Source organism: Jaculus jaculus, chromosome 5 (assembly GCF_020740685.1).
Source record: "Jaculus jaculus isolate mJacJac1 chromosome 5, mJacJac1.mat.Y.cur, whole genome shotgun sequence".
Classification (NCBI taxonomy): domain Eukaryota; kingdom Metazoa; phylum Chordata; class Mammalia; order Rodentia; family Dipodidae; genus Jaculus; species Jaculus jaculus.
This window is the reverse complement of record NC_059106.1, coordinates 136,561,683-136,633,771: the sequence shown is the minus strand read 5'-3', so window position 1 is coordinate 136,633,771 and position 72,089 is coordinate 136,561,683. Positions and strand designations below refer to the sequence as shown.

The window sequence follows — 72,089 nt, the reverse complement described above, 5'->3', positions numbered from 1 at the left end:
AATGTGTAAAAGAAAAAAACACATAAAGATTCAACAGCATAAAAACTAAAGACCTTTTAAGGCTGGGCATGGTGATGCACACCTTTAATTCCAGCTTCCACTTGGGAAGCAGAGGTAGGAGGATATTCAAGGCCACCCTAAGACTACATTATGAATTCCAGATCAGCCTGAGCTACAGTGAGACCCTAGGGACCTTGGAAACAATTAAAGACCTTTTTACTCCAAAGGAAACCATTAAATTAAAGAACCATAGCAGAAATATTTGAGTAGATGACAGAATAATATCATCCCTCTAATGACATGTCCTAATCCTCAGAAGCTATGACTATTTTAAAGATTTTTTTAAATTTTTTTATTTATTTGAGAGCGACAGACACAGAGAGAAAGACAGATAGAGGGAGAGAGAGAGAATGGGCACGCCAGGGCTTCCAGCCTCTGCAAACAAACTCCAGACGCGTGCGCCCCCTTGTGCATCTGGCTAACGTGGGACCTGGGGAACCGAGCCTCGAACCAGGGTCCTTAGGCTTCACAGGCAAGCGCTTAACCGCTAAGCCATCTCTCCAGCCCGACTATTTTAAATTACATGAAAATGAAAAGAGAATTCATAGGTGTAATTCAGAGTGGAGATTCTGAGGTGGAGAGATTACCCTGTGTCATCGTGGTGAACCCCACTAGAGTCTCAGAGTTTTCTGCTCATTCCCCTCTCTCTCTACCACATGACCAAGCTAGCCCAGAGGCTTTAAAACTACCTGCTCTACAGCTTGAGACTTCAAAGGTCTCATTCCTCCAAGAGAGCTTTTCAGGTGGTCTACATACCCTGGTGAGGCCAGCCTCTTTCAGAAACCCCCTCAATCTCCCCTGTCCCCACTCCAAGGAGTCATATAAACCCCTCCTCATGTGTACCTGTTCTCTCTCTCCACTGCATGGGCCTTCCTTTTCTTACGCTCATTCTCTTCCTTTCTATTTAACCTCCTTCTCTCACTTGGCCCCTCTCCCTCCTCCCAGGTCCAGCTTGGATTCTGGGCTCCTGTCCTCCACCCTTCTCGTTCTGAACTGTGCCGTGATCCCTCTTAACAGCATCTTTGCTTTGACCCTCATCTAGTGTTCTCATCTCCCTCCTGCTCTCCTGCCTCTCCCACCTCTACAAAATCAACCTCGATCCCCCCCCCCCGGAGAGCTGGGCCTCATTCAGTCCTCCATCTCCCAAACCTGCCGTCAGTGGTGCCGAAACCAGGATGGAGGCATTTCTGAGGCTGACTGCCTTCTTGGGCTTTCTCTCCTGCCCCGGCCACTGCAGCCTTAAACCCACCCCCATTGTTCCAAGGTCAGTCTGCCAAGTCACCAGGACACTAAAACCCTCAGTTCTGAGTCAGCTGAGTTCATTCCCAAGGGCAGGCCTGGGACCTGACTGCCCAAACCCAGTGGAATGGAAGATGTTCACTCTCCACTTGTTTCCCTGTGTCCTCTGTCATCTTCTAGGTAGATTTCAAGAGCTAGTGGGAACACCAGCTAGCCTTACTTATTCTCCCCCTTGATCTACTGACATAGCTTACTCCCTCAGATATCCTCCTGGAGATGGGTAGCTCCAATGTTAGGTCTGATAATGGGTCCCTCTCCAGGATACATCCCACATACAATAGTAACACGACAATCTCCTCTCTCCCTCTCCCACCCTGATCAGCTTCCCAAGGCTCATTCCTCTGTCTATATTCTACCCTATTCTAACCCAAAGCAGGCCTAAGAGGGAGTTCACATGAGGAAGGGTTTCTATGATCCCCTTGAAGGGGGAGGCATGGAAAGTGGAAAATGGGCGCTAAGGAGATGGCTCAGTGGTTAAGATGTTTGCCTGTGAAGCTTAAGAACCCAGACTCAATTCCCCAGAACCCATGTAAGCCAGATGCACAAGGTCTAGCACCTGTCTGGAGTTCTTTTGCTGAAGCTGGAGGCCCTGATGCACCCATAGTCATTCTCTCTCTCCTCTTCCTTCTTTTCTCTAATAATTAAATTAAATATTTTAAAAATATGGGTTCCAGGCTGGAGAGATGGCTTAGTGGTAAAGACACTTGCCTACAAAGCCAAAGGACCTCGGTTGGATTCCCCAGGACCCACATAAGCCAGATGCACAAGATGGCACATACATCTAGAGTACATTTGCAGTGGCTGGAGGCCCTGATGTGCCCATTCTCTCTCTTTCTCTCTTGAATAAATTAATTAATTAAAAACAAACTAAAATAAAATATGGGTTCCCCAAGCCTGGTACCATGGAGCCACTACCACACACAGAGATCTGGAAATCGGCAAATACTTGGCGCCTGCAAACCATGCACAGGTTGCCAGGTGAGGCACACTGACTGCACGCTCGCACTGCCAGAGCCAGAAGGCTGCAAAGGTGTGCACGCTGGTGGCTTCCTTGGGCGCCCTCCAGCCTGGCGCGTTACGGGTGAATGGCCAACCTTAATAAGCAACACTTGTTTCCCAAGCCTATCTATACAAGTTAAGCTGAAACTCCTTCTTTAACCTGTCTACAACTGAAGCTTCTAAAAACATTCTGCCTTCATAAACTTAAAACTGAAATATACAGGCCTGGGTGATACACCTTGGGACAGGGCAACCAAAAAGCTAAGCAGCCTCTCCCACATTATAGTTAGCCTTCAAGAAACAATAAAAAAAAAAAAAGTACTGGTTTGAAATTAGACTATTTATGCCTGCTTTTTTTTTTTTTTTTTTTGTCTTGTTTTGTTTGTTTTGAGGTAGGGTTTCACTCTAGCCCAGGCTGACCTGGAATTCACTATGTAGTCTCAGGATGGCCTTGAATTCACAGAGATCCTCTAGCTAATTTAGCATTTTTAATTTATGTGAGTACTCCTTTATAAGCCAATATAGAAAATTGTATATGACCTTAAAATGAAATTTTTTTCATGGCTCTGGGAAGGCTTTTTGTAACATTAAAAGCAGGCATAAGCCAGGTGTGGTGGTGCACATCTTTAATCCCAGCACTCGGGAGGCAGAGGTAGGAGGATCACGGAGTTAGAGGCCACCCTGAAACTACATAGTGAATTCCAGGTCAGCCTGGACTAGAGTGAGACCCTACAGAGAAAAAAATAAATAATAAATGGGGCTGGAGAGATGGCTTAGTGGTTAAGGCACTTGCCTGCAAAGCCTAAGGTCTCATGTTTGACTCTACAGGTTTCACATAAGCCAGACACACGGTGATGCAAGTGTGCAAGGCCTCACGTGTGCACAATGGAGCCCTCGTGCCTGGAGTCCAATTACAGTGTCTTGATGCCCTGGTGTGCCAATTCTCTCTCTTTCTTTCTCATTCCCTTGCATTAAAAAAGGCCAATCTGTCAGGCTTGCCTCAAAAATAAATAAATAAATGCTAAATTAAGGCATGCATTAGGACAAATAGGGTAAAAGAAGGCTTTGATGACCTTCCTTGAGACAATCCATCTGTTTCATTTTTATGCAGGAAAAAAAAATGTTCAAAATGCCTTTCAACTTACAATGTCACTACAATTCTAAAGAAAAAGACATTTCTTTTCCATGAAATTGTATTACATGTTCTTGTTATATGTCTTATAAAGCTGGCCAGCCACTGTCACATGTTCATGTTTTTCTACCTATGCAGTATTTATGTGTTTCATGTCTAAGAACTACATAAATGGGCTGGAGAGATGGCTTAGCAGTTAAGACACTTGCCTGCGAAGTCTAAGGACCCAGGTTTGATTCTCCAGATCCTATGTAAGCCAGATGCACAAGGTCACAAGGTGGCACATGCATCTGGAATTCATTTGCAGTAGCTAGAAGCCCTGGCATGCCCATTCTCATTCTCTCTCTCTCTCTCTCTCTCCATCTCCCTGTCTCTAACAAGTAAATAAAATTTAAAAAAAATTAAAAACTGCATAACTAAGGCTATGGCCATTAAATATTCTGATTTTAAAACATGCACCTACATATAAATGTACTTTAAAAATACTCCTAAATTACTCTTTAAAAGCATGCTTACAGCCAGGCGTGGTGGCGCATGCCTTTAATCCCAGCACTCAGGAGGCAGAGGTAGGAGGATCACCGTGAGTTCGAAGCTACCCTGAGACTACATAGAGAATTCCAGGTCAGCCTGAGCTAAAGTGAGACCCTATCTCGAAAAACCAAAAAGAAAAAGAAAAAGAAAAAAAGCAGGCTTACAATGTACTCAAAATAATTCTTCTCTGTACTTTTGGCTTTATAAATGTTTTGTGAGCTGGAGAGATGGCCTAATAGTTAAGGCACTTGCCTATAAAGCCTAAGAATCCAGGTTCAATTCCCCAGTACCCACATAAGCTAGATGCACAAGGTGGTGCATGCATCTGGAGTTCATTTGTAGTGGTTAGAGGCCCTGGAGTGCCCATTCTCTCTCTATCTGTCTCTCTTTCTCTCCCTCTCTCTCTCTCTCTCTCACACACACACACAAATAAAATAAAATAAAATAAAATAAATGCTTTTTTTTTTTTTTTTTTTTGGTTTTTCTATATAGGGTCTCACTCTAGCCCAGGCTGACCTGGAATTAGTTTCAGGGTGGTCTTGAATTCCTGGCAATTCTCCTACCCTTGACTCCTAATTCTTTGATTTTTAATTAAAAGAAATTGTTTGTGCTAATTTCAACAGTAGACATAGGTTCTAAACCTAACAAAAATGCCAGACCTTAATTCTGTTTCTTAAAAACAATTTTCCTTGCAGGTTAAATTAAAAGGTTAGAATTTTTAGATGTTCTCCAAATGCTTATGAGTTTATTAATTAAATGGTTTCTGAATGCTTATTATAATAACTTAAGTCTTTTTTTAGAAAATACTTTATTTGAGCGAGAGAGAGAGGTAGAAGGAGGGAGGGAGGGAGAAATAGAGAAAGAGAAAATGGGCAAACCAGGACCTCTAGCCACTGCAAACAAACTCCAGACATATATGCCACCTTGTGCATCTGACTTACGTGGGTTCTGAGGAATCAAACCTTGGTCCTTTGGCTTCACAGGCAAGCTCCTTAACTGCTAAGCCATCTCTCCAGCCCATGACTTAATCTTTAACAAATAATTAATTTGGGTTTAATAGTAAGACACAAGAATGTTAATATACTTTGTCTATATTTATAACATTCCATTTAAAAATAATCATGAATATTTTGCACCGCAAAGGACACTGTGAAAAAAGCAAAGAGGCAACCTACAGAATGGGAAAAAATCTTCGCCAGCTATATATCTGATAAAGGATTAATATCTAGGATATACAAAGAACTCAAAAAATTAAATAATAAGGAATCAAACAAGCCAATCAAAAAATGGGCTATGGAGCTAAATAGAGAGTTCTCAAAGGAAGAAATACGAATGGCATATAAGCATCTAAAAAAATGTTCTACGTCACTAGTCATCAGGGAAATGCAGATTAAAACTACATTGAGATTCCATCTCACTCCGGTCAGATTGGCCACCATCATGAAAACAAATGATCATAAATGTTGGCGGGGATGTGGAAAAAAAGGAACCCTTCTGCACTGCTGGTGGGAATGCAATCTGGTCCAGCCATTGTGGAAAACAGTGTGGAGGTTCCTAAAACAGCTAGAGATTGATCTACCATATGACCCAGCTATAGCACTCCTAGGCATATATCCAAAAGACTCATCACATTTCCTTAGAAGTACGTGCTCAACCATGTTTATTGCTGCTCAATTTATAATAGCTGGGAAATGGAACCAGCCTAGATGTCCCTCAACAGATGAGTGGATAATGAAGATGTGGCACATTTATACAATGGAGTTCTACTCAGCAGTAAAGAAAAATGAAGTTATGAAATTTGCAGAAAAATGGATGGACCTGGAAAGGATTATACTAAGTGAGGTAACCCAGACCCAGAAAGCCAAGCGCCACATGTTCTCTCTCATATGTGGATCCTAGCTACAGATGACTGGGCTTCTGCGTGAGAATGAAAATACTTAGTAGCAGAGGCCAGTAAGTTAAAAATGAGACATAAAGGGTAGAGAAAGGAAGGGAGGAGGATACTTAATAGGTTGATATTGTATATATGTAATTACAATGATTGTAATGGGGAGGTAATATGATGGAGAATGGAATTTCAAATGGGAAAGTGTGGGGGTGGTGAGGGAGGGAATTACCATGGGATATATTTTATAATCATGGAAAATGTTAATAAAAATTAAAAAAAAATAATCATGAATAACAAAAATGGCTTTATGTTAATCCAAATAACTGAATAATATACATTAAAAGTCCTTTATTAGATCAATATACAAATACCTAATGTACAATTTTTATTTTATGTATTTGTCAGAGATCATTACAACAAGTTTACTCTGTACATGAAAATATAAAAAATATTCCTTGTCTATCTGTGCTATTCTATTTCAAAATAAGTATATTTAGATGATATCTTGTCTTGTTTAGACAAAAAAGACTACTTTAAAATCAATCCAGTTCATCTGCAGTGGCAAGAGGCCCTGGCATGCCCAGATTCTCACTCCTCTCCCACTCCTTCCTCCCCCACTCTCTTTGCTTCAAATCAATATCATATCAATAATAAGTAAAATATTTTCAAAAATTTGTTTTAGAAGCCAGGTGTGGTGGTGCACGCCTTTAATCCCAGCACTCAGGAGGCAGATGTAGGAGGATCACCATGAGTTCACGGCCATCCTGAGACTACATAGTGAATTTCAGGTGAGCTAGAGTGAGACCCTACCTGAAAAAAAAAAAATTAATTGTTTTAGTCTACCAATGACCACACTTCTATTAATACATATGAAACCAATCTTAACCAAGATTTTATTTAATTGGACTGGAAAGATGACTTAGTGGCTAAGGCGCTTGCCTGCAAATCCAAAGGATCTTGGTTCGATTCCCCAGGACCCACATAAGCCAGATGCGCAAGGTGACGCATGCACTTGGAGTTTGTTTGCAGTGGCTGGAGGCCCTGATGTACCCATTCTCTCTCTCTCTCTCTTGCTCTCTCTCGCTCAGCCTCTTGCCCTCTCTCAAATAAATAAATAAAAATAAAATATTTTTTAAAAATTTATTTAATAAAGTAGTCAGTTCTGCTTCTTTAAATTAGTTTTTAAATTATTTATTTATTTATTTGAGTGTGAGAGAGAGATACAGAAATAGTCAGGTACAGAGAGAGAGAGAGAGAGAGAATGGGCACGCCAGGGCCTCTAACCACTGCAAACGAACTCCAGATGTGTGCACCCCTTGAGCATCTGGCTTATGTGGGTCCTGAGGAGTCGAACCTGGGTCCTTTGGCTTTGCAGGCAAGTGCCTTAACCGCTAAGCCATCTCTCCAGGCCAGTTCTGCTATTTTTAAAAGTCCTATTGCTTAAATGTGAATAAATAAACTCTCAAGACATTTGATATTGCTTCCTGGACATAGCCTCATGCTCAAACAATTGTCCTTATTTGAGAGAAATGGTCCTAGGAGCTCTACTGTTCCTGAAGTTTAAAGATTGATTTGTCTGCTATCAATTTTCCTTGGGTAGTTGGCATGCTTGTCTCTGGAGACATACAGATTAACCAAAAATGGTTTAAAGCAGAGATGCCAGCACTGAACCTGCTTTGATTGCCTTTTAAAAATATAACAAAAACAATTTTTAGGTGTTTACTAGCTCCCTGTTAAATTGATTAATTTAAATCTATGGATAAAAATGTCTCAAAGTATTACTAAGTTTTTTTAAAAATTTTTTATTTATTTATTTGAGAGCGACAGACACAGAAAGACAGATAGAGGGAGACAGAGAGAATGGGTGCGCCAGGGCTTCCAGCCTCTGCAAATGAACTCCAGACATGTGAGCCTCCTTGTGCATCTGGTTAACGTGGGACCTGGGGAACCCAGCCTCGAACCGGGGTCCTTAGGCTTCACAGGCAAGCGCTTAACCACTAAGCCATCTCTCCAGCCCCTAAGTTTTATCTAACTGCTAAAATGCAATATAAATGCTATCTATTGCTCTTGAATTTTCATTTTAAAAGAATTACAGCTTTCTGAGATTTCTTTATAAAAGACATAGTAATAATTAACCCATTCGTTTTTGTTAAACTAAACTTCATTTAAATATTACATATAAGCCAAAAATAGCTGGGCATGGTAGCACGTCTTTAATCCCAACACTTGGCAAGCAGAGGCAGGGGGATTGCTGTGAGGGGGACACCGGTTTGGGACTACAGAGTGCATAACAGGTCAGCCTGGGCTAGAGTGAGACTGTACCTCAACACAAGCAAACAAACAAACAAAGAAACAAACACCAAAAGTTCAAGACTGATATAACTCACCCGGGATCAGAAGGCCTAAAAGTCCTCCAAGGCCTAAAAATCAACAAGAGCGAAGAACTAAAAACCTCTCTTTCTCCAACTCCAGCCTGAAGCAGCAAGATCGAGTTGACATCTATTTCCTAAATGAACTGAGGGTCTCAACTCTGGAAGGGGTGAAATGATAGACGTCTAGGTAGACATTAGGCCTTGTCATTAAAGGACAAACCCAGTTTCCTTTCTCCACAGTGATATTAGAAAGGAAAGAACACTCCCTGCTAACTGAAGGGCTGGTCATGGATAAATACATCAAAGAAAAAATATATAGTTCTAAATTCAAAGGTTATTAAATTTCTGCAGTCAAAAATTCAAGTGTTTTTAAACATGGTGCTGCTCTTAGTAATGTTTATGAAATACTTGTGTCTGCATTTGCAACAACTGATCTCTTAGATATTGTTTCACTAATGTTTATGAAATAGTTTACAAATAAAAATTTAAGTTTATATGCTTTCCATTAGATGAGACCTTTATTTTCTACATTTCCTGATGTTTACAAAAATGGTTTGCAAATAAGAATTTTATGTTTTCCCTTTTATTCAATGAGATACCCAAAAACTTATAATTAAATCATATCCAAATGCTGAGTTTATATGGTTTTTATTAGATGAAGCCTTCATTTTCTTTGATATGACATCTGCTTCTCTGTTTACAGCAATACAATTTCTTAAGTATTGTTCTGCTCTTACCAATGTGTATAAAATGCCTTACAAAGATTTTGTTTTATGCATTTACCAACCGAGGGCTCTAAAAACTGTGTTTAAATTATGTCTAAATGCTGGGTTGGGGAGATTGCTCAGTGGTTAAAGGCACTTGCTTCCAAACTCTGCTGACTGGGGGCTCAATTCCCCTGCATCCATGTAAAGCCAAATGGACAACATGGCACATGTCTGGAGTTCACTTATAGTGACAAGATGCCTGGTGTGCTCATTCTCTATCTCCCTTTCTCCCTCTCCCTCTCTCTTTCTCTCTCTGCCTGTCTATGTCTCTGTTTCTCTCAAAATGAATTAAAAATCTGGCGGCTGGAGAGATTGTTTGGCAGCTCTGGTGCTTGCCTGGGAAGCATGAGGACCCAAGTTTGATTCCCCAGAACCCATGTAGACCAGATGCACATGGTGGTGGCATCTGGAGTTCGTTTGTGGTGGCTAGAAGCCCTGACATGCCCATTCTCTCTCTCCCCCATTCCTTCTCTTTCTCATAAATAAATTAAAAATAAAATATTTAAAAATAGAAATATTTTAATTACATCTAAATGATAAATTTATTGTTTACCCACTGGCAGAATCTGTTTTGTTTTATATAACACTTGATTCTCCACTTACAATAGAAGATTTTCTTCAATATTGCTCTGTTCTTATATGATTTCCTATTAGGTGGAACCTTATTTGTTTGATTAAAAAACTTATAATAGATAAAAATCAGGCCTAACTAGACAAAATCTCATGGTTTCTATGGCTAAATAAACTGACATTAATAAATGGTTAAGATTTGCCGGGCATGGTGGCACACACCTTTAATCCCAGCACTCGGGAGGCAGAGGTAGGAGGATCGCCTTGAGTTCAAGGCCACCCTGAGACTCCATAATGAATTCCAGGTCAGCCTGGACCAGGGTGAGACCCTACCTCAAAAAAAAAATAATAATAAAAATCTTTCAGCTTTTTCAGCTGGACACACTTTCACTATTTCTAAATCTAAGACCTTCAGTCTGCACAAGTCAGTCAAATCCTTAAGCCATCTATCTCTATCAAAGGCAATGAGAAAGACCTCCTACGCCTAATAGCTAAAACTTCAAAATTGGTCATTGTCTTCAGGTATTTCATGTTTAAATGTGATTTTAAACTTTTCAAGAATTTTCAGATGCTGCTTAAATAAACTACACTCTTATACTTCTTCCCACTTTACATAAGCCAAATCTTCATATTTCCAGAAATACCAATTAACTCTTCTTGTCCCAACTAAAAATGCCTTCGTCCCTTCTACAGACTCCTACCTAATTCCCTCACCTACTGCATGTGCTAGTTATTATTTTCAGTGTTAGATATAATGCTCCTATTATATGTCACAAGTAAATGCCATGTCATATACAAAACTATATATATGCGGGCTGGAGGGATGGCTTAGCATTTTAGGAGTTTGCCTGCAAAGCCAAAGGACCCTGGTTCAATTCCCCAGGACCCATGTTAGCCAAATGTACAAGGGGGCGCACACATCTGGAGTTCATTTGCAGTTGCAGGAATCTCTGGTGTGCCCATTCTTTCTCTCCCTCTTTCTCTGTCAAATAAATAAAATATTTTTTAAAACTATATATATGCCAGATCATGATGGCTAATAGATTTAATATGATCCATGACTTTCTTTCTTAGGGGCTCTGCTAGTTCTCTCCTGAAGAGCTGCCACCCTACCTATTTAGCCTCACCTGTAACAGACCTCAGGAGAAAGCCTCCTGGGCACGTGGGACCACAGCTTGCCATGTGCACAAAATGCAGTGTGATGTTCGGCCAAGGGAACCAAGAGCTGAGGCTCCCACAGCCACACCTGTGTCCCCAGAACTTCAACAATGGGCTCCAGCATCTATGGAGGGTTCCGTGTTCCACATCCAGAGCCAAACTTGCTTTGGGGCTTTAGAAGCCTTTTAAAATAACCATCTTATTCTCTCTTGTGTAAGGCTTGGCATCTCTGTTGACTTGACGCCTTTTGTTCTGGGTTGTAATTCTCCTACCCATGATGCTGTTGGGTTCGACCTGTGCATGGCATTGCTCTTTCCTCTGAGACAGAACTCGCTTCCTGTGAGCTCGGGCTCCTCATGCTCGCTGAGCCTCCTGCTCTCCAACAAGGACCAGCACCGCTCTGAGGATGACGGTCCAGTCATATTTGCTTCCTATACAATCCATTTCAACAAATCCAGTTGTGTTTCTTCAATAACCACTTTTAATTCTTATGGTCTTAGGTGCCCTCTGGTTGTCTGGTGACTTGACTCATCTAGACCACCCCAACACACTGCAGGGGGTTCTTCACCCAACTGATGCCACCAGATCACCTCCACCCCATCTGAGCTTGAAGAAGCTTAGAGAATGTCAAATCCACCCTTGACTCCATCCCCTTCCACTCTGCCCCTTCCAAAAATTGCCTCTGTTCTTTTTCCTCTATCCAGTTTAACCTGGAATTCACTATGTAGTCTCAGAATGGCCTTGAACTCATGGCCATCCACCTACCTCGTGCTGGGATTAAAGGCCACCATGTTCTGCCCAGCTTCTGTTCCTTTTCTGATGTAAACAAAGATGCTGGGATGTTACAGTTTTAGAGCTCTCTGCTTATCCATCCATCTTTTCGCTACCACAGGGCCAAGCTAGCCCTGGGCTTGGGTAGAATGGCCCCATGGCTCCATTCGCTCCCACAGAGGGCATATAAGCTCCAATGCAAATGTACTTGTTCCCTCTCCTCATTTTCTCCCTGACATAAAGTGTATGCCTGTGTTTTGTTTCTCCCTGTTGCACTCACCTTTCCTTTCTTACTCTCTCTTTATCCCTTCCATTTACTCACTTACACACACACTCATCCCCTCTTCCCTCTCCATCCGGAGTTCCTGCTCTTGCCCTCCGCCTGTCCTCTGCCCTTTACATCTTCAAAGGAGCCATTGTCTCTTTCCTTTCAGCTACGATCAAGTGTTTTTCTCTCCCTCCCACACAAAACAAACCTTGCTACCCTAAAAAAAGCCCCGTCTCAGGCTTCTGTCTCCCGAACTTAACAGGGACACCTGCCATGACAGTGATTGTACAAGAAGGGCCAAGAGAGGTGAAACCTCACAGTGACTCTACCTGTTGGCAATGACACGGTTTTAATGTGGTACAGGCTTCTAAAGCTGGTCAGTTGACTTGGCCTCACAATGCGAGGGACGTCCAGTAACAAGCTAAATAAGCAGGAAGTGGATTCCCAGAAGGGAGGGCAGCCCACAGCTGGGTTTAAGCCCCGTGAGACCTTGGTAGGGGATGAGTGTGTAATGTCCCAGGAGGCTTCAGGTCTTCATGTGGCTTCCCTAATAGCAGCAGTCAGAGCTTCCCCGGGGAGGAGGCCCTGGTAGGGATAGTGGTTTGTTTTGCAGGCCACCAGCTAGGGACTGGCATAAAGAAGCATTGATGTGACCCTGAATTCCTTGCTGAGACCAGAACTCCAGTCTGATTCTGTCTCACTCAAGATGGCTGCAGGCGACAGCAGCAGCTACCTGATGCTTCCGCAGTAGGCACAACACCTGTGGGCAGGCCATTCCTGAATCAGCATCCTTTCTGGGTGCCCATCAATCAATCAGGGTCCTTCCTGTACACCTGAACCTGGCAATGGGGCTCGTTCCCATGGATGCCCAATTCATATGAGCAGACTTGAGTCAAGCCTCCACATGACAAGAGATTTCTCCCCCGTGTCCCCCGCCAGCCACAGCCAGGTCTTTCACCCTCCCCTCCGAGCTGGCTGAGAGGGGAGGAATTCCTCTTGGCTTGAGAGGAGTCCTGCTTTTTCTTCCCTTCAGTTTCCACTCTCCCTTAAGAAATTCTCCACAACTTACTCTGCACATTGACCACGTTTTTCAAGAACCCAAGGCTTGGGCTGGAGAGATGGCTTAGCGGTTAAGCGCTCGCCTATGAAGCCTATGGACCCCGGTTCGAGGCTCGGTTCCCCAGGTCCCACGTTAGCCAGATGCACAGGGGGGCACACGCATCTGGAGTTCGTTTGCAGAGGCTGGAAGCCCTGGCGCGCCCATTCTCTCTCTCTCCCTCTATCTGTCTTTCTCTCTGTGTCTGTCACTCTCAAATAAATAAATTAATTAATTAAAAAAAAAAAAGAACCTAAGGTTCGAGAGCCTGGGAAGTTCTAAGGCCAGGACTCACTCTCTTTCCTGCACCTCTGGGGAGCTAATCCCTGCCACAGCTCCTACGCCATGAAACTGACTGAAGTACCTTACGCATTGACAACGGTTACACTTGTCCTTCTACCTAATCTTCCATGGTTCCACTGCTGGCAAACCACTATGCAAAGTTATGTTCTTTTCAGGCTGGGAAGATGTCCCAGATATTAAGAGTGCATACTGCCTCTCAGGCCAGAGACAACCAAGATTGACCCCCGAGGGTCCACGTAAAACTCTGGGCAGAGCCATGCACACCTGTAACCCCAGTCCATGGGAGGGAAGGGGGCCAGACTGGAGAATGGCTGGAGCTTGCTGAAGGATAACAGCTCTGAGATGAGCGAGAGACCTGTGTCATGGAAATATGCACATGAGTGATAAGAGGAAGACACCCAATATTTCTCCGCATGTATGTGCACAGGGTGCAATCTGTACACACATGTGCATGTACCACACAGTACACACCATACACACAATTATACGTTTTTTTTTGTTTTGTTTTTGTTTGTTTGTTTGTTTTTGAGGTAGGGTCTTGCCCTAGCCCAGGCTGACCTGGAATTCACTACCTACTCTCAGGGTGGCCTTGAACTCATAGCAATCCTCACTGCCTCTGCCTCCCAAGTGCTGGGATTAAAGGCATGCGCCACCACATCCAGCCAATTATGCTGTTTTTATTAATACAATATCCCACACAGTTGGTGCCAGATCAATGTATTCATTTTTTGTTGTTGTTGTTACATAAGTTAACCCATTTATTGCAGGCCAGGGATATCTCAAATGATAGGGCTTCTACTGTCGCCGGCCACCGTTTTCATGCAGGAACCGCAATGCTAATTTCAACTTTCTTCACCATTTTCCGGAGGGAGGCCCCATAGTGGGTCCCATACTTACCGACGATGCTGACCTTCTTGGTGCGCTTGGCCATGTTGCCGCGAACTGAGCCAGACCACAGAGAGCCAGTGTATTCATTTTTAAGTTAAACCAAATTCTACCTCACAGTTAGGGAGTTCCTCATGCGTGTTCAGCTTACTTCTAATCGTGTGCTATTTTTATTACTGTCATTTACCTTCAACTGGATCTGAGTTGACAACTGCATCCAGTACGCCAAGCTTCATTGGCCCAAACATGTCTTCCTGAAGCAAAAAGAAATAAAGCAAATCAAACAACAAGAAGAGGAGAAACGAGAGCATTGCTCTCTCCAGCAGGGAGAGTCATCTTTCTGGACACAATTAAGTAAGACCTCCTCACCTGCTGGGGTGAAACACATTGCGGATGGGGACAGGAAACTTGGATTCAAGCTGTAGATCTAATTGTCACTATGTGAGTGACCATGGGGAATGGTGCCAAGATCCTGATTTTCTCATTGCTAAGTAGGAACAATGATACTTACCAAAGTGATTCTGAGTAATGGGTAAAAATGATATGGTTATGTATGTTCCGTAAAAACCTAGAGTGGAGCTGGATGTAGTGACACATGCCTTCAATCCCAGCACTAGGGAGGCAGGGGTAGGAGGACCGCTGTGAGTTCATGGTCACTTTGAGACAACAGAGTGAATTCCAGGTCAACCTGGGTACAGCTCTACCTGAAAACAATAATAATTAAAAAACAAACAAACAAAAGAACTAAGTGGGACTGGAAAGAAGACTTAGTGGGTTCAGATCCTCATTCATCATCCACATCAAATGCCAGGCATAGGGGTGGCATGTATCTATAATACCATTGATGGGGAAGCAGAGATAGGGGACATGTGGGGCGTGCTGGCTAGCATGTGTAGCCAAATTCATGAGCTCTGGGTTTAGTGGGAGACCCTGTCTCAAAAAATATGCTCTGCAATTGAGTAGAACACCAACCTTAGCCCCTGACCTGCACTCTGTGAGAATGAACCATAAGAATGAAATATGGGAATGAACTATGAGAATCTTTCTTATGAACCTTACAAATAACTGTTCTGAGTTCATTGCTGTGAGATGCAGAATTCCTTAATTTTAACTTAACTTAAAGTTAATCTTAAAACTATGTAAACTGGGTGTGGTGGCATACACCTTTAATCCCAGCACTCAGGAGGCAGAGGTAGGAGGATTGCCATGAGTTCGAGGCCACCCTGAGACTACAGAGTGAATTCCAGGTCAGCCTGGGCTAAAGTGAGACCATACCTTAAAAAACCAAAAACAAAATAAAACAAAAAACAACCCTATATAACCCACTTGCTTAAAGCAATGTGGCTAGGTTTCCTCTGCCCTGGAGTGCCTTTGTTTTGACCAGCACAAATGACCAATATTGACAAACAAAGTTTAGAGATGCTGAGTGATCTTAAACTATGCTCTTTACCCAATTTCCTCGGTGGCCTCATTAGACTCTTGACCCAGAACAAGCACATATGTGTAAGAAGTGCTGACCATGTCACTGAAGACAATGAGGTCAGTGACTAAGTGCCCAAAAGGCAACATAGTGCTGAGAAGAAGGGATGGAGTAGTGTCCAGCACTGAAATATCTCACACCCTCCAAGGTTCAGGGTCCATTGTGGAAGAGGTGGCAGAAGGAAAATGTAAGAGCCGAAGGAAGGGTACCACTCCTTATATACAACTGTCCTGAAATAAATTCAAGACCTTACAGTGCCTAGCAATATCTACACAAGACCCTATAATAGGAGAAAAAGACGATGACATCAAATTAAAAGAGGGACTGATGGAGAGAGAGAGGGGATATGATGGAGAGCAGAGTTATGAAGGGAAAAGTGAGGGAGGGGAGAAAATTGGTTTGTCTGTAAGTATAGAAGTTGTCAATAATATATATATTGATTTTCCTGAAATAGTATTTAGTAACAAGCCCATCCTAGTTCATTTCACTTCTAGTTTTTAAGAAAGCAAGGTTTATTTTCATTCTTATTCCCCCCCGCAATTATCTTCCCCATCATACTTTTGCTTCTATAATGCTTAGAAGTTACACATTCATTTTACATCATGATGATTTCTTTCTGAACTTCACGATTCATTTTCCTTTTTATTTAATTAACTAATTAACATTTTTCTGAGGTAGGGTCTCACTCTAACCCAGGTTGGCCTGGAATTCACCATGTAGTCTCAGGGTGGCCTTGAACTCACAGCGATCCTACCTCTGCCTCGCAAGTGCTGGGACTAAAGGTATGAGCCACCACGCCCGGCATTGTTTTTCCTTTTACAGATAGACTGTTTCGTGTTCTTTAAATTATAGTATGTTGTGTTTTAGGCATGGTCTTATGAATCCTACATTTCAGTCTTAAAATAGTTCATATTCTTGGGGCTGCAGAGATGGCTCAGGGGTTAGGTACACTTCCTGTGTAAGCACGAGGGCCTGAGGGGTCCGGGCTGCTCAAGTTCAGGTCGTCAGAGCCTACATAAACAGCTGAGCGGGGCCACAGGCAGTGATAGCTCTAGTCTCACAGGGAGAAGGGGCCTGGCAGAATTCATAAAAGCACAACACCCTTGGGAATGAGTAAGGGATTCTAGCTCCAATAGATAAACAAAAGAGGTACCCCGAGTACACATGAATGTGGACACATACACCCAAAGTTGGGCTGGGAAGATGGCTCAGCAGTAAAAGGCACTTGTTTGCAAAGCCTTCTGCTCTGTGTTCAATCCATAAGTCGTTCACATAAAGCTAGAGACAAAAAGTGGCACAACAGTCTAGCATTTGTTTTCTGTAAGAGACCCTGGCGCGCACGCACGCGCGCACACACACACACACACACACACACACACACAGCAATAAATAAATATTTTTTTAACTTAACATTCTTTAAAATGTGGTTATGAGCCAGGTGTGGTGGTACGTGCCTTTAATACCAGCACTCAGAAGGCAGAGGAAGGAGAATCGCCGAGAGTTCGAGGCCAGCCTGGGACTACAGACCTGAAAAAAAAAAACAAAAAGAGTAAAAGAACAAAAGAGGTTCAAGCATCCTTTTAAGCTGGTGGGAAGTAAGTGATCAAGCCAGGATTTTTCTAGATGCTGATCCAATCTATAGCGATTAAAAAAAAAAAAGCTGCCCTGCATGGTGACGCACGCCTTTAATCCCAGCACAGCAGAGGTCGGAGGAGGATCCTCATGAGTTTGAGGCCACCCTAAGACTACATGGTGAATTCCATAGTGAGACTCTACCCAGAAAAGCAAAAAAAAAAAAAAAAAAAAGCTGCTGGCAGTTTCCACCTACGTGAGGCGATTAAGTCCAGAGATGCAGGAATTCTGATAAGCCTGGGGAGAAGCTGGGCCCCTCTTGCCCAAGGACGAATTCCCAGGGTGACTTCTGGAAAACCAACAAGAGCCTAGGAGAGATTGAAGTTAGAAAAGCCATTACAATGAAATGATAGGAGCAGATTGAAGCAAGAAACCCCAAGGATTTCCTATACTGCACAAAACATTGTTTCACTGAACTCAGCAAAAGTTTCCACAGACCAAATTAGTTTCTGCATTTCATTAACAGCAGCAGCAGAGCTGTGCCGAGTTCTGCTCAAACACACCCTGAACTACTACTAGCACATTGTTTGTTTGACTGTATCTTAGCCTGCTTCAGAAAACAAAAATAGCCTCTACCAGCAGTTAGTAGGTCCCCGCAAGAGCCAGGAAGCACAGGAAGACAAGGCAAAACTCAGAGGATGAGAGAGAGTATTGACAAGTTTTAATATTCAAATCAGAATTCTTCTCTCTTTAACTATACAAAGAACTGGCTTTTTTCTTCCTTTCTTTCTTTCTTTTTTAAGTAGGGTCTCCCTCTAGCCCAGGCTGACCTAGAATTCACTCTGTAGTCTCACAGTGGCCTTGAACTCATGGCAATCCTCCTGCCTCTTCCTCTAAAGGTGTGTGCCACCATGCCCAGTTACAAAGAACTTTTATAACTTGACAACAAAAGAGCAAATTATTAATAACTGGCCAAAAAACAAGAAGAATACAAGTGGTGCCAGGCGTGGTGGCGCATGCCTTTAATCCCAGCACTCTGGAGGGTAGGAGGAGCGCCCTGAGACCACCCTGAGACTCCATAGTGAATTCCAGGTCAGCCTGGGCTAGAGTGAGACCCTACCTTGGGGAGTGTGGGTGGGGGGAGAATACAAGTGGCAAATAAACACATGAAAAGATGCTCATTATCATTAACCATTGCAAGATTCACATTTAAAACACAATGAGACACCTACTAGAAAACATAAAAAAAAAAAAGCAGACAATAAGTACTGGAGATGTAAAGAAGGCATGGAGGGTAGAGTTTTACAATGGCACAGACGCTTTGGAAAACAATTTGGTAATTCCTCAAGAGTTAAACACAGACTCACCATATGATCTGCCTAGGCCACTAATCCCTAAAAAAGAATAATAATGTAATATATTTGCAATTGCCAGTTTCTTATTTCATGTAAAAGAGCAATTAAAAAGAGCTATGAAAGCAATCACTATAAAATGACCTAATCTGTGACAATAACCCCATAATGGGATGTGACAGGAATAAGGGAACAAAAAATTTTATATGCTACTGAAATCAGCTTGGTACTAACCTCAGTTAGAATGTCACAAATTAAGATCTAAGTTTTAATCACCAAGGCCACCACCACTCAGAAACTAATGCAAAGATGTGCAGCTAAAGAAACCGCAAGCACTTTACGGCACAGAGGAACAAAGAGACGTAGAATACAGAACCAATACAAAGCGGCCGAGGCGCATTTCTTTCTTACCAGACAGCTGCTAAATATAACTGAACACGAAACTGCAGAACAGGTAGAAGGTTTAGAGTCACAGCTCCTGTCGACACGAAGGGACGCACGTCCCACCTGAGCAATCGCTGGCTTTTGCAGGCTGAGCACCAGCACTGGACGTGCTCAAGACCTGTTCACCAGCCGCTAACCATCCAGAGCTGCAGCCCCGATGCTTATTAGTGACCGGTATGCAAAGGAAACTCCAGCTGCAGTAAGATCAGAGCAGTGGTCATAGCAGATGCGCTGGGTTTACTAATGGCTTAAACCCAACTTCTCTTCAGTTTTCTTTTGTTCTCAAGTTGCTTCTAGAGGCAACTAGCCCTGTGCTGGCTCTCCCAAGAGTTAGTTCTATTCCTCAGGCTCTGTTCCTAGAAGGAGTATTCCCACTTCTGGATAGGAAAATTCTAGGAATTAGTCATCTATAAATTCAGTGATGTGGTTCGCAAATAGGACAATGAGGGGGGAAAAAAGAGCAGATACTCATCACTTAAGCTTTCGTCTTGCGTTCAAAGTAAATTGTGGTAGTTATCTTCTCATTGCTGGGACCAATATCTGACCAGAAGCAGCTTACAGGAAGAAAAGGTTTGTTTCAGGCTTATAGAATCCAGGGAAAGTTCCATGATGGTGGAAGAAGCTGGCTCGCTTCCATAGATCCATAGCAGAGAGAGACAACAGCCAGCAAACAGGCTCTTTAACACCTTAGAGCTAAAGATGTGCTCCCAAAGACACTTCCTCCAGTAGAATTACTAGACTCAAATTGGAAGCTCAATCTTAATAAAAAACATACCTCAGGAGCCAGGCATGGTGGCACACGTCTTTAATTCCTGCACTCGGGAGGCAGAGGTAGGAAGATTGCTATGACTTTGAGGCCACTCTGAGACTACATGGTTAATTCCAGGTCATCCAGGACCAGAATGATCCTACCTTGAAAAAACAAAAATAAATGAACAAATAAATACCTCAGGAGCTGGAGAGATGGCTTAGTGGTTAAGGGGCTTGCATGTGAAGCCAAAGAACCCATGTTCAACTCTCCAGATCCCATGTTATCCAGACACAAAGGAGAGGAAAGTGCAAGGTTGCACAGGTCCACTAGAGGCACAAGTGTCTGGAGTTCAACTGGAGTGCCTGAGGACTTGGTGTGCCAATTATCCCTCTCTTTAAAAATATACCTCAACCAGGTGTGGTGGTGCACGCCTTTAATCCCAGCACTTTGGAGGCAGAGGTAGGAGGATCACCGTGAGTTGAGGCCACCCTGAGACTACATAGAGAATTCCCGGTCAGCCTGAGCTAAAGTGAGACCTACCTTGAACAACCAAATATATATACCTCAGATTATGGGGGACATACATTCACATTCAATGCACTACATATGTCTACTGTCCACCAGGTGCTGAACTGATAAAAATAAATATACTTTTAAAGTAATATCATTTTCTTCCTCTCTGCTATAAATTTGACCATGAAGAATGAATGGTAACAAATGCTGAGCATCTGTGTGTTCGTGTGTGTGAGTACAGGAGTGTATTTACCACAGTGTGCATGTGAAGGTGGACAGACAACCTGTGAGAGTCTGTCTTTGCTATTTACATACTTTGAAGATGGTCACTCATGGCTCACTACAACATTTGATAGGCTAGCTGCTCTGGAAACTTATGGCAGATTCATGTGAGCCATCTCTATTGTTGTGGGCATGCATATCTGGGATTGGAGTCGTTACCTGCTCCAGTATCCTGTTCTACATGTGTGCAGGGACTGTAGACACCTACTCCAGTGGCCTCATGTACACATGCTGGGGGGCAGACACTTTCTCCAGTGTCCTCATGTATGTGTGTGCTGGGATTACAGACACCTGTTCCAGTGTCCTCCTGTACATGTGTGCTGGGACTGCAGACACCTGTTCCAGTGTCCTCGTGCAAGGTGTGCAGGGACTGCAGACACTTCTCCAGTGTGCTCATGTACATGTGTGCTGGGACTGCAGACTCTGCTCCAGTGTCCTCGTGTACATGTGGCTGGGATTGCAGACACTGCTCCAGTGTCCTCATGTACATGTGAGCTGGGACTGCAGACACTGCTCCAGTGTCCTCGTGTACATGTGGCTGGGACTGCAGACTCTGCTCCAGTGTCCTCATGTACATGTGTGCAGGGACGGCAGACACTTCTCAGGTGTGCTCATGTACATGTGTGCTGGGACTGCAGACACTGCTCCAGTGTCCTCGTGTACATGTGTGCTGGGACTGCAGACTCTGATCCAGTGTCCTCATGTACATGTGTCCTGGCACTGCAGACACTGCTCCAGTGTCCTCGTGTACATGTGGCTGGGACTGCAGACACTGCTCCAGTGTCCTCGTGTACATGTGGCTGGGATTGCAGACACTGCTCCAGTGACCTCGTGTACATGTGAGCTGGGATTGCAGACACTGCTCCAGTGTCCTCGTGTACATGTGTGCTGGCACTGCAGACACTGCTCCAGTGTCCTTGTGTACATGTGTGCTGGGACTGCAGACACTGCTCCAGTGTCCTCGTGTACATGTGTGCTGGGACTGCAGACTCTGCTCCAGTGTCCTTGTGTACATGTGTGCAGGGACTGCAGACACTTCTCCAGTGTGCTCATGTACATGTGTGCTGGGACTGCAGACTCTGCTCCAGTGTCCTCGTGTACATGTGGCTGGGACTGCAGACTCTGCTCCAGTGTCCTTGTGTACATGTGTCCTGGCACTGCAGACACTGCTCCAGTGTCCTCGTGTACATGTGGCTGGGACTGCAGACACTGCTCCAGTGTCCTCGTGTACATGTGGCTGGGATTGCAGACACTGCTCCAGTGTCCTCATGTACATGTGGCTGGGACTGCAGACACTTCTCCAGTGTGCTCATGTACATGTGTGCTGGGACTGCAGACTCTGCTCCAGTGTCCTCGTGTACATGTGGCTGGGATTGCAGACACTGCTCCAGTGTCCTCGTGTACATGTGAGCTGGGACTGCAGACACTGCTCCAGTGTCCTCGTGTACATGTGGCTGGGACTGCAGACTCTGCTCCAGTGTCCTCATGTACATGTGTGCAGGGACGGCAGACACTTCTCAGGTGTGCTCATGTACATGTGTGCTGGGACTGCAGACACTGCTCCAGTGTCCTCGTGTACATGTGTGCTGGGACTGCAGACTCTGATCCAGTGTCCTCGTGTACATGTGTCCTGGCACTGCAGACACTGCTCCAGTGTCCTCGTGTACATGTGGCTGGGACTGCAGACACTGCTCCAGTGTCCTCGTGTACATGTGGCTGGGATTGCAGACACTGCTCCAGTGACCTCGTGTACATGTGAGCTGGGATTGCAGACACTGCTCCAGTGTCCTCGTGTACATGTGTGCTGGCACTGCAGACACTGCTCCAGTGTCCTTGTGTACATGTGTGCTGGGACTGCAGACACTGCTCCAGTGTCCTCGTGTACATGTGTGCTGGGACTGCAGACTCTGCTCCAGTGTCCTTGTGTACATGTGTGCAGGGACTGCAGACACTTCTCCAGTGTGCTCATGTACATGTGTGCTGGGACTGCAGACTCTGCTCCAGTGTCCTCGTGTACATGTGGCTGGGACTGCAGACTCTGCTCCAGTGTCCTTGTGTACATGTGTCCTGGCACTGCAGACACTGATCCAGTGTCCTCGTGTACATGTGGCTGGGACTGCAGACACTGCTCCAGTGTCCTCGTGTACATGTGGCTGGGATTGCAGACACTGCTCCAGTGTCCTCATGTACATGTGGCTGGGACTGCAGACACTTCTCCAGTGTGCTCATGTACATGTGTGCTGGGACTGCAGACTCTGCTCCAGTGTCCTCGTGTACATGTGGCTGGGATTGCAGACACTGCTCCAGTGTCCTCGTGTACATGTGAGCTGGGACTGCAGACACTGCTCCAGTGTCCTCGTGTACATGTGGCTGGGATTGCAGACACTGCTCCAGTGTCCTCGTGTACATGTGGCTGGGACTGCAGACACTGCTCCAGTGTCCTCGTGTACATGTGTGCTGGGATTGCAGACACTGCTCCAGTGTCCTCGTGTACATGTGGCTGGGATTGCAGACACTGCTCCAGTGTCCTCGTGTACATGTGTGCTGGCACTGCAGACACTGCTCCAGTGTCCTTGTGTACATGTGTGCTGGGACTGCAGACACTGCTCCAGTGTCCTCGTGTACATGTGTGCTGGGACTGCAGACTCTGCTCCAGTGTCCTCGTGTACATGTGGCTGGGACTGCAGACTCTGCTCCAGTGTCCTTGTGTACATGTGTCCTGGCACTGCAGACACTGCTCCAGTGTCCTCGTGTACATGTGGCTGGGACTGCAGACACTGCTCCAGTGTCCTCGTGTACATGTGGCTGGGATTGCAGACACTGCTCCAGTGTCCTCATGTACATGTGGCTGGGACTGCAGACACTTCTCCAGTGTGCTCATGTACATGTGTGCTGGGACTGCAGACTCTGCTCCAGTGTCCTCGTGTACATGTGGCTGGGATTGCAGACACTGCTCCAGTGTCCTCGTGTACATGTGAGCTGGGACTGCAGACACTGCTCCAGTGTCCTCGTGTACATGTGGCTGGGACTGCAGACTCTGCTCCAGTGTCCTCATGTACATGTGTGCAGGGACGGCAGACACTTCTCAGGTGTGCTCATGTACATGTGTGCTGGGACTGCAGACACTGCTCCAGTGTCCTCGTGTACATGTGTGCTGGGACTGCAGACTCTGATCCAGTGTCCTCGTGTACATGTGTCCTGGCACTGCAGACACTGCTCCAGTGTCCTCGTGTACATGTGGCTGGGACTGCAGACACTGCTCCAGTGTCCTCGTGTACATGTGGCTGGGATTGCAGACACTGCTCCAGTGACCTCGTGTACATGTGAGCTGGGATTGCAGACACTGCTCCAGTGTCCTCGTGTACATGTGTGCTGGCACTGCAGACACTGCTCCAGTGTCCTTGTGTACATGTGTGCTGGGACTGCAGACACTGCTCCAGTGTCCTCGTGTACATGTGTGCTGGGACTGCAGACTCTGCTCCAGTGTCCTTGTGTACATGTGTGCAGGGACTGCAGACACTTCTCCAGTGTGCTCATGTACATGTGTGCTGGGACTGCAGACTCTGCTCCAGTGTCCTCGTGTACATGTGGCTGGGACTGCAGACTCTGCTCCAGTGTCCTTGTGTACATGTGTCCTGGCACTGCAGACACTGCTCCAGTGTCCTCGTGTACATGTGGCTGGGACTGCAGACACTGCTCCAGTGTCCTCGTGTACATGTGGCTGGGATTGCAGACACTGCTCCAGTGTCCTCATGTACATGTGGCTGGGACTGCAGACACTTCTCCAGTGTGCTCATGTACATGTGTGCTGGGACTGCAGACTCTGCTCCAGTGTCCTCGTGTACATGTGGCTGGGATTGCAGACACTGCTCCAGTGTCCTCGTGTACATGTGAGCTGGGACTGCAGACACTGCTCCAGTGTCCTCGTGTACATGTGGCTGGGATTGCAGACACTGCTCCAGTGTCCTCGTGTACATGTGGCTGGGACTGCAGACACTGCTCCAGTGTCCTCGTGTACATGTGTGCTGGGATTGCAGACACTGCTCCAGTGTCCTCGTGTACATGTGGCTGGGATTGCAGACACTGCTCCAGTGTCCTCGTGTACATGTGTGCTGGCACTGCAGACACTGCTCCAGTGTCCTTGTGTACATGTGTGCTGGGACTGCAGACACTGCTCCAGTGTCCTCGTGTACATGTGTGCTGGGACTGCAGACTCTGCTCCAGTGTCCTTGTGTACATGTGTGCAGGGACTGCAGACACTTCTCCAGTGTGCTCATGTACATGTGTGCTGGGACTGCAGACTCTGCTCCAGTGTCCTCGTGTACATGTGGCTGGGACTGCAGACTCTGCTCCAGTGTCCTTGTGTACATGTGTCCTGGCACTGCAGACACTGCTCCAGTGTCCTCGTGTACATGTGGCTGGGACTGCAGACACTGCTCCAGTGTCCTCGTGTACATGTGGCTGGGATTGCAGACACTGCTCCAGTGTCCTCATGTACATGTGGCTGGGACTGCAGACACTTCTCCAGTGTGCTCATGTACATGTGTGCTGGGACTGCAGACTCTGCTCCAGTGTCCTCGTGTACATGTGGCTGGGATTGCAGACACTGCTCCAGTGTCCTCGTGTACATGTGAGCTGGGACTGCAGACACTGCTCCAGTGTCCTCGTGTACATGTGGCTGGGACTGCAGACTCTGCTCCAGTGTCCTCATGTACATGTGTGCAGGGACGGCAGACACTTCTCAGGTGTGCTCATGTACATGTGTGCTGGGACTGCAGACACTGCTCCAGTGTCCTCGTGTACATGTGTGCTGGGACTGCAGACTCTGATCCAGTGTCCTCGTGTACATGTGTCCTGGCACTGCAGACACTGCTCCAGTGTCCTCGTGTACATGTGGCTGGGACTGCAGACACTGCTCCAGTGTCCTCGTGTACATGTGGCTGGGATTGCAGACACTGCTCCAGTGACCTCGTGTACATGTGAGCTGGGATTGCAGACACTGCTCCAGTGTCCTCGTGTACATGTGTCCTGGCACTGCAGACACTGCTCCAGTGTCCTCGTGTACATGTGTGCTGGGACTGCAGACACTGCTCCAGTGTCCTCGTGTACATGTGTGCTGGGACTGCAGACTCTGCTCCAGTGTCCTTGTGTACATGTGTGCAGGGACTGCAGACACTTCTCCAGTGTGCTCATGTACATGTGTGCTGGGACTGCAGACTCTGCTCCAGTGTCCTCGTGTACATGTGGCTGGGACTGCAGACTCTGCTCCAGTGTCCTTGTGTACATGTGTCCTGGCACTGCAGACACTGATCCAGTGTCCTCGTGTACATGTGGCTGGGACTGCAGACACTGCTCCAGTGTCCTCGTGTACATGTGGCTGGGATTGCAGACACTGCTCCAGTGTCCTCATGTACATGTGGCTGGGACTGCAGACACTTCTCCAGTGTGCTCATGTACATGTGTGCTGGGACTGCAGACTCTGCTCCAGTGTCCTCGTGTACATGTGGCTGGGATTGCAGACACTGCTCCAGTGTCCTCGTGTACATGTGAGCTGGGACTGCAGACACTGCTCCAGTGTCCTCGTGTACATGTGGCTGGGATTGCAGACACTGCTCCAGTGTCCTCGTGTACATGTGGCTGGGACTGCAGACACTGCTCCAGTGTCCTCGTGTACATGTGTGCTGGGATTGCAGACACTGCTCCAGTGTCCTCATGTACATGTGGCTGGGATTGCAGACACTGCTCCAGTGTGCTCGTGTACATGTGTGCTGGGATTGCAGACACTGCTCCAGTGTCCTCGTGTACATGTGTGCTGGGACTGCAGACACTGCTCCAGTGTCCTCGTGTACATGTGTGCTGGGATTGCAGACACTGCTCCAGTGTCCTCGTGTACATGTGTACTGGGACTGCAGACACTGCTCCAGTGTCCTCGTATAAATGTGTGCTGGGACTGCAGACACTGCTCCAGTGTCCTCGTGTACATGTGTGCTGGGACTGCAGACTCTGCTCCAGTGTCCTCGTGTACATGTGGCTGGGATTGCAGACACTGCTCCAGTGTCCTCGTGTACATGTGAGCTGGGACTGCAGACACTGCTCCAGTGTCCTCGTGTACATGTGGCTGGGATTGCAGACACTGCTCCAGTGTCCTCGTGTACATGTGGCTGGGACTGCAGACACTGCTCCAGTGTCCTCGTGTACATGTGTGCTGGGATTGCAGACACTGCTCCAGTGTCCTCGTGTACATGTGGCTGGGATTGCAGACACTGCTCCAGTGTGCTCGTGTACATGTGTGCTGGGATTGCAGACACTGCTCCAGTGTCCTCGTGTACATGTGTGCTGGGACTGCAGACACTGCTCCAGTGTCCTCGTGTACATGTGTGCTGGGATTGCAGACACTGCTCCAGTGTCCTCGTGTACATGTGTACTGGGACTGCAGACACTGCTCCAGTGTCCTCGTATAAATGTGTGCTGGGACTGCAGACACTGCTCCAGTGTCCTCGTGTACATGTGTGCTGGGATTGCAGACTCTGCTCCAGTGTGCTCGTGTACATGTGTGCTGGGATTGCAGAACTGCTCCAGTGTCCTCGTTTACATGTGTGCAGAGACTGCAGACACTGCTCCAGTGTCCTCGTGTACATGTGTGCTGGGATTGCAGACTCTGCTCCAGTGTGCTCATGTACATGTGTGCTGGGATTGCAGAACTGCTCCAGTGTCCTCGTGTACATGTGTGCAGAGACTGCAGACACTGCTCCAGTGTCCTTGTGTACATGTGTGCTGGGACTGCAGACAGTGTTCCAGCTTCCTCGTGTATATGTGCATTGGGACAGCAGACACCTGATCCAGTGTCCTCCTGTACATGCGTGCTGGGATTGCAGACACTGCTCCAGTGTCCTGCTCTCCTGTTTGGGATATCCCAGCCCTGGGACTAACGTTTGCAGTACAAGCCCTCTGTCCTCTGAGACAGCTGCTCTGTCCCCACCCTAACCCATTTTAAAGTATTATGTACCATATAAAAAAGCACAGAGTTGCCTGATTAGCTTGTTGTGCCATGTGAGGTGCACTAAGCTGAAGGCTGTAACAATGGTACAAAGAAAGTGATGGGGAAGGTCAGAGGGGGACAATTCTTCAATTGGTCAGAGTGGCAAAATGGGAGGAAAGGTAGGGTGTATGGCACTCACTGTTAGTATCTCTCATATCCATTCCTTTTCACCTTCTCATCGTGTTAAACTACCTGGACACCGGACAGCACAACACAGAGACCACGTGTTCCCGCCTGCTCTGCAGTAAGGTCTGCCCAAGGCTCTAATGTGACAGAGCGTGTTAGGCAAATGTAATTCTGAGGAAGAGCCCTGTTAAGGAATGGGTATGATTTTCCAGTTTTCTCTCCTTGCTTCTGACAAGAATGCAGAGGAAATGGAGAGATAGAAGAACCCCTCTTGGACAAGAGGCAGAAGCCCTGCACTGAGGAGAGCAGAGCAAACCGACAGGCTGAGGTCACTGCTAACTGTCAAGCAGCCACCTCTAGGATGCCACCATGAGAGAAAGTAACTTGCTCTCATTTAATTTCTAATTATTGTCAGGTTTCTGTATGTGAAAGAAAAACTTAATTCTAACAAATGTATGTCCCCCAAATGAAACACTAGGGAAGTACTTCAAGAGAGTTTGTGCAGTGTCAGTATTTAGAGGAGTCATCCACAAAAAAATAAATAAATAAAAAATTTAAAAAAATAGCAAATACCAAGATGGATGACTACCACAGCGGAACAGAGATGTGAGCCTAGGGAAGATTCTCTGGATCTGTCTTCAGTTAAGATGGAACAGCTGAGTGCAGTGATCCAGGGGCAGGGAGCCCAGTCACAAACACAAAGAATCTGCCAATAAGATGATTAACTTGGCCAAATCACAATGAAGGAGGAGGACCTAGGAATACAAGGAACAGTGGAAGGAAGAATGATAGCAGCCAAGTGTAATCAGTTATACTTGGAATTCTACGTATTCTGGGTAAAATTGCAGTCCTTTTGTATATGGGGTGAGAATAATTTTCAAAGCAGACAGAACAAACAACAAACATCTACCAAAGGCATACTAAGGTCACCAATGAGTTAAAACCTCAGGGAATAAAGTAGAGATTTGCCCTAATACATAAGAATTACCTTTCACATATTACTCTTTACTTGGTAACCCAAACAAAACAAAATACCCTGCTCTTGAGTGGTTAAGTGAAAAATCAAGGGAACAGAATCTCAACCATTATGGAATACTGGTAAGTCCAAAACCTACCCCACCACCAAGTGTACCAAAAATCCTCCTATGGTCAAGTCCATCAGCTAGTAACAATAATTTTTCCTAAACTGTTTATAATAATCTAGGATATATATGTTATATAAAGAGTTTTTACTACATGTGTTTAGGGAATAATGACAAGGGATAAAAGGCTGCATGCTCATTACAGACCAATATCATGGACATTACTCATTTTCTATCAATAGCTTAGTAGCAATGGGGAAACTAGGGATACCAGCACAAACAGTATTTCCTCCTGGGGAGAGGACTCAAAAGAGCCAAAATGAGCTGAATCAGACTTCTGAGGAGAAGAGGACTTTAACACTCCAAACCACCCTTCCTAGGACCTTTATTATATTCCATTCAATTTAGAAACATACATTAAATAGAAAAAATGGAATAGAAAGAGGTTACCAGTCAGCTGAATGAGGAAGACCTCAGTTTTCCAGCAAAGTAAAGGCCATAGGGACAAAGAAAGTGCTTTCCCCTCATACTGGCTGGTGAGGAGAACGGGCTCTGAGAAGACATTTGATCTGTGCTGGCAATGTTGTTTGCTTGTTTGTTTCATGGTGGCAGGCCCATCCTTTGAATAATCAAAAACAAAACCAAGTAATTAAAGCTCACCAAATCTAATTTGTGGCAAGTTTCCAAATAAAACAATAAGAGAGGGCTGGAGGGATGGCTTAGCAGTTAAGGCATTTGCTTGCAAAGCCAAAGGACCCAGGTTCAATTCCCTAGGGCCCATATTACCAGATGCACAAGGGAGCGCACACATCTGGAGTTCATTTGCAGTGGATGGAGGCCCTGTTGTGCCCATTCTTTCCCTCCCTCCCTCCCTCCCTCCCTCCCTCCCTCCCTCTCTTCCTCTCTTTCTCTCTTTCTCTCTCTCTCTCCTCTCTCTCTCTCTCTCTCTCTGTCTGTCTCTCTCTCTCTCTTTCTCTGTAAAAATAAAATATTTTAAAAAACAATAAGAGAAAAGAGAATAGGCCAAATATATAAAGATATGTTTGGTTTACGGAAACTTTGTTTTCATCTAATATAGATGGTGTCAGCTGCTAAGTAGCATATGAAGTCCTTCATGTAGTAACAATTTAAAAAGCATGGAAGACAGTGTTTTTGGAGATGGGCTAGAATTGAATCATGTCCTATATTTATAATGACCCTAGACTTTCATTGCACTAGAAGGAAACATGGCTGACTAAAGTAGCAATGAAGGACTTATGTTGGGAGCTATGAACCAAACCCTGGCCATGTTAACAGAAACTGCCATATAGCAAGTTAACTTTCTACTTCCTCACCTAATACTCAACTACCAGAAACAAAGACTGCCATATAGCAAGTTAACTTTCTACCTCCTCACCTAATACTCAACTACCAGAAACAATAGGATCATACACCTGGCTAAACACTCCCCATCCTGCTGGTAGCTGATGAAGAAACAAAGACATTGCAGTTTAACCAGTAACTCTGTGATCTTTGCCTTAACTACATCCCCTTTCCCCTATAACTCCTTGCCCCGACCATATCCCCTTTCCCCTACAATCCTATATAAACCTATGTGGAAAAAAAAAATCTCTAGGCCTTGACAAACACCTAGCATGGTCTCCTTCTTGTGTCTGTTTGCCTTTTCCCACCCAGGTTAGTTTCTCCTCGAGTCCTTGTTTAACTCCCCACTGGCCGGGGCAGACTTATATTTGTTTGAGAGAAAAAGAATCAACCAAACATATCTCTCAGTCAGCTAGGAAGAGAGAACTTCCCACATAAAATTAGAAATAGAAAGGAAGGAAAAAAGTATAAAGTGCAAAAATGGGAACCTATTACACTTGGTGAACAAGCTGGGATGTACACAACCTCTGTGTTCTTTAAGGGAAAAAAGTCAAATCAGGGCTGGAGAGATGGCTTAGTGGTTAAGCACTTGCCTGTGAAGCCTAAGGACCCCGGTTCGAGGCTCGGTTCCCCAGGTCCCACGTTAGCCAGATGCACAAGGGGGCACACTCATCTGGAGTTCGTTTGCAGAGGCTGGAAGCCCTGGCGCGCCCATTCTCTATCTCTCCCTCTATCTGTCTTTCTCTCTGTGTCTGTCGCTCTCAAATAAATAAAAAATTTTTAAAAAAAAAGTCAAATCAGAGAGATGTTGAGGTTCATACCTTTAACCCCAACACTGCAAAGGCCAAGATAGGAGGATTACCTGGAATTTAAGGCCATCTTGGACTAGAAAGTATATTCCAAGTCATTCTGTGCTCTGTGACATCATTCTTCAAACAACAATAAATAACAACAAAATACCCTTAAAACAGAGTAAGAACAAAGTTCTATAAAAGCCATATTGTTAAGACCATGAGCCATAAGTCACAATGTCAGGAAGTAAAGAAAATAGTTGCTCTTTCATATGATAATCACCTTTCACCTATGTGAGAATGAACTATGGGAATGAACTACAAGAATGAAATATGGTCTGGGCGTGATGGCATACAACTTTAATTCCAGCACTTGGGAAGCAGAGGAAGGAGGACTGTTGTGAATTTGAAGGCCAGCTTTGGACTGCAGAGTGAATTCCAGGTCAGTCTGAGCTAGAATGAGTACCTACCTCAAAAGCAAGAAACAACAACAAAAAAAAAAACGAATGAAATATGGTGGTGTAGTCAGTTCCATGTTGCTGGGATGAACCTCCAAACCAGGTACAGTTTATGGGAGAAAGGGATTTATTTCAAGTTTATAGCTGGTCATGCTGGAGAGGCTCTCCCAGTCTTGGCAAGGGAGAGTCATGACCATTCTGTCCCAGCCCATGCTGGGCAGCTTGCCAGTCATCTGCACGGAAGGTCAAGACCACTGCTGCGATACAGCCAGCCGCCCCCACACCACCCACGACCTACAGGGGCTACTTCTAGACACCAGCTCCATTCAAAACAATGCAACATTTCTCCGCTTGATGTGGCCAAGCTGAACCAGGTACAAGACAACAGTCTCACTTTGCAATGATGCACGGCAGGTCAGGATTCACAGGCATTGACTCCAGCTCCCCAGAGGTGAAAGGCTATTGGGCAAGTTTGGATGCATCTACTCAAGCCACCCATGAACTCATCATTCCAAATAACTTAATATAATCAGGTGCCAAAGAGACCCGCCAGATGTCTGGGGTCCAGATCAAATTCGACAACCTGGTAGAAGGTTCTTCTGAAAGGCAGGTCATTGTCACTGGCTCTGCTGCAGTATTAGTCTGTCCCAGTATCCAATTAATGCCAGGCTTTCTTCTGAGAAGGGAATGGGGTGCAGCTAGAACACTGTAGATTCACTCATAACCCCCTTCTGCTGTTTTCCCATGGTCCAACTGTGTAATTTCTGATCAGCGATTACAGGTTTTAAGTAATTTGTAAGTGTTCAGTTTCTATACTTTATCATCCTCTAATAATTTAAGAAAATCGCATTCTCAGCCCGGCATAGTGGCACACACCTTTAATCCCAGCATTAGGGAGGCAGGGTAGGAGGATCACTGTGAGTTTGAGGCCACCCTGAGATTACATAGTGAATTCCAGGTCAACTTAGACTACAGTGAAATCCTACCTGGAAAAACATACAAACAAACAAACAAATAAAAAAACAACTCACATTCTTTGTTTAGCTGTTAATTCTGATATCCATATTTTGTTTTATAAGCTTTTCCCTGTTTTTTGTTTTGTTTGGGTTTTTTGGATCATGGATTTTATTTCTGTTTGTTGATAAAAAGTAGAATGGAATGTTAATAAATAATTTCAGTTTTGTTTTATAATGTCAAGAATTTAAGAATTAGTCTAAAGGAAAACCATTTAAAATTGGACTTTTTTCTGATGGACACATAGAGTACAATTTTCTTAACCTGCTTGTAGACCTTCAGCTTTGCCAGCACAATCTAAGATGGTAACTTCTCCAATATTAGCTCGTCTGAGAACAGTTAACAGGGTTTATCTCTGGGTTTCATCTTCTGTAAACTAATATATGTTTGCTGTGTGCCAGTGCCATGCTGTTTTGATTATTTTAACATTGTAAGAGATTTTTAGTGGTATCATGTCTCTAGCTTTGTTCCTTTTGCTCAATTTTATTTTATTTTTTTGGTTTTTTGAGGTAGGGTCTCACTCTAGCCCAGGCTGACCTGGAATTCACTAAGGAGTCTCAGGGTGGCTTCAAACTCATGGCGATCCTCTTACCTCTGTTTCCGGAGTGCTGGGATTAAAGGCATGCGCCACCATGCCCAGCTTTCAATTTTTTTAAAAACCTGGATATGAACATTAGGATTATCTTTTCTTTTTCTACAGAAAAATGACATTGCAACTTTAACAGACATGGTATTGAATTGTTAGATCACTTGGGTAGTACATAAATACACTAACCCATGAATATAAGATATCAAATGACTTTTATACCTAAGAAAACAAATGTGTTGGCAAGAATGTGGATAAAAGGAAATGGATATACATTGGTGGTGGGATTGCAAATTAATGTAGCCATTATGGGAAACAGTGTGGTGGGTTATCCAAAACCTTAAACATAGCAATTCCATTTGTGTTTATATGCTAAAAGGAAATGATATCATGATACAGAGACTTCTGTGCTCCTATATTCATGGCAACATTACTACCAATGGATAAAATATGGAAGCAACTGGATGAATGAATAAAGAAAATGTAACACAAAAAATTTAAGAATTAAAATATGGACTGGTTAAAAAAGAAAAAAAGAATGGTGGATAAAGCTGGCTCCCATTCACAAATCCAAGCTGACAGACACCATCACCAACCAGCAAATACCAAAGGCAATAAGCACAAAACTGGCAACAAGTAGCAGAGACTCAGCCAAAGCTCAGACTTCCCTGCAGATCTTTAAGCTTGAAATCAGACCCACCCCTAAACAAACCTTAGGGCTGGACCCCAGGATCCACCCATAGTGAAACCTCTTCCACCAGTGAGGCAGCGGGAAACTACCACATCCCCCCCCCCCAATAGTACCCAATAGACTCATGACCATCTCACATTGTAAATTGTATTCATTCCAACTTCAAAGGTCCTCATAATCTTTACCAACGTTAAGATGGTTCTAAAGTCTCATGTCTCCTCTGAGATTTAAGACTGTCTCTTAACTGTGAATCTGGCAAAATCAAAACAAGTTATATACTTCCAACATATAGTGGCAGAGAGCAAATATTTCCATTGTTATAAGGCATAACAAGGAGAGACTGGACCAATGCCAAGTCAATAACCATCAAGTAAACATCACACATCTATAGTTCTCTTGAAGACATACCATATATCTAATGTTTCTATCTTATATTAGTTTGGATGGCCTATAATCAATGTGTCTATAAGAAATGTAAATGCAGCTAGAACTTTCAGTAAAGTGACAGATGTACTTGCTTACTCTGAAACTGCAGCAGGGGATATTCCTTTGGTGGTAGCTAACAAGAATTCTGTGACTCTGAGCATAACCCCTTGGTAACTAACCCTGGTAGTTACAATATGTAACTTCCTTATCTCAGGAGACACCTGCCTGTACTTAATCTTATTTGACAGAATCCTACATTTATGGATGCAAATCTCTCCCCTCTCTAAGTGCAGGAGAATTCAGACACGGGACTGTAAAATGTATATAAGTCTAACACAAACTGAATTCAGGGCCTCTGTCTTTCTAGCATTAGCTAGCAGGGGTCCATGCAGGAATAAAGGTGTTCTCTCTCTCTCTCTCTTTCTCTTTCTCTCTCTCTCATAGTTTTGCCTGATTTCACTCATTGAATCCATTACTTCCTATAACAGTTCAAGTCTGATTTCTATAACCAGTGTCAGTGTCTTCATTTTCCAGTTGCAGCCCTCCAGCTGGGCTGAGTAGCCAGGGAAAACTTCCATCCCTAGCCAACAGCTCTCCATGGTAGCCTCTGCACAGTCCTGATATATCCAAAACATTTTCAGGTCTCCATTGCAAGTCATGGTCCATCTTCAACTCCACACATTGGCCTTTCCAGCCTCTAGAACAGGAATGTTCTGTTTCCCATGCCCCATCTTAGCAGAGGTTACTATTTAACTTCGGACAATGGCCTCACTGGGCTCCAATGGAAGATTTATCAAGCCCTGATTCACTTGTCACATCTCAGCAGTGACTCCTGGAACCATGTGTACATTATGACCCCACTTCCACACAGCGTTTTTCCATGCTTCTGAAAGCAATCCCAGGTATGTAGGACACAGCCATTATATTGATCTACAGATGAAATAAATTGTGATCTGGAAGAGCAGGGGTTTTCTTCTTACAAAAGAATTGCATTTTTACCATTTAGTCTCTCCTGGTTGGAAACACCTTAGGCATCCTTTCCATTGTTTCAATGCAAAGTAGTTGAGGCTTCCTGAGTGCTATTAATATCCTTAACAATAGCAGCTTTAATAACATAAAATCAGTCTCTATGCCTTTAAACTTGCTTGAATTTTTCCAACTTTAAATCTTGTATCACTGAGTTCTATATCTTTTGCCAAGCACATCAAATTGCTTTCAAATTCAAAAATCTTGATCAAATTGGGGCATAGCTGGGCATGGTGGCACATGCCTTTAATCTCAGCACTCAGGAGGCAGAGGTAGGAGGATCACCATGAGTTTGAGGCCACCCTGAGACTCCATAGTGAATTCCAGATCAGCCTGGGCCAGAGTGAGACCCTACCTTGAAGAAAAAAAAAAAAACAAAAAACTTGGGCAGAAGAACACAGCTAGCCCTTATGCCAGTAGCCCAGTTCCAACAAAGTTCTCTGTGGTCTTTCCTTCCCCTTTGAAAATTCAAAAGCTAAGCCTCCAAATACAATTCTCTCTTCATTTAGCATTTTCAAACCCTCACCAGAATAGCCCATAAAACTTGGCTTATTGTTCTTGAAGGCATATTCAGTCACAAGCAACCAATTCCATATATATTTCTCTATCACACAAGTTCCAAAAGACCAAAATCCAGTGGTCAGATTCATCCCAGCAACTCCATCCCACTTCTCAGTACAAATTTCTGCTGTAGTCAGCTTCATGTTGCTGGGATGAACATCCAAACCAGACACAGTTTATAAGGGAAAAGGTTGATTTCTGCTTACATATCCAAGGGGCAGTTCCTGTTATGTCCAGTTCTTGGCACCCCCAGTGACCACCAAGGAGAACCAAACACGTATGCAAGGGCAAGGAGCTTTAATTCAGGCTTAAACTCGGTCCCTTGACTTCACCAACGCAGTGGATCCATACAAGAGCCCTGAGTAGTGGGAGGGCAGGGTTTATATAGAAACTCGAACAAGGAGGTGGGGGATAGATATATGATTGGTTGATTTAAACAGTATTCTTCTGATTGGCTTGGGATTTCAGCAGGCAAAATTGGGGGCAGGACAGAGGCAGGACGATTTTGGCAGACAAGGTTGGGGGCAGGACAGAGGTAGGAGCTAGGGGAACCCCAGGTAGATGAGGTAGTCTTCATTGTGATTGGCTGGGGCAGAAAGAGCAGAGAGGAAAGGCCTCAGGCATGTCCTGGGCATGTCTAGGCTAGGGATGACTCTGGCCTTTGGGTGGGCACCTTCCCCAAGCATATGTCAGGGAGGTTGCCTTCTGCCTAAACGGAAAACCTGAAAGTTAGGCCCAGCCAGAGCAGCACCTTACTGAATCCCTTCATGGCATTAATTTAGTTTCTGGGTCTTTCATTCCATCTATGGCAGAAGAAGCTGGCTCCCATTTATAAATCCAAACAGAGAGACACCATTACCAGCTAACAAACATCAGAAGCAGCAAGCACAAGCAAGCAGCAGAGACTCAACCAGAGCTCAGACTGCTATGTATACCTTAAGGCTGTGTTGCGAGCACTCTCAAAGATGATTGGTTGAGAGGATTCCGCCCACGAAGGTCAATAATACTCAGACGCTGGTGTACTCGCAAAGGAGTTTACTGGGATGAAAGTCACACACAAGCAAGTCCAAACTATCACAACTAATATTATAGCTAATATAATATATAACCAAATTATATTCATCACTACTAACACAAGAATATTTCTAACGAGTCTAACATGTATACAACCTGATATCGCGAGACTTGGGACGCAGTATCGCGAGACTCGGTCTCAACGCGAGACTCGGTCTGTGAGATTTCTGACGTTTTACAACCTGGTGGCGCGGGTCCGTGCTCCGACTTTTCTCTCAGTTCGCGGTGTTTCAAGGCGAGTCTCGGTCGTTCGGACAGCGTGTCAGGCAGATGAATTCGGATCGGTGATGCGTCTCGCGGAGGTCTCAGGCAGGACTGCTGAGCAGCCGTTCAGTCAGTCATAGTGTCGGGAGGACTGGGACAACGGCTGCTGAGCAGCTGGGGTTTTTATATTTTCCACTACTTATCTAGGGTTCCACACACACCTTCTGCTAATCTCTTACTATGTCATTGTACTCAGCTTACTCTTAGTTTTTTGCTTACAAAGTTTGACTTTGCATTTTTACTCTCACACACAAAGAAAAAAAAACTTATTTATCTAAACTGTCCCTGGACCATATGCTGGTCCTTACATGCTCATAACAGGCTGGAAATCAAATCTGCCCCAAACACACCTTTGGGCTGGACTCTAGGATCCACTCCCCAGTGACACTTCTTCCACTAGCCAGGCAGCTGAAAATCCAAGTAACAAGTTTTAATAAAACATCCAAGTCTATTGTGGGACATACATTCAAACTACCACATATGGGAATGAACTATGGAGAAGAACTGTGGGACTATTTTTATAGACCTTACAAATATCTGTTTTGATATTCTTGCCTTGAGATGCTAAGTGCCTCACTTACAACCTGCCCTAAAGTTAGTCTTGTAATCCGCCCACTTAAAACATTGTGAATAAGTTTCCTCTGTGTTGGTGTGAGCTTGGCCTGAACAGCATAGATGACCAATATTGACAAGAAATGTTTAGAGAGGCAGCGTGATCTTCATCTATACTCTTTGTCCAGTTTACTCAGTGGCCTGGTGGGACTCTCGTCTCCAAGTCAACATACATGTGTGAGAAGTGCTGATCATAATGTTGAAGACAGGACAATAACTGAAGGCCATTGTTGTTGACAACACATGGGCTGAGTGTGACTTCATTTGTGATCAGGGTGCATGTGTGTCCTAGATCAACAGAGTCCAATGGGTCATACCCCTGAGTTCCCTCTTTTAATACATGTTTAAAGATTATCCAACATATCCTTTCCTCATACAATGTACTACTTATTCACGTGTTACTGGTCTTTGACGTTTTGAAACAGTACCAATGAGTACCAGTATGCAGAGGAAGCTAAGCCTCAGATCAGAGCAGCAGTGACAGAAGAGGCAGAGGGTTTACTAAACTAAGCTTCAGAGCTTGAGAGATGGCTTAGCAGTTAAAGCACTTGCCTGTGAAGGCTAAGGACCCAGGTTTGATTCCACAGTACCCATGTAAGCCAAATGCAGAAGGTAGTGCATGCATCTGGAGTTTGTTTGCAGTGGCTAGAGGCCCTGGTGTGCTCATTTTCTCTCTCTCTCTCCCTCTCTAAAATAAGTAAATAAATAAGATAGAAAGAAAAATAAACTTCAAGCATTAGCTACTGATAGAGGCAGCTAGCCCATTCATGGATATCCCAAGAACTATCTTTGTTTCTCAGGCTCTGCTCCTAGAAGCAGTGTGTCCACTTCAGTACAGCAAAATTAGAGGAGCTAGTCTTCCATAAATTCAGAGCTGCTTCCCCCAAATGGGGCATACCTACTTTTTACCCTAAAGGAATTGGTTAAAATCGTTTGCTTTGGACTTGGTAACTAGAAATCATAGCTAATCATGGAAACAGACTATGAAGCATTTCATGATATTTAGAAGTCCAAAAGGCATATACAGCTGATGCAGGGAATTGGTATTTGGACCACACTCCAGACTGTCAAGATCTTCATTTGTTGAAGTCTGTTATAAGAAATAGTATATCAATTGTATATAACCCATGTCCAAAGCTTCCCATAAACTAGAAATGCTCTGGGAATAATGATTATACTGCATCATTTAGGGAACATGAGAAGGAACAGCCATCTCTATGATCAAGAGGGACCATCATCATGGCCAGAACTACCTTTTCTATCCATGGATGACTGAATGGCAGATGGTTATAGGGAAGCTGGGAAGTAAAAGGCCACTCTATTTCCTTCTGGGGACAGGACAACAGTCAGGTAGTGTGGCTTACCCCGGAAATCCCAGAAATTGGAAGGCTGAGACAGGAGGGTTATCATGAGTTCAAGACCAACCTGGGCTACAAAGTGAAACTGGTGAGGGCACCACACAGTCTCTAAGAGCACATCTGTAGTTATTCTGCAGGAAGGAGTGTGCACATGCTCACTGTTAATGGTTTGCTCTGAGTTCCCCTTCAACCTTGGTATCATCCACGGTGCTCAGGGGGAGTGAAGAAATAGTGACCTTCATGGGTGGGAACTTCCCCTGCTGTACAGAGAGATGATGATGAGGTAGGGGAAGGCTGCGTCCTCACCAGACATTGGGAGAGGTGACCAGGAGAAAATGCCAGCATCATAAATCCCAGAGACAACTGACCACGTGACCAGAGGGCCATGAGGAAACTCTAAAAATGACTGGCTGCCTCTGTGTACTGTCACTGTATAATCTACTGACCAAAGAGATGCGAGATGGACCTTTAGGATGTTAGTCCACTGTCTTCTCACATTGCTGACTCTAAATAAAACACAGCTTAGACATTCAGTTCCTGGTTTTTGTCCATGTGACAGGTGGCACCGACTACTTTCAAAAGAAGTCTCAAAAATTTAAAACAGGGCTGGAGAGATGGCTTAGTAGTTAAGGCATTTGCCTGTGAAGCCTAAGGACCCAGATTCGATTCTCCAGTACCCATATAAACCAGATGCACAAGGTGGCACATGTGTCTGGAGTTCATGTGCAGTGTCTGAGGCCCTGGCATGCCCTCTCTCTCTAAATTAATAAAATATTTTTAAAAAAAATTAAAACAGAAGAAAATAAAAACATAAAATGAAGGGAGGGACTCAAATTGAGCCAGCATTAGCTCATTAGTGTCACTGAGGTGAGGCAGGGTTTTTCACATTCTAATCAACACCACCTCTATTACTTTTGTTCCTGGTAACTTTGGGAAAAGTCTAACAGGAAAAGCAGTCGGCTGGGAAGATGGCTCACTGGGTAAGAGCACTTGCTACCCAAGCATGAGGATGTGAGTTTGATCTCCAGCATGCCCATAAAAAGCGGGGCATGGCCACGCATGCCTGTAACCCAGGGTTGAGGGGGTCGAAGTCAGAATCCCTGTCAATCAGTCTAGTCAAGAAAAGGAGCCGGGCGTGGTGGCGCACGCCTTTAATCCCAGCACTTGGGAGACAGAGGTAGGAGGATCACTGTGACTTCAAGGCCACCCTGAGGCTATAGTGACAATCTATCAGCCTGGGCCAGAGTGAGACCCTACCTCAAAAAACTGAAAGAAAATAAAAACCAGCAAGCTCTAGGCTCAGTGAGAGACCTTGTCTCAAGGAAGCAAATAGAACAGACACAGGGTCACAAGATTCAGGTGTGTAAGAGGGACCACGACTTGGCAGCACTGGGAAGATGACGGGAGCCAAGAGAGTGTCTCTTTCCCAGGTGGGAAGGACAGTCTGCAAAGTTTCCTGCATGCCAGTCACAGCATCGCAGCTGCTGCTTCTTCTTCTTTTTCAAGTATTTTTTATTAACAACTTCCATGATTATAAAAATATCCCATGATAATGTACTCCATCTCCATCATATCCCCTCCCCCTCTCAAACAGTCTCTTTTATTTTAATGTCATGGTCTTTTCCTCCTCTTATGATGGTCTTGTGTAGGTAGTGTTGGGCACTGTGAGGTCATGGATATCCAGGCCATTTTGTGTCTGGGGGGAGCACGTTGTAAGGAGTCCTAACCTTCCTTTGGCTCTTACATTCTTTCTGCCACCTCTTCTACAATGGACCCTGAGACTTGGAAGGTGAGATAGAGATATTGCATTGCTGAGCACTCCTCTGTCACTTCTTTCCAGCACCACGATGCCTTCTGAGTCATCCCAAGGTCATTGCCATCTGAAAAGAGAAGATTCTCTACCAAAAGTGAGAGTAGCATTAATATAAGGGTATGAACATTAAGTTTTAAGTTTTCAGTATCAGGGTTGTATTCCCTCCCATGGATCGGGCCTCCTGTCCAATTAGAGGGCAGTTGGTTTCCACCATGACAGACGTGCCACTATTGCACCCGTTGGCTCATTTGGCCTGGCTGGCCAAATATAAGGCTTGCAGTCTCCACTGTTGAGTATCTTCACTGGCATCACAACTTCTTTGACCATGAAAATATTCATTTACAACAGGTGTTTTTTTTTTTTTTCTTCTTAAATCAAGTTTGAGGCTTATCAGCAGTATTTTTCAAAAATAAAAATAGATGATAAGAGAAAGTAAAACTAACCTATACAGGTAAGTTTAGTTTCAGGAATTTCAGTTTCAATTGTGCATTTGAATGTATGTGTGTTTGCAGTTGTGATATAACATGAAATTTCTTACATGGGGTAAGATAGAAAGAAAAGAAAATAAGGGTCATTTTTTTCCTTAAGACAGGGCTAGTAACAAGCCATGCCCCAGCTGCACTTATAAACAAGGTTGATATTCATTAGAATGAGCAAAGTATGACTGACTACTCTAGCAATGAAGTTTAACTGGCCAGGCAAAAAAAAAATAGAATTATTCAAATAAGTATATTCATCTAAAAAGAAATGACATCGTATGTAAAACAAGAATTAGGGAAAAGAAGGAAGTAAGCAAGGAGAGAAGGAGGAAAGGTGGGAGGAAAGGGAAAGAGGGAGGAAGAGACACAAGGAGGGCAGAGAGGAAGGAAATAAAAATTCAAGTTAAAAATCAGCAGGGAGCCTGGGGCTACAGAGATCAGCGGCTAAGGCACCTGCCTGCAAAGCTTAAGGACCAGAGGTCAGTTCCCCACTCTCCACGTAAAGTCAGATGCCCAAGGCGGTGCATGTCTCTGGAGTTCATTTGCAGTGGCTCAAGGCCCTGGTGTGTCCATTCTCTCTATCTGCCTCTTTCTCTCTCTCTCAAATAAATAAATTAATTTAATTAAAAATTTAAAACCAGGGAACCTGTTGAAGTTGGTAAACATAGGGATTACAGTACTCTATCTAAAATTAAAGTTTAGAGGAAGACAGATGGAAAGGGCAAGCTTAGTTTTTTACTGACAGGAGAACGTCTTGATGAGGCTGAAACATATTCTGAGAATCAGGGTCTACTGACAAGGCTAGAAATGGGCCGTCTGACTGACATGAGTCACAAAAGCTGACGTGTATTGAATACTTTTATAGTCTCCATCTCATTCAACTTTCTGGCAACTTTAAAAGTGACATAACTTATATTTCTTCTGGTGGGGGGGGGAAGGTGGTGACTGAGCAGGTTAAATATCAGGAATCTATCAAACAATTACCGGGAACATATTTTCCATGAGAAGTTATCCATTGTGAGCACCATCTCATCAGAACCCTAATAACCAGTACTTCTGGCAAGCCTTCCAAAACTGACACAGAATCACATTACTTACATTTTCTTTGTCAACACTATGTGATGATTGCTTGCTTCTCAGCCTTTTGGATAAGATTAAGTATAAAACCAATATAGTTGGGAGTGGTGGCACATGACTTTAATCCCAGCACTCAGGAGGCAGAGGTAGGAGGATCGCTGTGAGTTCAAGGCCACCCTGAGATTACATAGTAAGTGTTGAGTATCCTCAAGGGTCTCTTTCACCCTGGTTCTGACTGTCAGGCTCACCATGGAAGCCCACTCTTGCTCTTCTCCCCAATTTCTCTGTGCTTTTAGCTGGGGCTTGGCTGAAGTGCGAGGGGAAGTCTATCTCTTTTGGCTCTTGCTACCTTCTGAAAAAGAAAAACAGTTTCAGTGTTCTGTGTCAGCAGCATATGATGCCTTCAGCAATAGGGTCTTACCTTTTTCCTCAGGCTGGTAATCAAGTACTTTGACAGAAGCCTGTCTTGTTTGGGGGACCTTGCAGGTCTCTGATCAACAACCCATTGTGGGTAGCAACTGATTTCTGGTACTGAGCATTATAGGCCAGGGCCAAATGTTTTATGGTGAGGCTTCAGCCCACCCTCTCCAAGGCCCTTCTTTTCAGGTGCTCCTGACATACTCCTGTTGAGGGTTCAATCTTTTAGGCCATCTTCAAGGATAAAGGTTTCTATGGTACCACTGCATCTTGGGTTTAGTTTTGTGTTTGTTTCTACCCACACTTTTGTAATTTTTTAATAATTTTATTAAGTTTTTATTTATTTGAGAGAGTCAGAGAGAGAGACAGACAGACAGAGAGAATGAGTGTGCCAGGGTCTCCAGCCACTGCAAATGAACTCCAGATGCGTGCACCACCTTATGCATCTGGTTTATATGGGTCCTGGGGAAATCAAACCTGGGTCCTTTGACTTTGTAGGCAAATGCCTTAAACCACTAAGCTATTCTTCCAGGCAATAATTTTTTTTTAAGACAGGGTTTCATGCCTGTAGCCCAGGCTAGTCTTGAACTCTAACCTCAGCCGCCCAAGAGCTAGAATTACACTGCACAGAGCTGTGTTGCTTTTATAGTGGAAATGTTTTACTCTATTCATTATGACTTTTCCTTCAAAAATTCTGATGACTTTGCTTCAGTTAACAGGTGAAAATATTGTGAAAGCCATTCTTTTACACAATGACAGACTAAAATAGCCCTATATATTTTCATTAACTTTATTGTGATATATAATACACATACCACATAATTATCTTTCAAGCTATACAACACAATTTTTTATAGTATATTCACAGAATTACAGAATCACCACTGTAGTATTTCTCCGTAAATAGAAGAGCAGAGATTATTCGGGCTTGACTGTGGTAATTCCCTGATGCGGGAGAAACCATCAACAAATAATAAGGCAAGGTCCTTGCAACCAGCACAACTGAGCTCATGTGCCTGGGCCTTGGACAGAGTGATGTGATGGGTATGGGTGCCAAGTTACGAGTTCCCGGTTTGTTCCAATGTCCTTGAACCCTGAGCAACTGACACCTGTGCTTCACCTCTTTCGAGTTACTATCTCTGCTTGTCCATCCTGCGCATGGGGATGCGCACAGCGGACTGTGCCCTGGCAACCATCTCTATTCCACCTCCTAGACTGATGGGAATTCAACCCAGGCTCTGGATTAAAGGTCCTCTGGACTAGCTCTGCCACGTGCTCTCAGATACTGCAAGAACCCAAGAGGTGTTCAGTGACTATCTGTGAATTATGACCCACTAGAGTTCCCATCAATACTGTATATGTAAGATTAAAGGAGCTGGTGAGGTATTTAATGGCATTCATCATTTATCAATTAAAAACAGTTCTCCAAGAATTAATGCACCCGAGAACCTCACATATTCCTGGGCTCTCTCAGTAACTATCATACTATGCTATGAATGTAAGTTTATTTTTATTCTAAGAGCACATCCAGAGGCATAGGAAGCACATTCAAAAGATCTCACCAATCAAATCATGAGAAAGATGATCCAAAGGGGAGCTTTTGCTCACCAATTATTTATTTATTTATTCATTATTATTATTATTATTATATTGCTTTGATTTTGGAGCAATCTCACTTTGGACTTTTGGATTACATCAGTGGGTTTTACCAGACCCCAGCACAGGAGACAAAATGTAGAAATCCGAATCACAGTTTACTGCCAGGCGGCCCTGCCAAGCTCTGCCAATCCTTCAGAGGCGGGTTTCCGTGCGCAGCCAGCTTCTTCAGGTAGTCACTGGGCTCCAGTTGAGGGACATCAGGGTTCTGTGTGTAATACTTCTGCAGCTTCTCCAGAACCACAGGCAAGCCAACCGTGGCGGCATAGAACATGGGCCCGCCCCTGTACCTCGGCCACCCATAGCCAGACAAGTAGATGATATCGATTTGCTCTGGGCTGGCCGCCATCCCTTCTCCCAGGATACGAAATCCCTCGTTGATAAGGGAATACAGGCAGCGCTCGAGGATCTCCTCCTGGCTGATGGAACGGGGCTCAAGATGGTGGGTTTCTCTGTACTGCGACAGGAACTCGGAAAGCCAGGGGTCAGGTCTGTGAACCCTACCCAACGGCTTGTCATACCGATACCAACCCTTACCTGTCTTCTGGCCAAATCGCCCTGATTCACAGAGCATATCCGCAAGCGGGCAGTACCTCACATTGCCCCGCTTTCGGGCAGGAGTTCCTGGTGGCAATGCAGGGCCAGTAAGGCCCTGACCCTGGCGACCTTTCCAACCCACATCCAAACCTGCAAGGTCAGATGTTCTAAAGGGTCCCATTTTAAAGCCAAACTCTTCCAGCACCCCATCTATGTCCTCTGGCTTGCTGCCTTCCTCTAATAAGAAATGTGCCTGGTCGTAATAAGGCGCCAGCATTCGATTGCCAACAAATCCATAACAGTTGCCTACAACTACTGCGATCTTCTGAATCTTTTTGGATAAGTCCATGATGGTGGCAATGGTCGTGGGGGAAGAGTGGCGGCTGGGAATGACCTCCAACAACTTCATGACATGAGCTGGTGAGAAGAAGTGGGTGCCAATGACCAAGTGAGGACGATCAGTGGCAGCAGCGATCGCATCCACGTCTAGGGCTGACGTGTTGGTGCACAGAAGAGCTTCCGGTCTGCACACAGATGACAGGTCAGCAAAGACCTGCTTCTTCAGGTTCATGTCCTCAAACACTGCTTCCACCACTAAGTCCACGCTGGACAGCTCCTCCATTGACGAGGAGAACGTGAGTGTTGGTTTTGTCCACGCTCGCCCACTCTGCTGCATTTTGGAGGCCTCCCTTTCCAACATGGATGTTATTACTTCCTCAGCAACTTCCAGCTGCTTTGGGTCTGACTCTACAGCAACCACCGGGATCCCAGCCTTTGCAAAACACACGGCAATGCCTCGGCCCATGGTGCCCAAGCCTGAGAGTTAAGAGAGAAAGAAAAGGAGAATGATTCCATGGTGTGAAAAATCACTCTCTGGTAAAAGTCACCCATGGGAAAGTTGCATTTTAAAATAAAAAGTTTCTCAGTATTTTAAGGGTGTGCTTAGCATGTGTCAAGCCTTGGGTTTAACTCCTAATACCAAAAAGAAAACAAAAATATTGAAAGGAATGTTTTATCTATATAAGTTTATGTACTGCTAAATGCTTTAGAGGAAATAAAAACCAGTATAACTCAATTTATCAAAACTAATACACAAGTTAAATAATGTTGCAGTACATACAATCTATACACAAAAGAAAATATTTCTCTACATACTATCAATACACATTCTGTATGAAATTAAGAGACAATTCCACCCACAATAGTATCCAAGATAATAAGATAGGGCTGGAGAGATTGCTCAGTGGTTAAGGCATCTGCCTGTAAAGCCTAACAACCCAGTAGGCACATAAACCCAGGTACACAAAGTAGCGCATGTGTCTGGAGTTTGTTTGCAGTAGCTAGAGGCCCTGGTGTGCCCATTCACCCCCCATCTCTCTCTCTCACTGCTTGCAAATAAAGAGTTGTTTTTTGGTGTTTTTTTTTTTTTTTTAAGAATAAGGTACTTAGGAAGAAATTTAACAAAGACAGACTTGTGCACTACAATCAGTGAAATACTATAGAAAGAAACTAAAGAAAGGTCAGGGTCTCTTCTGTGTTAAAGTGCTTGCCTGGCATGCCCAGGACACTGGGTTTGATCACTAGCAGTGAAAGGAAAGGAAGAAAAAAGAAAAGGAGGGAGCAAGGAAGAAAAAGTCCCAAATAAACTGAAAGGCATACAATGCTCATGGACCAGAAAATTTAATGTTACGATAGTAACATTATTCAAATTCATCTTTGGGGCCAATGCAAGTTCTGTAGCCTCTCAGATGTTTGATTTTTGTGTACATTAACAGCAAGTTCTAAAATGCATAAAGGAATGCATGAAAGAGTCATACCTTCTGAGAAAGAATGAGAAAACCAGAGAAGTAACTCTTCCCAATTTCAAATCTTATGACAAAATTTCCATATTCAAAATAATGTGGTACTGTCAGAAAGAGCTATTAAAGGGCTGGAGAGATGGTTTAGCAGTTAAGGTGTTTGCCTGCAAAGCCAAGGAACTTGATTTGATTCCCCAGGACCCACGTAAGCCAGATGCACAAGGGGTGCATGCATCTGGAGTTTGTTTGCGGTGCCTGAAGGCCCTGGCACATCCATTTTCTCTCTCTCTCTCTCTCTCTCTCTCTTTGTGTGTGTGTGTGTGTGTGTGTGTGTGTGTGTGTGTGTGTGTGTGTGTGTGTGTATGTGTTTCTGCCTCTTTCCCTCTCTCAAATAAATAAACAAATAAATATAATTTTTAAACAATAAAGAGCTATTAAATATATCTAGAGTCAGAAATAAACACTACACTTAGGACCAGCTGATTCTGGACAAGGATGCCAGTGGTGACATGGTCAGCTCATGGACTTGGGTGAGAATTAACAAAGCTAACATGAGTACTATATTCAACAAAGAACTTGATAGCTGATAGTACTAAGCAAATGGTAGCACTTGAAATATGCAGGTTTGGAGAATGCCAGGAATCCTCCAATGTGCTTACCAAGAACACCAACTGAGGAGATGGGTTGTGGTGACGCCGTTTGCCAAGATGCCACAGAGGGAGGTGACTGCTTATGCACACTGCTCTCAGCAAAGAAAACATACTGCAGGGCTCTGGCCTGCCCTGATTTCTGAAGGTACAAAGCCAGCTTCTCCTCCTCCTTGATGCCCAGTTTATAGGGAAGATTCACAGCGGCCTGAAGAGCTTGGATAGAGGTCTCTGGAGCGAGGAAGCCTGGGTACTGCTTTCGCACCTTGGCAAAGGCTTCACTGAAAATGCTGTCCATGTTGGGCAAGCTCGGAACTGACTTGTTCAAGAGCCGGCGGGGCTCTAGGGGTTTATCTGGAAGGAATTGTGAAAGATCAGAGCTTTATAAGTATCACATAAAGGGAACAGAATTATAAAATAATAAAAAACAGTATTAATAAATAGCTCAAATTACCAAATTAAGTACTATTTTGTTTTGTTTTTGGGTTTTCAAAGGTAGGGTCTTGCTCTAGCCCTAGCTGACCTGGGATTCACTATACTCTCAGGATTGGCCTCGAACTCACAGCAATCCTTCTACCTCAGCCTCTCAAGTGCTGGCACATCAAGGTTTTTAATGCAACTCTGATAGTAGAATCTGACAGCTTTGTAACTTCATTCTAAGGGATAGAATTTAAGAGATGTAAAGCCATGTTAAGCTACACTATTCAATTGGAAAGCTGCTTATACTGAAGTGAGGATAATTTTATAACACACTAAAGATTAATCTGTCAATCAATCTAAAATAGCCGCTAGTTAACATTTTAGGCAAGCACCTTAACCACTGAGCCATCTCTCCAGTAACATTTTAGATCCCTAATAGTAGAGACTTCTTTCTAATAATGGCAAAACTTCTAACATATCTAGAAAAGATGAAAGTGTGATGTTGTGATAATAGCCATAGATCTTAAAGGAAGAAAATTGACAGTTCATTGATAGGGTGCTTCCAGTTATAGTGAAATGATTCCCAATGCTGGTGCTTAAAAACTAAGTGATGGAAGAAAACTATTTTAAAGCAGTGATGTTGGGATTTGTGGTGTTTGTTTGTTTTTTTAATTATTTATTTATTTATTTATTTATTTATTTGAGAGCGACAGACACAGAGAGAAAGACAGATAGAGGGAGAGAGAGAGAGAATGGGCGCGCCAGGGCTTCCAGCCTCTGCAAACGAACTCCAGACGCGTGCATGCCTTGTGCATCTGGCTAGCGTGGGTCCTGGGGAACCGAGCCTCGAACCAGGGTCCTTAGGCTTCACAGGCAAGCGCTGAACCGCTAAGCCATCTCTCCAGCCCATTTGTGGTGTTTTGAATTATGTATCTCCCATAAAATCATGTGGTTTGAATGCTTGATCCCCAGCTGATGGCAATTTGGGAGGTGGAGCCTTGCTGCAGCAAGCGTGTTTGCTGGGAGTGGGCCCCGATGGCTTACTAGCCCCAGCACGGCAGTGTTAGACTAGCTCATTCCCCCACTGCTGTTGCCCACCTGCTGTTAGCAAAGAGGTGACTCCGTCCAGCCTCTGCTCAAGCCATGCCTGTCCCTGTCATCACAAGTTTGTAAGCCAAAATAAACACCTTTCCTCCTACCAGCTGCTTCTGGTTGGGTGCTTTGTGCAAGCAACAAGAAGGTAAAAGAGGGCTGGAGAGATGGCTTAGCGGTTAAGCGCTTGCCTGTGAAGCCTAAGGACCCCGGTTCGAGGCTCGATTCCCCAGGGCCCACGTAAGCCAGATGCACAAGGTGGTGCACGCATCTGGAGTTCATTTGCAGTGGCTGGAGACCCTGGCACACCAATTCTCTCTCTAATCTATCTGCCTCTTTCTCTCTGTCGCTCTCAAAATATATATATTTATATAAAAGGTAAAAGGAATAGGTTAACTGGATACACACATGCTAAATAAGTAAATCTACTTAGATCTTTATCTGGTACCACACATAAAAAGTACCCCAAGGTTGCAGGGACGTGGCTTAGCGGTTAAGAGCACACGCAGTGTGCAAACATGAAACAGGCCTGAGAGGGACCAGGACCATCTGAGTTTCAAGCACCCTCCTTGACATCTGGGCAGGTTCATGCATGCCTGTACCCCCAGTCCTATGGGGAACAGAGACCACTGCTAGAGCTCACTAAAAGGACATTTCAGGTTCAGAGAAAAGACTCTATCTCAAGGAAATATGTGGATGAGCAATGGAAAGAGACCCCTGACATTCTGCTCTGGCCTCTATACCCACACAAAGGGTATAGGCATATTCATGGCCCCCCAAACTCTATATGCAAAAAAATAAAAACTCAAGATGAATCATAAATTCATTGAACTACTAACACTATAAAAAGTTTTAGAAGAAAACAAAGGAACATCTTTGTGATTTGGGGTTTGGCACCATCTTATATGTAACACCAAAAATATAATACATCAGTGAAAACAGTAAGCAATATAATAGCATAAAAACTACAGACCGTTGGGCCGGGTGTGGTGGCGCATGCCTTTAATCCCAGCACTTGGGAGGGGAGGCAGAGGTAGGAGGATCACCATGAGTTCAAGGCCACCCTGAGACTACATAGTGAATTCCAGGTCAGCCTGAGCTAGAGTGAAATCCTACCTGGAAAAAACAAACAAACAAACAACAACAACAAAAAAAAACAACTAAAGACCTCTGTACTCCAAAGAGAACCATTAAGAGAATGAAATAACCACAGAGTGGTGTTACATATAATTACAAGACAGAATAATGTCATCTCTCTGAAGTCCATATCCTAATCCTCAGAAACTGTGACTGCTTTAAGTTACATGGAAAAAGAATTCATAGGTGTTATTCAGACTTAGGATTCTGAGGTGGACAGATTACCCTGAGTCCACCAGGTAGACCCTGTTAGAGTCTCAGAGTTCTCTGCCCATTACTCCTTTCTGTCCTCTACCACCTGACCAAGCTAGCCCTGAGGCTTGGAAGTGACCTGCTCTAGAAACTGAGATTTTGAAGGTCTCATTCCTCCACGGTCCAGCCATGGTGAAAAGACCAGCCTACTGCAGAATCTCCTCATGCCCGGACGACCTTCCCCAAGGAGGCATATACGCCCTTCCTCATTTTCCTCAAGCACGCTTTGTCTCTGGTTTCTTCCTGAGCTGAGATGCATGCCTCTTTCTCCCACCCCCCAAACTCTCTCTACTGCATGGACCTTCCTTTTCTTACTGTCATTTGCCTTTCTATCTTAGTCTCCTTCTCTTACTTGGCCCCTCACTCTCCATCCAAAGTTCTTCCTTCACCCTCCTCTCAGGTCCAGCTTGGATCCTGGGCTCCTGGGCTCCACCCTTCTTGTTCCCAACTGTGCGGAGCTTCCCACTGACCTGCCTCCTTCCTCCTGGCCTCCACCTAGTGTTCTCTGGTCCCCCCCCGCTCTCCTGCCTCTCCCCCCTGTCCTGAATTAACCTCATTCCCCCAAGAAAGCTACACAAAAGCCAAATATACAAGACATATAACTGACCTGGTGGGATCTGCTTTAATTGTCCTCCAAGGCCTAAAAGTCAACAAGAGTGAAGAACTACAACACCCTCCTCTCCAACTCCACCCCGAAGCAGCAAGATAAAATTGACCCCTATTTCCCACATGAAGTGAGGGTCTCAACTCTCGAAGGGGTGGTATGACAGATGTCTACACAGACATTAGGCTTGGAGGGAGACCCTCGTAATGTTTACAAAATACCTTTCTCTCTATTGGCAACAACTGATCTCTTAGATAGTGCTATACTTTTACTAATGTTTGCAAAATAATTTACAAACAAGAACCTTACGTTTTCTTTTTATTGAATGAGATACTCAAAAACTTGTAGCTAAATTATATCCAAATGCTAACTTTATGTTTTCCATTAGATGAAGCCATTATTTTCTTTGATATAACATCTGCTTCTCTGCATAGAGCAATCCAATTTCTTAAGTATTGTTTTGCTCTTACTAATGTATATAAAATGCTTTACAAAGGTTTTGTTTTGTGCATTTGCCAACTGAAGCCTCTAAGGACTTTGGTTAGGGTACATCTAAATGCTGTTTGTATGCTTTCCCACTGGGTAAACCTGTGGTTTCATAGAACATACAGATCTCCACTTCCAGTATGAGGTGTTGTTCAATATTGCTCTGCTCTATATGCTTTCCTATTAGGTGGAGCCTTGTTTGTTTGATTAAAAAATTTATCCTAGACAGGTGTGGTGGCGCACATCTTTAATCCCAGCACTAAGGAGGCAGAGGTAGGAGGATTGCCATGAGTTGGAGGCCACCTTGAGACTACATAGTGATTTCCAGGTCAGCCTGGGCTACAGTGATACCCTACCTCGAAAAACAAAACAAACAAAAATAAAAATTATTCTAGGGATGGAGAAATTGCCTAGTTGTAAAGACACTTGCCTGCAAAGCCTAAGAACCCATGTTCAACCCCCCAGAGCCCATATAAGCCAGACACAAGAGGTGATACACGAGCAAGGTCGCACATGCACACAAGGTGGCACATGTGTCTGGAGTTCAATTACAGTGAGTGGAGGCCCTGGCATGCCAATTCTCTCTCTCTCATATTAAAAAAAAAACTTATTATAATAGATAAAAATTGGGGGCTGGAGAGATAGCTCAGTAGTTAAGGCACTAGCCTGCAAAGTCCAAAGACCCCAATTTGATTCCCCAGTACCCACTTAAGCCAAATGTGCGAGGTGGCACAGGCATCTGGAGTTCATTTGCAGTGGCTAGAGGCCCTGGTATGCCTCTTTCTCTCTCTCTCTGTCTTCTCTCTCTCTCAAAATAAATAAATAAAATCTTTTTTTTAAAAAAAAATTGGGCCTACCTAGACAAAAATCTCATGGTTCCTATGGTTAAATAAACTAACAATAAAAATTGTTATGGTTAGTGGCTGGAGAAGTGGCTCCGCAGTTGAGGTGCTTGCCTGAGAAGCCCAAGGACCCAGGTTTGACTTCCCAGAACCCATGTAAAGCCAGACACATAAGGGGGCACACACATCTGGAGTTCATTTGCAGTGGCTGGAGGCCCTGGCATACCCATTCATTCCCTCCCTCTCTATCTCTCTGTAAATAAAAATTTTTTAAATTGTTATGATTAATATAAGCTTTCAGCTTTTTCAGTTGGACACAGTTTCAGTAGTTCTAAATATAAGAACTTCAGTCCGCACCAAGTAAGTAAAAACTTTAAGCCATCTCTATTAAAGACAATGACCTACACCTGATAACTAAAACTTCAAAATGGGTTAATGTCTTCAATACTTTCATGTTTAAATGCAATTTTAAATTGTGAAAGTTATTTCAAATGTTGCTTAAGTTATAACTTACTATACTTCATACCTCCCCTAAATAGAGACTTTTAAATTCTTTGACGCTTCTTATTCAAGGAGAAAGTGCCTTCTTTCCTTTTATAGACTCCTCATTCCCTCACCGACTGCTACACTGGTTACTGTTGCTTACAAAACAATTTTAGACTATAACACTCCTGTATGTTACATGCAACTGCCATGTCACACACAAAACTGTGTAGGTATGTGTGTGTGTGTATATATATATGTATATACATACATACATATATACATACATACATACATACATACATACATACATACGCTAGATCATGATGGTTAATAGACTTAAAATGATCCAGGGGTTTCTTTCCCACTGACTCTGCCAGCTCTCTCTCTCTCCTAAAGAGCTGCCTCTCTGCCTATTTAGCCTCATCTGTAACAGACCTCAGGAGAAAGCCTCCTGGGCACGTGGGACCACAGCTTGCCATGTGCACAAAATGCAGTGTGATGTTCGGCCAAGGGAACCAAGAGCTGAGGCTCCCAGCAGCCACGCCTGTGTCTCCCAAACTTCAACAATGGGCTCCAGCATCTACAGAGGGTTCCATGTTCCATGTTCAGAGCCAAGATTACTTTTGGGCTATATTAGCCTTTTGAAATAGGCAGCTTAGGGCTAGAGAGATGGTTCAGCACTTAAGGCACTTGCCTACAAAGCCTAACAACCCAGGCTTGACTCCCCCATAATCACATAAAGCCAAAGGCACACTAGAGCATGCATCTGGAGTTCGTTTGCAGCAGCTGGAGGCCCTGCAGCACCCATTCTCTCTCTCTCTCTCCTCACAAATGAATAAAAAATATTTTAAATAGGCATCTTATTATCTTTTGTATATGACATGCCATTTGTGACTAGCTGAGACAGCTTTTGTTCTGGGTTACAGTTCTCTGGACATGGCTCTGCTGCTTCCACTGAGCTAGAATTCACCTCTTGTGTGCTAGGGCTCCTGGTGTGCGCTGAGATTGTCGTGTTCTCCAACAACGACGGTCCAGGCCCACATCTGCCGTCTTATACATTTCATCAGAGTCAGCTGCTGTTCCCATTTTGGACTCACATTCATAGGTGCTCTTCTAGTTTTCAACCATAGCTGTTGTTCTTCAGCAAGCTGCTGAGATTCTCCAGTCAACCCTTCATCCCATGGGCTAGAGTTACAGGAGTGTCTGGCTATGCCCAGCTTTTTATTTGGATTCTGGGGGAGCTGATTTTGGTAGTCTCTGGCCTAAGAGGTCCTCATGCTTCAGCAGTAAGTACTCTTAACTTCTGGCACATCTCCCCAGCCCCCAAACAGCATAATTTTGCTTAGTGGTTTGCCAGTAGTACGACCAAAGACATGGAAGACAGAATGCACAAGTGTAACCGATGTCTATGCAGAAGATATTTCAGTGAGTCTCGCAGGATTGGAGCTCTGGAAAAGATTAGATCTCCAGAATGGTGCAAGGGAGAGCGTCCGAGCTCCAGAACTTTCCAAATTCATGAAAGACTAACCTCTGGAACTCTCCTGCCCAGAAATAGGAACAGAGCCTGGGAGGCGAGAGGTAAGTCCTAGTACCTTTATCTCGGGAGTGGGACAGCTGCCTCTAGCAGCAGCCTGAGGAGAGAAGGAAACTGATGAGAAGTTTAGTTTAAGCCATTAGTGAGCCCGCTGCATCAGCCGTCACCTCTGCTCTGATGTTACTGCGGCTGCAGCTTCCTGTGCACGCAGGCGCTCATCTGGTACTTTCATGGACCAGGGAAAAACCAGTAATATGTGAACAAGTAGTCCATTGCTTGAATAAAGGGTAAAAAACGTTCAACCTTGGACAATCCTTAAACATTTGTTAAATGAAGGGATGTAGGGGTGTGACCTGCTGGACTCTGCTGACCCAGAATAGACATACACTTTGATCATAAATCACATTAAATCTACCTATTGCCTTCAACAGATCTGTGGGCACATAGTTACTGACCTTGTCTTCAAAATTATGATCAGTATTTACTATGCATGTATATTGGTCCAACCAGGCTTCTGAGGAAAGGATCATAGAGACATCTTTAGGTCAGTTCCCATCTCTAAATACTGCTTGTCACTATCTGTCATCTGTGCTACTCAGGCCAAATGTACACCAAGACAGAGGAAATCCAGTCATACTGCTTTAAGAAGGTTGATTATACAATTATAAGATTAGCTTTAAAGTAAATCACAAGTAGGAAATTTAGCATCTCACAGCAATAATATCACAAAAGCTATTTGTAAGAGCCATAAAAAATATTCTCAGTTCTTTCTCATAGTTCATTCCCATATGTTTTCCCACAGCTTGTTCATACAGCTCATCGCCACGCTCAGGTTCTTGAAAAACATGGACAGTGTGAAGAGTAAGTTATGGAGAATTTATTAATGGAGAGTGGAAACCGTAGGGAAGAAAATGCAGGAAAGTTCTCAAGCCAAGAGGAATTCCTCCCCTCCCAGCTGGAGAAGTGCAGGAGCTTGCAAAGGACAACAGCTATGGGTTGAATGAGAGATCTGTCTCATGGAAATATGCATATAATGAAAGCTCAGGGGGTGGAGAGATGTTTTAGTGGTTAAGGCACCTGCCTGCGAAGTGCAAGGAATGAGGTTTGATTCTCCAGTACCCACATAAGCCAGATGCACAAAGTGGTGTATGCATTTGGAGTTCGTTTGCAGTGGCAGGAGGCCCTGACATGCCCATAGTCTCATTTTCTTCCTCTCTCTGTCTTTGAAAATAAATCAAAGTTTGGTTTTTTTTGTTTGTTTGTTTGTTTTTTTAAAGAAATCTAAAGCCGGGTGTTGTGGTGCACGCCTTTAATCCCAGAACTCAGGAGGCAGACATAGGAGGATCGTCATGAGTTTGAGGCCACCCTGAGACTACAGAGTGAATTCCAGGTCAGCCTGGGCTTGAGTGAGACCCTTACCTTGAAAAACCAAAATAATAATAAGAAGAAGAAGAAATAAGAAAAATAAAAAATAAATTTCAAGGAAATATGCACATGAGTGATAAGAGGACACAATTCTTTGCTGGCCTTTACAAGCATGTGCACAGGGTATAACTGCACATATATGTGCATACATCATATTACTCTCATCATATTACACACATACACTCACACACAAATTATGCTCTATTTGTTGATACAATATATCATAGACTTGATTCTAGATCAATATATTCATTTTTAACTTAAACCAAATCCTACCATGCAATGGCCCACAAGACATTTAAGGAGAACTTTATGCATGTTGAGTTTATTTCTAATCTTCTGTTATTTTTTTTTTATTACTATTGGTTACCTAAAATTTCCTGTGAAAACTTGACTGCTTCTTCAACTGGATCTGAATTGATAACCACATCCAGAATGCCAAGCTTGAGGGCTTCATCGGCCCCAACAGGTCTTCCTGAAATGAAAACCAGGAAACAAATCAAAGTCCAAGGAAAGAACAAACAAGACCATTAAGAAGGTCAGCTTTCCTGGGGAAAACATACTGAGGATTAAGCGAGAGCGCCTCACCGGCTGTGGTGAAACATTGTACATGGACACAGGGAACTTGGATTTGAACCACAGATCTCATTGTTAGAGTGACCATGAGAAACTGCCAGAATCCTTCTCTTCTCACTGCTAACTAGGGACAATTATGTTTACCATACTAATTTCAAGGAGTGGGTGAAAATAATCTGGTCTCTGTATTCTGTAAGATCCTATAGAGGGGCTGGAGAGACAACTTGGTGGGTGAACTACTTGCCACACAAGCATGAAGTCTCAAGTTCAGATTGTCATCACCCACAGAAAATGCCAGGCACAGTGGTGGCATGTGCCTGAATCACAGCGTTGGGAGGCAGAGACAGGGGAACCTGGGATATGTTGGCTAATGTGTTAACACATGTTAGCCAAATTAGTGGGTTCTGAGTTCCGTGAGAGACCCTGTCTCAAAAAGTGAAGTGGGGGCTAGAGAGATGGTTCAGTGGTTAAAGGTACTTGCCTGCAAAGCCAAAGGACACAGGTTTGATTTCCCAGGACCCACATAAAACAGATGCACAAGGTGGCACATGCATCTTTTTTTCTATTGCTTAAAATATATTTTATGGGGCTGGAGAGATGGCTTAGTGGTTAAGCGCTTGCCTGTGGAGCCTAAGGACCCTGGTTCGAGGCTCGGTTCCCCAGGTCCCATGTTAGCTAGATGCACAAGGGGGCGCACGCATCTGGAGTTCGTTTGCAGAGGCTGGAAGCCCTGGCGCGCCCATTCTCTCTCTCTCCCTCTATCTGTCTTTCTCTCTGTGTCTGTCGCTCTCAAATAAATAAATAAAAAAAAATTTAAAAAAAATATATATTTTATGTATTTGAGAAAGAGATAGACAGAGAATGGGCAAACCAGGGCCTCTAGCCACTGCAAACAAACTCCAGATGCACGTGCCACCTTGTGTATCTGGCTTACGTGGGTCCTGGAGAATTGAACCAGAATCCTTTGGCTTTGCAGGCAAATGCCTTAACCACAAACCTATTTCTCCATTTTTTAAAGATTGAAAAAAAAAAAAAAGAAAGGCCAGGCATGGTGGCACATGTCTTATAAAAAAGAGAGACCATCCTTAAAAATAAATGAAGTTAGTTAAATGGGAAAAGTACTGTTGATGCTATGCAAGGCACAGTGAAAATCACCAAGGAGAAATGAGGCTGCAGAAGCAGAGACTACTGGACAACTTATGACTCCTTCAGGGCCCTGGCAGTGGGCCACTGGCCTGTGACCCCAAGCCCAGTGCTCTGCTTCCAGATTTCCTCCTGGAGTGAGGAGTGCGGAGTAAGGGAGCAGTGTCACGTGCCCCGAGTATAAAGTCACTTGAGTGAGGGTGAATGACTCTGCCTAGCCTGAGGAAGAGGACATAAGATGGAAGATAGAAACTTGGATTGATGTCTGGGACAACAAAGCAGGAAAACATGAAGTACCCACAGTAGGGACTAATTGTTCTCAGTTGCAATGAGTCTACAGTCTTGAATCTGAGAAGAAAGGGCAGAAGAAGGCTGGAGAGATGGCTTAGCTGTTAAGCGCTTGCCTATGAAGCCTAAGGACCCCGGTTTGAGGCTCGATTCCCCAGGTCCCACATTAGCCAGATGCACAAGGGGGCACACGCATCTGGAGTTCATTTGCAGTGGCTGGAGGCCCTAGCGCACCCATTCTCTCTCTCTCTCTCTCTCTCTCTCTCTCTCTCTCTCTCTCTGCCTCTTTCTCTCTGTCTGTTGCTCTCAAATAAATAAAAATTTAAAAACAAAGGGCAGAAGATGGTGAATGGGTTCAGTGTCTACAACATCCTAACACTTGGTTAGGCTCAGTTCTGTGCGTCCAGTTCTAACCCTCTCCCCGCGACTGAGCCTGGTTTGATGACGGCCACACTTGGTGGAGATGACATCACTGTAGGAAGAGCTCTGTGTGGAGCTGCTCTGAGAAGATGCCCAGGCAACAGAGACAAGGAGTTCTCTTCACTAAACTCTTCTTCCAATTCACTTCATTGGTCCCTCTTGGGACTTAAAAATATTTTTTCTTTATAATGTTTTGCAGGTATCATTCTAAAGTTTCTAAAAATTATCAATTGATTCAGATAGGTGTAGGATTTCAGAGCCATCTTTCTTATAGTTCCTGTAACCTGTTCTATGCAAATGAAAAGAACATCACCACGTGACATTCCTGATGTTGTTATATCTTGTCTTTATCGTGTTAAAATACTGACATTTCCTTCTACAGAGAGAGAGGGGGGCATTTTGCTTGTAAAGCCTCTAACCCAGGTGAGATTCCCCATTACTCAGTTGCACATAGTGAGCAGGCATGCAGAATTGACAAGAGAGATTGTATGGGCACACCATTTTTTGGAAATAAAAAATATTTTAAAATATATAAAATAATTAACAAAATACTGAAATAGTATTTGGTTAACAAGCCCATACTAATTTACTTCATTTCTAGTTGTCAAGAGAGCAAGGTTTTGGGCTGGGGAGATGGTGCAGAGATTAAAGGCATTTGCTTGTAAAGCCTGCCACTCCAAGTTCACTTCCCCAGATCCCATAGGAAGACAGATGCATAAAGTGACACATACACCCAAAGCTTGATCTCAGAAGTAAGCACATGTGTGTGCTCTTTCTCTCTCTCTCTCACACACACACACACAAGTAAATACATGGAAGTATTTCTAAATAAAGAAAAAAAAAGAAAGTAGGATTTTTGTGTGTGTATTTTCCCCAAATTTTCTTCCCTGTCAGATCTGAAACAAAGCAAAACAAAACCAATAGGGTCAAAATTTTTCCTTATATTCCCCAATACTCTCTAATTTCTGTAAAACAGAGTTACACATGCATTTTACATCATGATGATTTCTTCTAGTACTTCACATTTTGTTTTCCTTTTTCTTTTTTTTAAATTTTATTTTAGTTTTGGTTTTTCTAGCTCAAGCTGGCCTGCAATTCACTATGTAGTCTCAGGGTGGTCTTGAACTCATGGTGATCCTCCTACCTCTGCCTCCCGAGTGCTGGGATTAAAGGCGTGCAGCACCACGCCCCACTTCATTTTCTTTTTTACTGAGTAAAATGTTTCATGTTCTTTCAATTATTATAGCATGTGGGTTTTAGGTATCCTCTTATGAATTCTACATTTAATTCTTAAAATAGTTCATGTTCTTGATGCTGAAGAGATGGCTAAGTGGTTAGGCTGCTTCCTGTGCAAGCACATGGGCCTGAGTCTGCCCAAGTCCAAGTCTCCAGAACCCACGTAAAGAGCTAAGCGCGGCTGTGCAGCTGTAACCTCAGTCTCACAGGGGACCACGGGCCTGGAGGAGTTCATGGAAACACAACAAACTCAGGGATCAGTAAGGGACTCCAGCTCACCTAAGGGCAGACCCAAAAAGTGGCACAAGAGACACTGCCTTGCCCTCCCCATCCCACACACCAATAACTTAAAAAAAAATTTTTTTGAAGTTCACTTTCCTTAAAAAAGTAGTTATGGGGAGGCTGGAGAGAGGGCTTAGCAGTTAAGGTATCTGCCTGCCAAGCCAAAGAATCCCGGTTCAACTCTCCAGGATCAATGTAAGCCAGATGCACAAGGGGGGCACATGCATCTGGAGTTCGTTTGCAGAGACTGGAGGCCTGGCATGCCCATTCTTTCTCCCCCCCCCCTCTCCAATAAATAAATATTTTTTAAAGTAGGATTCTTCTCTTCAATTCTAAAAGACCCAAGTCTGGGTCTCTAGATAGGCTTTCCCATTTTCTGGAACCTCCCTTTGCTTCCCTTGGGCAAGAGTCCTGCATTCATTCCTTCTCTTGAATTATATCTATAATCACCATGATAAAATCTTTCTAAAATTCAATAAAATAAGATCTAGTCATATCACTTTCTGAGCACACTGCATTTGTTATTGTCCTTAATCTTCACTGTATCACCAGATGGTGGGTAATATATCATCATACATAAGTAAGAAATCTAAGGAACAGAAAGGAAAAATGGCTAACCCAATAACTCAAAATAAATTAATACTGCTTGGCATGAATGGTTGTCTATGCTCCTTAATCTAACTGTATCTCAACTGAAATATTTTTTTGCTGTTTTTGGCATTGTTGGAGATCAAATGTAGAGCTGGCTTCACACATCGTAGGACAAGCATGTTCACCGAGCCAGACACCAGATATTCTCCTCTGGCTTCCACACAAAGACCACTGTATGCATGCCACACATGTATATGCAAGCCAAGTACAAAGATAAATAAATATAATTTCTAAACTAGAAATGAACATAAGGTGCCACATGTGCAGATCAGGGTCTGTGAATACTCACTTCAACCAGAATACAGCCTATGTACAAACACCAGCTTGTATATGCAGTTACATATTATGCTCCCACATCGCACTGGATCGCCATGGTAAATCCCAGTAAGTTCTCAAGGAAGGAATTTGTTCTTTTAAGCAAATGAGAAAATTTCGAATCAAAGAAGTTTCCACATCCCCTCACACTAGTGAGTAGTCAGTGACCAAGCCAGGAGTATTCTAGATGCTGGTTCAGTTCTTCATAGTGATCAAGACAGCTCCTGGCAGTTTCCACTGACCTGAGGTCATTAAGTCCAGAGATGCAGGAATTCCAATGAGTCTGGGGAGAAGCTGGGTCCCTCTTCCTCCAGGAAGTACTCCCAGTGTGACTTCCGGAAAGCCAACAAGAGCCTAGGAGAGACTGAAGTTAGAAAAGCCATTGCAAAGAGACAATAGGAATAGACTGAAGCAAGAAACCCCAAGGATTTCCTGTACTACAGAAGACATTGTTTCACTGAGCTCAGCAAGAGTTTCCACAGGATAAATCAGTATTTGAATTTCATCAACAGCAGCAGCAGAGCTGTGCCGAGTTCTCCTGCTCACACACACCCTGAACTACTACTGGCACATCATTTCTTTGACTCTATTCTAGCCTGCTTCAGACAGCAACAACAGCCTCTTCCAGCAGTTTTCAGGGTCCCCGCAAGGACCAGAAAGCACATCGAGACAGGATAAAACTCGAAGAACAAGAGAGAATAGTAGCAAGTTACAATACTGATATAGGAATTCTTCCACCTCAATTATACAAAGAACTTTTATAAATTAATAAAAGGGCAATTTATTAATAATGGACCAATGGCCTGAGCACATAATTCTCTAAAGAAAGAATACACGTGGCGAAAGACACATACAAAGATGCTCAGTATCATTAGTCACTAAGGAATGCACAGCGAAAACAGAAGAAGACCCAACTTGACATCTACTAGAATGAACATAATTGTTAAAAAAAAAAAAAAAAGACTGTAACAAGATTTACAGAGGATTAAAGAGACAGAGAATCCTTACAACATGGTGGGTGTAGACTCTTTGGAAAATAATCTGGTAATCCCTTAAGGGTTAAATACAGACTTACCATATGATAGACCTATACACATCACCAAATGAGAATACAAATGAAACATTTTTTAAATTATTTATTTGAGAGAGAGAGGGAGGGAGGGAAAGAAATAGGTAGGTAGAGGGGAGAGAGAAAATGGGGATGCCAGTGCCTCTAGCCAATGTAAACAAACTACAGATGTGTGTGCTCCCTTGTGAATCTGGCTTATGTGGGTCCTGGGGATTGAACCTGGGGCCTTTGGCTTTACAGGCAAGTGCCTTAACCACTAAGCCATCTCTCCGGCCCATGAAATATTATTTTAATTCCATTTTCTTATCTCATGTAAAAAAGAACATTATAAAATACAATCACTATAAATCTGTGCTGAGGGGAGGGGCACATGAAATAAAGACAGAATCTGTGACAATTACCTCATAATAGGACATGACAGGAGCAAGGCAGCAAAAAATTTAATATACTATTTAAATAAACTTGGCGCTAAACTGTCACATATTAAACTATAAATTGTAGTCAGTTGTGGTGGTACACACCAGTAAGAAATTGCTGAAGAGGCAGAGGCAAGAGGATCAGGAGTTCAAGGCCAGAATGGGCTACAAATATATATATGTATGTGTGTGTCTGTCTGTGTGTGTGTGCCTGTATACACACATAAAAAAACAGGAGGACTGGGGAGATGGCTTAGTGGTTAAAGGTGGTTGCTTACAAAGCCTGAGGGCTCATGTTCAATTCCCCAGTACCCACATAAAGCCAGATTCATAAAGTAGTACTTGTTTATTTGCAGGGCAATAAGCCCTGGTTCTCTCTCTCTCTCTCTCTCTCTCTCTCTCTCTCTCTCTCTCTCTCCTGAATTTAAGGAATTACAAGAACATTATAACAGAGGCATAAAGACAGACGTAGAACACAGAACTAATACAAAGTGGCTGAGGTCATTTTATTTAAACCAGAGAACTACTAAATGTAAATGAACACGAAACTGCAGAACAGATAGAAGGTTCAGAGTCACAGCTCCTGTCGACGCGAAGGGACGCACGTCCCACCTGAGCAATCGCTGGCTTTGCACGCTGAGCAACAGCACTGGACGTGCTCAAGACCTGTTCACCAGCCACTAACCATCCAGAGCTGCAGCCCCGATGCTTATTGGTGACTTTCTACAAAAAAAAAACCCCGGGCGCCGCCTCTCCGTGGAGCACCAGGGCTTACCTCTGCATGGGCGATGCGGTAGTGACAGCCCAGAGCCAGCTCCAGTCCCCCTCCTAAGGCCACGCCTTGGATGGCTGCCATGACAGGCTTCTCATACCGTTGTATCTCATCCACTACAACTCCCAGAGGAATGCCAGGGGGCGACCTGCTATTGATAGCGACACCTAATGGACACAAAAACCAGGAGAGAAGAGGGCTCAGAAGGATATGGACTTTGTCATTTAACACAAGGGGCCTTGATCACTCTTACAAAGGCTCAGAGAAGCCAGGTGTGGTGGCTCACGCCTTTAATCCCAGCATTCGGGAGGCAGAGGTAGGAGGATCGCCATGAGTTCAAGGTCACCCTGAGAATTCCAGGTCAGCTTGGCTACAGCAAGACTGTACCTCAAAATACCAAAAAAAAAAAAAAAAATGCTCACACCATATGAGACCAGGTGATACTATCTCCATAGTCTGTAGACAGAAGCTTAGAAAATAGAGACAGAAAGGAGAAAATACCAGCTCTTTACCAGCAGAGAGAGAACACTCACACTCACATAGGACCCTCAAAGGTCTGTATTTTCCTATGACAAACAGCAACTCTAATATTAGGGAAACTTAAAAACTGGGAGATGTGTCGAGCAAGTCTGTACAAGATCATTATTCTGAAACCAAGCCAGTCCTTCACATTGTTGGTGACATTACTCATCAACTCAATTCACAACAATTTAACCCATTTATTTTGTTAAGAGCACAAGTTATCACAATACAAAGAATTATGGCGAAACCCATATTTGTGAGTTATCAGTTAGCCAACTAGTTTAGAATCAGGCAGGGTTGGGTTAAGTCTTTAATCTCTGTACTCAGGAGGATCACCATGATTTCAAAGACATCCTAAACTACAAAGGGAGTCCCAGGTCAACTTGGAAAGGAGACGGACTCTCTCAAAAAAACAAAAAGAAAAAGAAAAAGGAAAACAAACAAACAAAACTTTATATGACCCTCATTTTAACACTACTGTCACTGAGTTATTACCCACAAGGACAACAAAAAAACTCTTGATCATAATCTGCCTGTATTCTAGAGATGTGGGAGAGATTAGACAAATTACCTGCACAGAATTTGTCATCTGCTCCAGATATCACGATGGCTTTGATTGTAGGGTCTGATAAAGAGTTCTCTAGTCCCTCTCTGATTCCACTGAGTACAGCCGAGCTCGAAAAAGCAATTATTTGAAGCAAATTATTCAAACTTAAATTCCTCATGTTTTAGTTTTACCTTCACTAACAGTGAACAACAGGACAAAAATAATGGATAAAAACTGCAGATACTTATCACATAAATGTTCATTCATTTGTTACATTTATACTTACTATCCATTGAGTGATGACATGATAAAATGAATCTGCTTTTATAGCAGGGTGATTTTACTCCACTCTGTTGTAACACTGACCAACAAATCAGTGGAAATCCATTTAAAGTACCTGTGTGTTCATACATGTGACAGTCCTCGTGTACATGTGCTGAGATTACAGGCACTACTCCCGTGTCCTCGTGTACATGTGTGCTGGGACTGCAGACACTGCTCCAGTGTCCTCGTGTACATGTGAGCTGGGATTGCAGACTCTGCTCCAGTGTCCTCGTGTACATGTGAGCTGGGATTGCAGACACTGCTCCAGTGTCCTCGTGTACATGTGAGCTGGGACTGCAGACACTGCTCCAGTGTCCTCGTGTACATGTGAGCTGGGACTGCAGACTCTGCTCCAGTGTCCTCGTGTACATGTGAGCTGGGACTGTAGACACTGCTCCAGTGTCCTCGTGTACATGTGTGCTGGGACTGCAGACTCTGCTCCAGTGTCCTCGTGTACATGTGTGCTGGGACTGCAGACTCTGCTCCAGTGTCCTCGTGTACATGTGAGCTGGGACTGCAGACTCTGCTCCAGTGTCCTCGTGTACATGTGTGCTGGGACTGCAGACTCTGCTCCAGTGTCCTCGTGTACATGTGTGCTGGGACTGCAGACTCTGCTCCAGTGTCCTCGTGTACATGTGTGCTGGGACTGCAGACTCTGCTCCAGTGTCCTCGTGTACATGTGTGCTGGGACTGCAGACTCTGCTCCAGTGTCCTCGTGTACATGTGTGCTGGGACTGCAGACTCTGCTCCAGTGTCCTCGTGTACATGTGTGCTGGGACTGCAGACTCTGCTCCAGTGTCCTCGTGTACATGTGAGCTGGGACTGCAGACTCTGCTCCAGTGTCCTCGTGTACATGTGAGCTGGGACTGCAGACTCTGCTCCAGTGTCCTCGTGTACATGTGAGCTGGGACTGTAGACACTGCTCCAGTGTCCTCGTGTACATGTGTGCTGGGACTGCAGACTCTGCTCCAGTGTCCTCGTGTACATGTGTGCTGGGACTGCAGACTCTGCTCCAGTGTCCTCGTGTACATGTGAGCTGGGACTGCAGACTCTGCTCCAGTGTCCTCGTGTACATGTGAGCTGGGACTGCAGACTCTGCTCCAGTGTCCTCGTGTACATGTGAGCTGGGACTGCAGACTCTGCTCCAGTGTCCTCGTGTACATGTGTGCTGGGACTGCAGACTCTGCTCCAGTGTCCTCGTGTACATGTGAGCTGGGACTGCAGACTCTGCTCCAGTGTCCTCGTGTACATGTGTGCTGGGACTGCAGACTCTGCTCCAGTGTCCTCGTGTACATGTGTGCTGGGACTGCAGACTCTGCTCCAGTGTCCTCGTGTACATGTGTGCTGGGACTGCAGACTCTGCTCCAGTGTCCTCGTGTACATGTGTGCTGGGACTGCAGACTCTGCTCCAGTGTCCTCGTGTACATGTGAGCTGGGACTGCAGACTCTGCTCCAGTGTCCTCGTGTACATGTGAGCTGGGACTGCAGACACTGCTCCAGTGTCCTCGTGTACATGTGTGCTGGGACTGCAGACTCTGCTCCAGTGTCCTCGTGTACATGTGTGCTGGGACTGCAGACTCTGCTCCAGTGTCCTCGTGTACATGTGTGCTGGGACTGCAGACTCTGCTCCAGTGTCCTCGTGTACATGTGGCTGGGACTGCAGACACTGCTCCAGTGTCCTCGTGTACATGTGTGCTGGGATTGCAGACACTGCTCCAGTGTCCTCGTGTACATGTGGCTGGGACTTCAGACTCTGCTCCAGTGTCCTCATATACATGTGTCCTGGCACTGCAGACACTGCTCCAGTGTCCTCATGTACATGTGGCTGGGACTGCAGACACTGCTCCAGTGTCCTCGTGTACATGTGGCTGGGACTGCAGACTCTGCTCCAGTGTCCTCGTGTACATGTGTCCTGGCACTGCAGACACTGCTCCAGTGTCCTCGTGTACATGTGTGCTGGGATTGCAGACTCTGCTCCAGTGTCCTCATGTACATGTGTCCTGGCACTGCAGACACTGCTCCAGTGTCCTCGTGTACATGTGGCTGGGACTGCAGACTCTGCTCCAGTGTCCTCGTGTACATGTGTGCTGGGATTGCAGACACTGCTCCAGTGTCCTCGTGTACATGTGTGCTGGGATTGCAGACTCTGCTCCAGTGTCCTCGTGTACATGTGTCCTGGCACTGAAGACTCTGCTCCAAGGTTCTCGTGTACATGTGGCTGGTACTGCAGACACTGCTCCAGTGTCCTCGTGTACATGTGTCCTGGCACTGCAGACACTGCTCCAGTGTCCTCGTGTACATGTGTCCTGTCACTGCAGACACTGCTCCAGGGTTCTCGTGTACATGTCGGCTGGGACTGCAGTCACTGCTCCAGGGTTCTCATGTACATGTGGCTGGGACTGCAGACACTGCTCCAGTGTCCTTGTGTACATGTCGGCTGGGACTGCAGACTCTGCTCCAATGTCCTTGTGTACATGTCGGCTGGGACTGCAGACTCTGCTCCAGTGTCCTCGTGTACATGTCGGCTGGGACTGCAGACTCTGCTCCAGTGTCCTTGTGTACATGTCGGCTGGGACTGCAGACTCTGCTTCAGTGTCCTCATGTACTTGTGTGCTGGAATGCGGACACCAGCTGAGAGAGAGGTTGACAGGGAAGGCAGAGAGATAATGGTCCACCAGGGCCGCCCCCCCTGCACCGCAGACTAATTCCAGATATATGCACCACCTTTTGCCTCTGGCTTACATGGGTCCTGGGGTATCAAACTTAGGTTTCTGGCCTTCACAAGCTAGTGCCTCAACCACTAATACACGTCTTCAGCCCCTTAGCCAATTTTTTAGTAGTACATACCATGCAGCCAAGTACTGAGTTACCTGATAGGCAAACAGAGGTGCACTAAGGTGAAAGCTGTAATAAAGGTGTAAGGAAAGTGACAGAGCAGGTCAGAGGGGACAATTCTTCAATTTGTCTTAGTGGCCAAATGGAACGAAAGGGCATGTACACACGCTGCTAGTATCTTACAAATGCACTCTTTTTTACCTTCTCAAAGTGTTAAAATATCTGCTTGTTTATCTGGACACGAGGCACCACAAAACAGAGACCACATGTCCCACCTGCTTTGTTGTAAGGTCGACCCAAGGGACAAATTAAAAAAAAATTATTTATTTATTTGCAAACACAGACAGTGTGTATGTCAGGGCCTCCTGGTTCTGAAAACTCCAGGTGCATGCACCACCTTGTGCATCTGGCTTTATGTGGGTACTGGGGAATCGGACTCAGGCCTTTGGGCTCTGAAAGCAAGTGCCTTAACTGCTGAGCCATTTCTCCAGCCCCCAAAGCACTCATGTGATACAGCATGTTAGGCATCTATAATTCTAAGGAGGAGTCCTGTTAAAGAATGGGTATGATTTCCTAGTTGTCCCTCCCTGCTCCTGGCAAGAATGCAGAGGTAATGGAGAGATAGGAGAACCCCTCTTGGACAAGAGGCAGAAGCCCTGCACTGAGGAGAGCAGAGCAAACCGACAGGCTGTGGTCACTGCTAACTGTCAAGCAGACACCTTCTAGGATGCCACTACCAGAGGAATTAATTTGCTCTGATTTAATTTCCAAATATTGTGAGTTTTCTATATGAGACAGAATAACTTAATCTTAACAAACTTGGGGGGAAAAAAGCATGAGACAAGAACCTCAAGAGAGTTTTCCTAGTGGCAGTATTTAGAGGAGTCATCCACAGAAAAGATAGCTAATACCAAGATGGATGACTACCACAGAGGAACAGAGATGTGAGCCTAGGGAAGATTCTCTGCGTCTGTCTGCAGTTAAGATGGAAAGGCTCAGCACAGCAATCCAGAGGAAGGGAGTCCAGTCACAAACACCACATGCCAAGAAGAGGGTTAACCTGGTCAAAGCATAATAAAGGAGGAAGGTATAGGGAAACGGAAAGGAAGAATATCAGGCAACTATAGTCAACTTCAGCTATTCCTGGAATTCTATGTGTTCCAGGTAAAATCTCAGTCCTTTTGTATGCAGGATGAAAATAATTATCAATGCAAACAGAACAACAAACAAAGACATGCTAAGGGCCTGGAGAGATGGCTGAGCAGTTAAGGCATTTGCCTGCAAAGCCTAAGGACCCATGTTTGACTCTCCAGGTCCCACATAAGCTAGGCACACAGTGAAGCAAGCATGCAATGTTGCACATGTGCACAAGGGGGCGCACGTATCTGGAGTTCGACTGCAGTGGCTGGAGGCCCTAGTATGCCCATTCTCTCTCTCTCTCTCTCTCAATCTCTCTCTCTCATTAAAAAAAAAAAGCAAAAGCCAGTCTGTTGGGTTTGCCTCAAAAAAAAAAAAAAAAAAAAAGAGGCATGCTAAGATCAACAATGCATTAAAACCTCAAGGAAGCCGGGCAGGGTAGCACACGTCTTTAATCCCAGCACTCAGCAGGAGGCAGAGGTAAGTGGATCACCTTGAGTTCAAGGCTACCCTGAGACTCCATAGTGAATTCCAGATCAACCTGAGCTAGAGTGAAACCCTTCCTCAAAAACAAAACAAACAACAGTAACAAAAAAAAAAAAAAAAAACCTCAGGGAATAAAGTACAAAGTTGCCCTTATGCACAATAATTACCTTTCAACTAGTTACTTTTCACCACATAATCAAGATAAAAATGAAACAAACTCCTGCTTTTGAGTGGTAAAGCAGAAATCAAAGAAAGAGCCTCACCCATTATATAATATTCAGAAATCCAAAACTTACCACTACAGCCGTGTACATGTAAAATCCTCTTATGTTCAAGGTCAACAGCTAGTAAACATAATGTATACAAGGCATCATTTCTTTTTTATTTTATTTTATTTTATTTATTTGCAAGTAGAGAGAGACAGAGATAGAAAGAAGAGAGACAGGCACAGAGAGAATGGGCACACCAGGGCCTCCAGCCACTGCCAACGAACTCCAGACACATGTACCTCCTTGTGCATCTGGCTTACGTGGTACTGGGAAATCGAACGTGGGTTCTTTGGCTTTACAGGCAAGCACCTTAACCGCTAAGCCACCTGTCCAGCCCACAAAGCACCATTTCTAAACTGTTTATCACAACCTAGGAAACACATGCTACTGTAAATAGTTTATACTGTATATGGGTAGGGAATAATGACAAGGAAAAAAGATTACATGCTCATTACAGACCAATATCATGGCCATTATTCATTTTCTATCAATAGCTTGGTCGCAATGGGGAACCCAGAGATACCAGGACAAACAGTATTTCCTCCTGGGGAAAGGCCTCACAATGAGCCAAAATGAGCTGCATCAGACCTCTGAGGAGAAGAGGACTTGCACATTCCAACCCACCCTTCCTAGGACCTTTATTATATTCCATTCCATTTAGAAAAATTCGTATACAGAAAAAAAGGGAAGAGAAAAAGGTTATAACCAACACAGCTTCAGCGGGGACAGCAGAATGAGGGAGACCTCAGTCGGCCAGCAAAGCCCAGCCCGCAGGGACCCCCCCATACTGCCTGGTGGGAACGGGCTCTGAGAAGATCTTTGATCTGTGCTGGCAATGTTGGCTGTTTGTTTGTCTGTTGTTTCACGACAACAGGCCTATCCTTTGAATACTTAAAAGCAAAAAAACAAAAACCTAAAGTTCACCACATCAAATTTGTGGCAGACGCCTTTAATCCCAACACTCCAGAGGCAGAGGTAGGAGGAGGCCACCCTGAGACTACATAGCGAATTCCAGGTCAGCCTGGGCTACAGGGAGACCCTACCTCGAAAAACAAACAAACAAAAATAAATAGTGAACAAGTTGGAATGTACTCCATCTCCGTGTTCCTTACTAAAAACCAAAATCACAATCAGGTTTGGTAGTTCGTACCTTTTCTCCCAGCATTGGAAAGGCTAAGGTAGGAGGCTGGCCTGGGCTTACAGTGAGTTCCAGCCCAGCCTGGGCTACAGTGGCGTTGTTCCTCAAAAGCAAGAATCGGAACCGAGGGTTCTGCGAAGCCAAAGTTGCAAACGCAGGAGGAGCAGCAGCAGGTGGAGGCGGACAGACCAGGCGCTTGCGAGTCCAGCGCCCCCACCAGCCTCACTCTGCCTCAGTTTCCCAACTTGACCCAGACCCAAGCGCCACCACCGCCCCGTCCCCGCCGCCCGTGCAGGCGACCGAGCCGGTACCTGAGCGCGTTGACCGGCGGGTTTCGGAGGCGGATCAACGCCAGCGAGTGGGGCAGCCTCAAGTACTCAGCCATGTCCGGGTCCTCCGAGTCCGCTCTGGTCCTCCTCGGCCCGGGGGGCCGCCGCTTTAATGAGCCCAGAGGATGCGGGGCCAATGGGAGCCAGCACCGCCTCCGCCAGGATGCTCCTCCCACCCACTCCTCCCAGGATGCTCCTCCAAGATGCTCCTCCAAGATGATCCTCTAGGATACTCCTTCCACCCGCTCCTCCCAAGATGCTCCTCCCAACCTGATCCTCCTGCCCACTGTTCCCACTCGCTCCTCCCATGGACCCATCCCTGCTCTACAGAGCCTTGGACTCATAGTTTATCCGACATGGCCAAGGCAGGTGGCGTTGCCCAGGTTACTCGCCCAAATGATCCTGGTACTAATTTCAACCACATGTTTACAAATCAGTTGGCTTCCCAGTGTTACACCGAAATCTGTTTTTGGTCTGCTCATTCTCTTTTTCTTCTGTCCTCCTAGTGGCTGGGCTTTCTCATGCTTCATCAAAGAGCGGTGCACCTATTATGTGCTGGACCTAGGCTGTAGACTAAAGATAAATCCGACTCTTCTCTTTCCTCCCAAAGCTCAGCTGAGTGTGTTTTGTTGGCTGTGGTAAGGAGATGACTCAACAGATAAAGGCCGCTGCCTGCCTGCCTGCTTACTTGTAAAGCCTACTGGCCCAGGTTCAATTTCCCAGCCACCAGGCTCTTGAGGAAACCTACAGCCCACACAGCACCAGCTTAGGACTCTATGGCATCCAGCTTCATGGACAGAGCAGTTGCCAAGCTCTGGGACTCTACGGAAGCAGGCTACTATTGTTGGACTGCCCAACATGTATTCTGTAGATCAGTCTAATAAATTTCCTTTATAATCCGTGGTCATTCTATTGGTCCTGCTTCTCTAGAGAAAGAGCAGCCAATCAATCACCAACAGCCCAACACTCATGCCCCCAATGCCAACAACCTACCACAGCCTCCTGGAAACACCAGCTACTGTCAGGAGCTATGAATCTATCTCATGCTTCGGAAAACGATCTTCACCTTGCCCTCAAACTCTCCAACATCAGCAGCTTGTTCTGTTTGCATGGCCAACCTAGGTCTTCCTTCCTATAAGACATAATAACTTCTTTCCCATACTGGGGTCTAAAGAAAGCACTCTACTATGGCATCCCGGTAACAAGAACAGGTCCAGTGGGCAAGGTTGGGGTGGCCTGGGGCAGGGGGAGAGAAGAGGCACTGTTTGAGGATATCTTGAGTCACTGTCTTACCTTCATCTTGTAGGAGTCCCTCACTGGCCATTACATCTCCCTACTTTAGTTGAGCACAGGACTTCCTGCCTTCCTTGTCTCCCACCTTACAATACAGATGCAAGACTATGTAAACCTACAGACCTGCTTGAATGCAGTTTATGTTTGGCTCCTCAAAGGGCAGGACTGGGATAAGACACAAGAGGCACGCAGGGGACAAAATGTTAGTGATGAAGTAAGGCATGCCCTTTGAGGGCCACACTGCTGTATCTATCAGTCCACCTTCAAAGTATCCTTTCCTGTGTTTTCAGCAAAAGCTTAGTGGTATAAACTAGGCCAGAGTCATTTCGAATATTTTCTCCCTGGAGTTTCACAAAAACCTGTTCATTGTCTTTT

General features: G+C 44.6%; 1 protein-coding gene and 1 pseudogene across 1 annotated transcript; one reads left to right on the top strand and one right to left on the bottom strand.

Moving 5' to 3' along the window:
- The first annotated feature begins 28,398 nt into the window (after positions 1–28,398).
- Positions 28,399–32,089, top strand: LOC101602583 (annotated as a pseudogene).
- Positions 32,090–44,413: 12,324 nt separating this feature from the next.
- On the bottom strand, positions 44,414–70,477 carry LOC101602288 (peroxisomal bifunctional enzyme). The gene is made up of 7 exons (XM_045150395.1): positions 70,404–70,477; positions 63,928–64,031; positions 62,838–63,001; positions 60,820–60,931; positions 56,037–56,141; positions 47,401–47,742; positions 44,414–45,758 (listed from the first exon to the last, which is right to left on the bottom strand). The coding sequence occupies exons 1-7, from the start codon at positions 70,475–70,477 to the stop codon at positions 44,497–44,499; spliced, it is 2,163 nt and encodes a 720-aa protein (XP_045006330.1). The 3' UTR covers positions 44,414–44,496.
- Positions 70,478–72,089: the final 1,612 nt, after the last annotated feature.

Coding starts and splice junctions, on each gene's coding strand:
- LOC101602288 (XM_045150395.1), bottom strand. CDS start 70,477: ATGGCTGAGTACTTGAGGCTGCCCCACTCGCTGGCGTTGATCCGCCTC. Junction 64,032..70,403: donor CCGCCGGTCAACGCGCTCAG/GTACCGGCTCGG, acceptor TGCTTTTTCGAG/CTCGGCTGTACTCAGTGGAA. Junction 45,759..47,400: donor CTCCTCAGTTGGTGTTCTTG/GTAAGCACATTG, acceptor CTTAACTCTCAG/GCTTGGGCACCATGGGCCGA.